Source organism: Triticum aestivum, chromosome 5D (genome assembly GCF_018294505.1).
Source record: "Triticum aestivum cultivar Chinese Spring chromosome 5D, IWGSC CS RefSeq v2.1, whole genome shotgun sequence".
NCBI classification, from domain to species: domain Eukaryota; kingdom Viridiplantae; phylum Streptophyta; class Magnoliopsida; order Poales; family Poaceae; genus Triticum; species Triticum aestivum.
Window position 1 is genome coordinate 552772433 of NC_057808.1, and position 72089 is coordinate 552844521.

Genomic DNA, 72089 nt, shown 5'->3' on the forward strand with positions numbered 1-72089 from the left:
ATTCGGATTAAAAAAGGTCAGGCCCTAGTTGCGAGTTGTGTTTAGATTTGTACTGGGACAAAAAAGTTGGGCCCCAGTTGCGAGTCGAGGGTGGACTTGCAACTAGGACAAGAAAAAGGTTGAGCCCCAGTTGCGAGTCGACGGTGGACTTGCAACTGAGACACAAAAAGGTCGGGCCCGAGTTGTGAATCGACGGTGGACTTGCAACTGGTTGTTAAAAAATCGGGCCGCAGCTACGAGTCGAGGGTGGACTTGCAACTCAGACAAAAAAGGTTGGACCCTAGTTGCGAGTTGAGGGTGGACTTGCAACTCGAAGAAAAAACAGTTTGCCCCAGTCGCAAGTCAAGGGTGCATTTGCAACTTGGACAAAACAAGTTAGGCCAGAGTTGCGAGTCGAGAGTCGACTTGCAACTTGGACAAAAGAAAAGCCTCGCTCTATTTTTGAGTCGAGAGTGGACCTGGAACTAGGACAAAAAAGGTTGGGCCCCGAATCGAGGGTGGACTTCCAACTGGGACAAAAAAAGGTTGGACCTCAGTTGCGAGTTGAGGGTGGACTTGTAATGAGGAAAAAATGTGGGGCCCCAGTTGCAAGTCAGCAGTGAAATTGCAACCGGAAAAAAATGTAGGGCCCCAGTTGCGACTCGAGGGTAGACTTGCAACTTGGACAAAAAAAGGCGGGCCCCTAGTTGCGAGTTGAGGGTGGACTTGCAACTGGGACAAAAAATTCAGATCCTAGTTACGAGTCGAGGGGGTTGCAACTGGGACGAAAAAAAGGTTGGGCCCTAGTTGCGAGTCGATGATGGACTTGCAACTAGGAAAAAAGGTCGAGCCCAAGTTGCGAGTCGGCGGTGGACTCGCAACTGGGACAAAAAAGTGTCAGGTCCCAGTTGCAAGTCGACAATGGACTTGCAACTAGGAAAAAAGGTCGAGCCCTAGTTGCGAGTCGACGATGGACTTGCAACTGGGACAAAAAAATGTCAGGTCCCAGTTGCGAGTCAAGGATGTACTTGCAGCTGCGACAAAAAATGATCGGACCCTAGTTGCGAGTCGAGGATGAACTTGCAACTGGGATAAAAAGATCGAGTTCCAGTTGTGAGTCGAGGGTGGACTTGCAACTTGCACAAAAAATAGTCAAGCCCCAATTGGCGAGTCGAGGGGACAAAAGCGAGGGCAAACATGCCTTGGCCAACAACCGGATACCCAAAAAACAAACAGCGACAAGCAAGGCAGAAGATAGAGCGCTTGCAATTGGAAAAACTATGAGTCTAGTTACGAGTTGAGGGTGGACTTGCACCTGGGACAACTACAAAACTACGAGCCCAGTTGCGAGTTAAGGTTTGACTTGCAACTAGGATGAAACAAACTACAGGCCAGTTGTCAAGGATGGACCTATAACTGGGATGAAAAATAAATCACAGACAAAATTATAGGGCTCAAAGGTCGGTCAGTGAGAAGATGGGGATAAGCTTCATCGTCGAACCCCCAAATGATGACATATATGGGCCCACGTGGAAAGAAACATGGGAACATGATGACACAAAATAAACAAGACTAGAGGACGTGCGACAAAAAATGACGAGCTCACATGGACCCGCATGTTTTGGTTTGTACGAACATTAAGGCAAATAAATGGGGCAGTTATAGACATATATGAGCTAAAAATTCACCTATATTGGATTTATCAAATCTGAAACAAACAATCTAGCTACATGGTCAAACAAAAAAATAGAAAAGATGGAATAAAAAGCCACATGGCCCTAGAAAAAACTAAGCCCACAGAGAAAAACCAATACAAAAAACATAATAACAGCCCACTAAAAAGAATATTATATCAGGCCTCACTACTTCATGAGGGACAAATAGAAAACACGACACAACGATAACACGAGCACGACTCAGAAACACGTGTATCTAACAATATATGAGTTAGATGAAACATTGTTAACTCTCATTTAGATGAGAATTAGCAAACCAATCCAAAGCGAGACCCCGGACCGCGCGGTGAAAACGGCCCAACAAAAGACGCATGCACAAACATGTCGACAAGTAGACACCAATCACACGACGCGACACATAGCGCGCGTGACAAAAATAACCCGTGATCAGGATTTGCATGACATTCAAAGCGAACATATGACAGAGTGAAAACAAGTTCATGAATTTTAAACAAATAAAGAATGAATGAAAGAAAGAAAGGAAAAGGGAAAAAAGAGAAGGAGAAAATAAAAATAAAAACAAAAAACCATAAATTTAAAACCAGTTCATAATTGAAAGCAAATAATGAAATTGAAAAATAAAACAGAAACAAACAAAAACAAATACTAAGAGTCAAATGAAAGTGTACAAAAATGAGAAGAACTAGAATTGAGTCGTTGCACATACTTTTGAAAAGAAAATAGAAAAATGCACCTTACAGCGAAAAAAGGTAAGGCACACTAGATTTGAGGCGCTGGAGAGAAATGTGACTGGACTATAAACAAAAACGGCCTGCCAGCCCAATATCACAAAAAAAAAACACGACAACGGGCCGACCTCGTACGAGCAACAACCTGGACATGAGCTACGCGTGAGACAAGGCTCAACGAGCGAGCGCATCAGCCAGACCATCTCGTTTTGCACAAATATTAAAGACAAATGATCCAATCACTCTGGACTTAGATGTGAGATAGCTATTTCACGTCTAGATGTGAAATAGCAAATCTGATATATTAATATCGCGAAGATACCAATTACACCCGGCCTCTGTACCAACAAGATGTCCAAAGACATCAGGGATATACATAGCCAAAAAAGAAAATAAAGAGAACTGAAGAAAAAAGACCCTGCCATGGTGATCAATCACTAGCAACAACAACACTCTAACCACCACCGAAAACAACACTCGGATTACAAAAGAGGTTCTCCAAAAGCAACGCCTTCAAGAAAGAAACAATGCACAAGCGTTGTCGTTACCTGATCAAAGATCTTGAGTTTTCACCCTGGAGAAAGTCCGAATTCACACAAAAACAATGCCTTCAACAAGGTCATTGCCAGGACAACCAGTAAAGACTAGACCTTGGGTTTTCACCCTGGGAATCGAAACTCGGTACTCGAGGAGCACCACCAAATTTGCAATCCTCCAGTGTTGCCGCCCCCGCTTGCCGAGGCCGCTGTTGCAAGTCATCAAACACCTAGCACACAATCTTCAACGCATCCAATAAACCGTTCCGCCAACGCTTCAACACCTCCAATCGCAGCCGCCATGACTTTCTTCGCCTCTATCATTGCCTTGGGAATCTTGACATGTCCCATGACTAAATAATAAAGCGAAGTTTCGCGCCGCACCCCTTGAAGCCATGATGGCTGATAATGCGAGTGCGCGCGACTAGAATCTTCTGATCTAGACATCCAGGGACGCCAATCTATATAGGTCTTCAATGAGGAAGACCGGAGAAATCAAGTCGCTTCGGCGTGCAGCCATCCCGTGGCGGCATCACACCCGAGACCAGTTTGTACGTCGATCGGGCGGCACCGAACCACGGGAGAGGGTCACCAACAGCACACCCAGTGCCCGATGTTAGCACAGGGGCGTGGTGCGCCGGCAGGCTAGCCGGCCGCTGATCTTCTCCATGCAGGCACTGAGTGCATGTACGTGGCCCTGATGGTGAAGCGACATACATCCAGCCCAGTAGTATACATGCGCTGCATGCTTGGCATGCATGAGGCGTGGACGAACGCATCTTGCCGCGCATCTTGTACGACGCAGCCACGATCCGCAAAGATGCAGATCCAAAGGCCGGCGGCCTGCCAGATCGTGAGGCTACTGGCGGCCAGATCGCGATGCTGCCGACGTAGAACGGCCGCAGCCAGATCGGTAGGCCGGGATGCAGGACGGCAGATGATCAGATCGGAAGAAATCTTGGAAGGGTTGAGTTGAAGATCGAAAGGCCAGAGAAAGAAAAATACGAGTGGAAAAGCCCCGCCGCCGCCGTCCGCCGTGGGACGGCCTCCTCCGGCGGCGGCGTGGTGAACGGGGAGGCGGGGAAGGGCCTTCGAAGGTCCCGGCGGCGGCGCCTCCGGAGTCGCCCTAAGCGACCCGGGAGGCAATTCCGTATTTTTTTTTTCTTTTTAGTGGATGAGGAACAGTTTCCAATCGCTACAGGATTTCGTTTGCAATTGCATGCAACGTGGAAACTCCACAAGCCTTCTAGCAATTGCAGTAAAACTTTCATTTTTCTTTAGATTTTTTTTGTTTTCCATTTCTCTCACTTTTCTCTTTTTATCACAGTTTGTTTTGCCGGCGTCTATGATTGGTACTGCTGCACTATGGAAAATATACATTTTGTCTACTGCTTTTTCATAAGTTGAGTGTTATTTCTGCAAAGAGCAACTCGGCATATTCTCAAAAAAAGAAAAACTCGGCCTACAAGTCAAGCTCGGCGAAGTACATGCCACGTGGCCAATCCCACCGCACTTAACAGTTTTGTTACGACAGACTCTATTGGACGAGTGCCCTTTAACAGTATACTCGGCTTACATATGCCTTTTCTTTCTGAAACAAATACCAAACATGTAAGCCGAGTGTCCAATATAACACACTTGGCTTAGTTTTGCATATTTTCTGCGCCCCACTTGCATCTTTGTCTCCAAGTTAAAGTGCGGCGTGACACAGCCCGTGCCTAACCCTGTCCCTCCTCTGCCTCAACCCGGTCGTTGTCGCCACCCGCCTCTACCCCACAGCTGCAATCGCGGACATTGGCTCCATCGGGCCGCCCCCACCCACCTCCACCCTGCAGCCGCTCCGGCTCCACCGTGATGGCCAACCCGTTCCCCACGGGGCCAGGTTGAATGACGCTGATCTTGGGGTGCGCATGTGACGACCACTGGGTTCTACAGGATGATGGAGATATGCACGCGGTTCACCGACGTCAATAAGCTCGGCAATGAGTGGTGAGTTGTGACATCCGCAGTGACAACGACGGAGCGGCAGCGCATGGTCCCCAATGATGGTGTCGGCGCGCTTCCGATCGACATCTTCCTATGGGAGATGTGTTGGGAACGTAGTAATTTCAAAAAAATTCATACGCACACGCAAAATCATGGTGATGCATAGCAACGAGAGGGGAGAGTGTCATCTATGTACCCTCGTAGACCGTAAGCGGAAGCGTTATGACAACGCGGTCGATGTAGTCGTACGTCTTCACGATCGACCGATCCTCAGTACCGAACGTACGGTACCTCCGCGTTCAGCACACGTTCAGCTCAGTGATGTCCCGCGAACTCACGATCCAGTAGAGCTTCGGGGAAGAGCTTCGTCAGCACGACGGCGTGGTGACGGTGTTGATGAAGCTACTGACACAGGGTTTTGCCTAAGCACTGCTACGATATGACCGAGGTGGATTATGGTGGAGGGAGGCACCGCACACGGCTAAAAGATCAATGATCAATTGTTGTGTCTCCAAGGGGTGCCCCCTCCCAGTATATAAAGGAGTGGAGGAGGGGAGGGGCCGGCCTCCTATGGCGCGCCCCATGAGGAGTCCTACTCCCCCCTTCCAAGTAGGAGTAGGAGAGGGGAAGGAAGGGAGAGAAGGAGAGAAGGAAAAAGGAGGCGCCGCCCCCCCCCCCCCCCCTCCTTGTCCAATTCGGACTAGAGGGGAGGGGGTGCGCGGCTGCCCTGGCCGCCCCTCCTCTTCTCCCACTAGGGCCCATTAGGCCCAATATCCTCCCCGGGGGGTTCCGGTAACCCCCCGGTACTCCGGTATATGTCCGAAACCTCCCGAAACACTTCCGGTGTCCGAACATAGTCGTCCAATATATCGATCTTTACGTCTCGACCATTTCGAGACTCCTCGTCATGTCCGTGATCACATCCGGGACTTCGAACTACCTTCGGTACATCAAAACACAAAAACTCATAATACCAATCGTCACGGAACTTTAAGCTTGCGGATCCTATGGGTTCGAGAACTATGTAGACATGACCGAGACACGTCTCCGGTCAATAACCAATAGCGGAACCTGGATGCTCATATTGGTTCCCACATATTCTACGAAGATCTTTATCGGTCAAACCGCATAACAACATACGTTGTTCCCTTTGTCATCGGTACGTTACTTGCCCGAGATTCGATCGTCGGTATCTCAATACCTAGTTCAATCTCTTTACCGGCAAGTCTCTTTACTCGTTCCGTAATACATCATCCCGCAACTAACTCATTATTTGCATTGCTTGCAAGGCTTATTATGATGTGCATTACCGAGAGGGCCCAGAGATACCTCTCCGACAATCGGAGTGACAAATCCTCATCTCGATCTATGCCAACTCAACAAGTACCATCGGAGACACCTGTAGAGCACCTTTATAATCACCCAGTTACGTTGTGACGTTTGGTAGCACACAAAGTGTTCCTCCAGTATTCAGGAGTTGCATAATCTCATAGTCAAAGGAACATGTATAAGTCATGAAGAAAGCAATAGCAACATACTAAACAATCAAGTGCTAAGCTAACGAAATGGGTCAAGTCAATCACATCATTCTCTAATGATGTGATCCCGTTAATCAAATGACAACTCATGTATATGGCTAGGAAACTTAACCATCTTTGATTCAACGAGCTAGTCAAGTAGAGGCATACTAGTGACACTCTGTTTGTCTATGTATTCGCACATGTACTAAGTTTCCGGTTAATACAATTCTAGCATGAATAATAAAGATTTATCATGAAATAAGGAAATAAATAATAACTTTATTATTGCCTCTAGGGCATATTTCCTTCAATATGGAGGAGAGCGAGTCGGCCGATTGGGCTGAAGATGTATCTGAAGCAAAAATTTGTATCGGCTGAAGATGCATGAGGGGTTAGATCTTGTAGAGTACATGAACACCTTTAATCAAGTCATGACAGATCTAGCATGCTTGGGTGTGGCAATTCTTGACGAGGATAGGGTGATTCTGCTTCTTTGTTCACTGCCATATTCCCATGACCATTTGATCACTACTTTGACGCACAACAAAGAGACCGTCAAGAATGAGGATGTTACTGCGGCATTGCTATCTTATAATATGAGAAAGAAGTCAAGGGTGAGGAGTGGCAGAAGGGATATGAGGTAGGGAAGAACAAGAAAAAGAAAGTATTGTGTCACAAGCGTAAACAATGGGGACATCTGAGAAAGGACTATCCAGATCTCAATGGTGGGGCAAGTGCTAATGTGGCAACTCATGGTGATGGCTCAGACAACAGTAGTGATGCCCTCGTAGTATCAAACAAGCGGTCAACCAAAGGTGAAGTGTGGATGTTAGATTCGGCTAGCTTTTCATGCGACACCCAATTAGGAGTGGTTCTCTTCGTACAAGTCTGGTGAGTTTGTTTTAGGCTATGTGGGCGATGACACAGATTATTGTGTTGCTGGAGTAGGTGACATCAAAATCAAGATGTTTGAAGGAGTTGAGCGGGTGCTTCGGGGAGTCGGGCATGTGCCGGGGCTACGGAGGAATATAATTTCCCTTGGAGTTCTTCATGATGATTGTATGGTGTTCCGTTGTGGTCGGGATAAGAAGACCATGAAAATCATGGAAGATGAGGTAACCATGATGATTGGAGGGAGGACGGCTTTGCATATTTACAAGTTGTAAGGGAGCACTACTGCAGGTGGAGTCACGGAGAATGGAATTGCGGGAATAGTAGCAAGGTCCCACACAGGTGGTCGGTCTAGGGCAGATTCGTCGAGTAGGTCTTGGTAAGCTACAAAGAAGACAACACAAGTCTGGAGTACATGAAAGTTTGACGCATGCACAAATTCAAGGTGCTGGAGAATATTCACCAAGGTGGAGTTTGTTGAGTTTGTGTCGAATATTGTGTAAGAGTCAGGCTACGTTTGGACTTGGGATTGTGGTGCGGGTAGCATATGTGTAGTGTCGGAGTCGAACACTTTATATCCTTAGCCTCTTATATATGAGGAGGCACCCCAACGTTGTAACACGTGACAGCTAGATAGAGACATGCAAGCAAGGAGGACCCGGCAACATGTGCCGACGCCTAGGTGGCCGATGTTGCAGTATCTTAGGGAACATCGCCCGTAGTCATTTCCTCGGGGAGCAGGCGTGTTTGCCGAACCTCGTTAATAAATCTTGGTGTAGTCATCGTGTTGTGATTTCTTATTCCTCGGTGGTTCGCCTGCATACCTCGGATTTAATTCTAACATTTTTCACATCTGCCCAATGTTCCGTTGTGGGTACTTCCATGAAGCGACTCACTATGCTAACAGAATAGGCCAAGTCCGGACATGTATTTACAAGATACTATAAGCTTCCGACCACGCTCTGTACTCCATTGTATCTACAACAGGTGCTTTACTCTTCTTATTCGGTTCAAGACGAGGTTTCCATTGGAACATCAATTGGATTGCAATCTTTCATGCCACAACTTTCAAGTATCTTCCATGCGTATGGCTCCTGGCATAGTGTGATCCCCTTCGTCTTTTGCTGCACCTTGATCCTGAGGTAGTAACTCAATAGACCTAGATCATCCATCTTGAAAAACTTCTTCATTTGTAACTTGAAGTTTGCAATCACCTCTTCATCTCTTCTCTAATAATCAATAGGTTGTCGACGTAGATGCAAACTAGTAGACGATCTCTTCCTTCACATTGCTTGTATATTGCATGATCTAGTGGGGCTTTCTCAAATAAATAAATAATCAAAGTTCGATCAATCTTGATATTCCATGCCTGAGGGCCTTGCCGTAACACATCCAAGACTTTGTGTATCTTCCGTACCTTCTCCCTCTTTGATGTATCCTGGTGGCTGGTTCACATACACATCTCCTTCTAACTCACTTTTCAGAAACACAGATTTTACATCCATGTGATGTATCTTCCATGATTCTTGATCCACGAGAGCTATGGGTAATCTCACCGATTCCATCCTTGCAACGGGAACGAACACTTCTTCCGAGTCAACACCTTCCTCTTGCACGTGTCCTTTGGCCACTAGCCTCGCCATGTGCGTCACACGTCCTTCACCATCTTTCTTGATCTTAAATTCCCACTTGATCTCTATGGCTTTTTGTTTGTTGGGAAGATCCACGAGCTCCCATACATTGTTGTATTGGATCGATCCCACTTCTCCTTCCATTGCCTGCCGCCAATAATCCTTTGTATTTGCATCCTTAAAGTCCGCCCGTTCCTCGGTGTTTACTAGACACTGTCGCCCACTTCCTTTCACCTTTACCGGATCAATCATCCGAAGAGCTTGTTTTGAATATGAGTGTAACGTCGGTTGTAGATGTGTGGGAATAGGTCATCGTGTCCTTTCTTCCTCCATGGGCAACTGTGTTACCTTGCCGTTCCCACCTCCTCGCGTTGCAGTGGGGCGTCCCTCATGCATTCAGTGAGACAGGAAGGAACCCCTCACTGAAGGGAGCCGCCGGTTGGGCTGGACAAGGCGTGCGGGAAACACCAGCCTTGTTTTCTTTTTTTCGCAATTTTTAGATTTTGCTTTCTTTTTTACTTTTGTTTATACTTCCAAATATTCTAAACAAATATATTACCAAAATCACTCTTCATAAAAACATTTGAAAAATGTTAACCAAGCATTTGAAAAATGTTAAATGTGTATAGAGAAAATGTTTATCACATATAAGAAAAATGTATACAAAAAGTAGAATGTGTATGAAACAATTTAATCATGTATTTAAAAATAGTTAATCAAGCATTTGAAAAAATGTTGAACAAGTGTTTGGAAAATGTTAAGCAAGCATTTGGAAAATGTAAAATGTGTATAGAAAAAATGTTGACTATGTATTAAAAAATGATGGAAACAAATTTGATTATGTATATAAAAATGTTAATCAAGCATTTGAATAAATGTTGAACAAGTATTTGAAAAATGTTAAATATGTATAGAAGAATGTTGACCATGTATTAAAAAATGATGAAATTTTTTTATCTTCTATGTAAAAATGCTGATCAAGCATTTGTAAAAATGTTGAACAAGTATATAAAAATGTTAATCAAGTATTGAAAAATGTTAATTATGTATTGGAAAATGTTGACCATGTATTATAAAATGATGATTTTTTTAATTCATGCATATAAAAATTTTAACCAAGCATTGAAAAAAATGTTGAAAACGTATTTGAAATATCTTGATCAAGCATCTGAAAAATGTTAAACTTGTATAGAATAAATGTTGAGAATGTATTAAAAAATGATGACTTTTAATAATGTATATGAAAAATGTTAATCAAGCATTTGAAAAATTGTTGAATAAGTATTTGAAAAATGTTAATCAACCATTTAGAAAATGTTCAATGTTTATAGATTTTTTTGACCATGTGTTCAAAAAAATTAATATTGCATTTAGAAAACATTAGTCAAGCATTTAGAAAACATTAGTCAAGCATTTGAAAAAATGTTACAATGTGCATTGAAAAAATGTTAATCTTGTATTTGAAATAGATTGATCTAGAATTTAAAACGTGTTAAAAATGTGTATAGAAGAAATGTTGATCATGTATTAGGAAATGTTAAACTTTTAGTTAGAAAATGTTCAACATGTATTAGAAAACAAAATACATTGAAAACAAAATAAATAAATAAAACCCAAAAAGAAACAAAATAAACCAAAAAGAAAAAAATCGAAAAATAAAACCGAAGAAACAATAAAAAAGAATGAAAAAACAAAAATACTGGAGAAGAAAAACAAAAGAAACAAAAAAATGCATTGAAAACTGAAGAAACCAATGGAAAAAACAAAAAATGGAGAATAAAAAAGAAAAGATACAAAAACATGAAAAAACAAAGAAATGGAGAAAAGAAAAGAAAAAAACCAGAAAACAAGTGTAAGACCAGTTCTTTTCTTTCTAGTAGGTTGCGCCCAAGTAGTTTAACATGAACTAGATGTTCGTCCTAGTGGCTATCAGTGCGAGGAAGCAACCTGGAAGTCTCCGGTTGATCACCACGCGCTCCCCATTTTACTCAGATTTTCAAAAAAAAAATCCCTAGTGGGCTGGCCCGATCACAGCAAACGCTTCAGCGAGAGATCGACATAGCTATCGTGGTTGTAGTGGCCGTGCGAGTCAAAACTGCACACGCGGCCCGTCGTGGACTGCTCGGAAATCCTCCAACCAAAAGTTAGGATCCACAGACTCTTCCATCGAAATCACTAATTGAGGAGCACTCCTTGCAAAGAGCACTCCCACTTTTTTAGGTTGTAACAAGCGGCATGATGCATGTATGCCACTTGTCGCAACCTGTGAGTTTTCTCTTTTTTTAGATCCGTTTATTCAAAATGTTTTATCTATTCAACCGTGCGTCCAAATCTTGAACCGTTTGCACCGTTGGATTCTTCGCGTCGAGATCTTCAAAACTAGATCCCATGTTGATAGGTTTTAACGAACTTTTTTTACAAAAAAAAAGACGAAAAACCGAACCGGGAGCACGATTTTTTCCTTTCTGAAAGAGGCACGGCCGTGCCTCTGGCTAAATCACAACCGTGCCTCTGGCGGAAGCAAAACCGTGCCTCTCGCGGAAGGAAAAAAAACAAAAAACGCGTTTTTTCCGTTTCCGAGAGGCATGACCATGCCTCTCGCGAAAGCACAACCGTGCCTCTCGCGAAAGGAAAAAAATAGAAAATGTGTTTTTTCCGTTTCCGAGAGGCATGACCGTGCCTCTCGCGAAAGCACAACCGTGCCTCTCACGAAAGCACAACCGTGCCTCTCGCGAAAGCAAAACCATGCCTCTTGCGGAAAGAAAAGAAAAACAAAAAACGTGTTTTTCCCGTTTTCCGAGAGGCTCGGTCATGCCTCTCGTGAAAGTAGAATTGTGCCTCTCGTGAAAGAAAAAAACATAAAATGTATTTTTTTTTCATTTTCGAGAGGTATGGTCGTGCCTCTCGTGAAAGCAAAATCATGCCTCTAGCGAAAGAAAAAACATAAAACACGTTTTTTTTTTCGTTTCCGCCTAGTTCCATTACTGCGCTGCATCCCAAGCTCCCCGCTGGACCAGGCTTTGATCCTATAGACGCTGGGCCATCTGGCCTTTCTTGCGTGCTCCCAAGGCCCATGTGTGGGCTACGTCCCTTGCCTAGGCAGCCAGGCACACCATGTGCACATGCACCCCTAAAAAAACGTGCACATGCAACGTGCCTTTTGGGATCGAATCGTGGTGAGGCTATGTGGTCTTCACTCGTGCATGCTGTCGTGTTGCTCAACGCTATGTACGTGCCTTGCTCAGCTGGTAAAAGTGGCACGTCATGCTTTATGTAGTGGTCTTCCGGCGCCACCAAATCGCCTAGTTCTAGCGCGACCACATCATCATGCATTGTGTTGTGGACTTCTGACGTCACGTTTTTATTTGGACTCAAAACTTTCGTGTCACTTTTGCGGCTGCATACGGGCCTCTCCTCCAGTCAATCAGCATAAAGATTGCTTCTCCATGGTCGAGCCCATGTCATCCTCGCTGCATTTGCTCCAGCAAAGGTAGCATTTATGTCCATAACATTGTCGTAAGCCACGGAATCACCCCGCGTCTGTACCATCGACATGAGTTTCCGAAGGCTAACTTTTCCTTGCACGAGCGAGACAATTTCTTTAGACGACACATGAAGAATTGGATCCTTCTCGTCCATGAGTTTTCTCATCAACATCATGTCTCCATCATCGTCATCATTGGCCATGAGCGCTCTTTGCTTTGGTGCTTCCTCGCAGTCCGCCTTGAAGTGACCGAGGATTCCACAGTTATGACACCTCGCTTTTCGGATGTCAATCTTTCTTCTCGGTGGTGGTGCAGCCTCGTTGTCTTACTCGGCAAAATTCTTTCATCGGTTACGCGTTCGTGCGAGTGCGTGCTTCCGGCCGGTTGGCCGTTGTGTGGGTACGCGTGCTGTTTTGTGTTGCTTTCGGCTACTACGACACCTGATCGATCAAGAGCAAGACTAGCTAGAGGAAGCTAGCTTTGCACTACAGGTGGACGATCAGATCATGTCGGCTCGCTTCTTTTTTCTTCGTCGTTCCTTGCCGCGTATCGCCGTCGCCCGAAAGTATTGGGCGACGGATTGATGAGAAGGAGCCCTTTGATTCCCACGGCCATGTCCTGATGTCCAAGTGTCATTTGAGGTGTGGGGGAGCTAAAACCTCAAGAGCAACTCAAAAAGGGTCACAATTTGCAAGAAGACACTAACAATGATTTGTTTTTCGATGGCTTTGATGCATCTTCTTTTATGCATAGCGTCTGCCACAGTTCTCGTGGCTCTAACAATAGTAGAGAATAGAGATCGAGAGGAATACGTCGAGAGCCACATCCTCAACCGTTGCACCATCCATCCATTTGTCGGTCTGGAAAAAAACATTTTCTACCATGTCAGCTGACGACCTGCCTAGCTTGCGGACCAGATCAAACCGCCATGACCTCGTCAGATCCACAAACTCCATCTCGGTGTTGCTCCTCCCGCGCAGTGACCTAAAACGTCTTTAAAAAAGAGGTGAAAGGAGAACCAGCAATATGCCACGGCCCCTGCATATTCTCAGGTTATAGCACGACTGCACGACATATTCACGTACGCTGTGTAATCTACAGAAGAGAGAGCAACAAAGCTTATATAGTGACTTCTCGAGAAATCTAACAACGTCGTCTGGGTGGTGTAGTTGGTTATCACGTTAGTCTCACACACTAAAGGTCCCCAGTTCGAACCTGGGCTCAGACACTTCAGCTTTTTTTATTCCTCTTCCCATTTGACAAATTGCACTTAATCTATTCTAGCAAACTTTGCTTCACATTTTGAACGAAACTGTGGTAATGCTAGATGATACTGTGCGTTTGTTCAGGAAAGAATTGGAGATGGGCATTGGACAAAAATTGTTGGAAAATAGCACAACTCATGCTAAATAACTTCCACCATATTTGCTTCGCGTTTCTAACATGCAAATCTAGGCTCAGGCATTTATTTGCTTTTCACTATTTTCTGTAAAGTTTGTATCATTTTCCTTTCACTATGTGTAGTCTCCAGTGGTCATATCTATTTTAACTTCCATCCGATTTTGCTTCACATTTTCAACGATAACATAGTCTGCTATATGTCTCTGATCCAGGACGTTAGTCAAAATTTGCTTTTAAGTGCATAAAATTCCTGATGTTTAAGAAGAAGAAAAAGGTCGCCTTGTAGACAAGACCGTTCCTATGTTTAGAATTGGAGACAAAACCTCCACAAAAGTAAAAAAAATGCACACAATAAAATAACACGCATAGCTGTAGGGAAAAGAGCCACGAGACTGTTGCTATGTACCTTTGCTAGAAAGCCATACAACCTTGTGCTTCATGGAAATGGTGCAAAATAACGAGCACCGGTCATTATTTTGTCGCAGTGAACCTCCAGGTATAGCTCATTGCTTGGGATATGAGTTTCTGACTATGTAGAAGAAAGATAGAAGAGAATTAGGCTGGACTAGATATACATATTATACTCCCTGCATTGCCTTTCATTAAACAATTAATCATACAACATTGTGATGGGGTCATGGCAATACTGAGGTCCCCGAATCATGATGTAATGGGAGCTAATTTGAAGCGACTAATATTTGCGAAGGAATTTTAGTAGTGTGGCAATGTTTGATCTGATGTTCAACAATTTACTGCTTATTTCTTCACCGTGGTGCTTCAGTTTCTTGGTAGTTGACGGTATCATTTTTTTTTTTTGCAGCGTATGGCTGTTGTTGCCCATGGTGAACTCATTAGTCTAGGCAGTCCATGCCTCCGGTGAGGAGATCTAGGAGATGGCAGCGCGAACTACACAAGGTAGGCGACCTTGACTAGCGTTGCGTTCTTGTGTGTTCATTTGGAATATAATATGTTATGTTTCCTTCATGTCTCGCACTAATTAGCCACCACCAAAAAAAAGATCATACCGATGATGGCATGATCTTCGAGTATTCTTAACTAACCCCACTAGTAGAAAAGGGGGCTTTTGTCCCGGTTGGTAAGGGCCTTTAGTCCCGGTTTAATGCCTCCCCTCTTTAGTCCCGGTTCTTACACGAACCGGGACTAAAGGCCGTCCACGTGGACGCAGCCTGGAAAATTTTATGATATTTTTTTTGAAAAAAAAATTTGCGAATTTTTTTATTTTTAAATTTCTGAATTATTTTAACCTCTAATCTCTAATCACCACCCCTCATCACTGCTCAATTTATCCTCTAATCTCTAATCACCCCTCATCATTCCAAATCATCTAACTTCCCGGACGGTCACCCATCCTCTCACTACTCCAGCCTGAGCACGCTTAACTTCCGGGTTCTATTCTCCCTCGTTTCCAAGTCTACACTTGTTGTTTTCCTGACAATAGTAAGATGTCAATTCTATTAACCCTCAGGAATTTAGCTTGAGCATGAAGTGACACATTTCACTGTTTGAGTTTGAAACTATTGTTTTAAAAAACAATGATTATTTAGTAACACTAATATTTCTGGAATAATTAGTTTGACCATTGTTTGACCACTGTTTGACCACAGTTTGACCAGATTTGACCAAAATTCAAAAAAACTAAAATAATTATTTAGTAACACTAATATTCTAGAATAATTAGTTTGACCATTGTTTGACCACAATTTGAAATTTTTTGAATTTTTTTGCCTCTCCAGATCTTAAAAGCCCCGTATCTTTTTTCTGTTAGGTTTTTGAGGTTTTTGAGGATTTTTGCCTCTCCAGATCTTAAAAGCCCCTGTTAAATTCGGATGTAACTTTTCGAGTAGATGATTTTTCATATAAAAAACTTTTTCATCCGAGTTCGTATGCAAAAGTTATGCCCATTTTAAGAAATTCCAGAGAGATTTTGCAAATAAAGTCGAAATTCATATTTGTTAATTTTCCCAACAACTAGACCACATATCACATGGGAAACTTATTTTATTTTATTTTTTTGACATTTCCATCATTTTCTTTTGTTTTTTCTAAAACTGAAAAGGCGGTCCAGGGGGGGGTGTGTTAGAGTTTGATGGGCCCTTTAGTACCGGTTCGTGCCATGAACCGGTACTATTGCCTCAAAGCCCATTAGTACCGGTTGGTGGCACCAACCGGGACTAAAGGACTAACCTTTAGTCCCGGTTGGTGCCACCAACCGATACTAATGGGCATCGCACCCTTTAGTCCCGGTTCGTGGCACCAACCGGGACTAAAGGGCCCAGGTGAACTGGGACTAATGCCTTAGCCGCACGAACCGGGACCAATGCTCACATTAGTCCCGGTTCGTGACTGAACCGGGACTAATGTGAATATTGCCCTGTGACGAAAGCCCTGTTTTGTACTAGTGCCCTAACCACACCTTTTGTTTATGCCATCGTACATGATGTTGATCTTCCAATAGTCTTAACTAAGCCTAAGCAGGGTGCAGTAGACTCAAGGCAGGGCAATTAGTTGATTGATCTACATATTTTTTCCATTGAGAAACACCCAGCGAGGATGCTGGTGCAGCATTGTCAAGGATTTTTCCAGCCACAGAATGTCGGTTCTTGGTTCATCCAACTTCATGAAACCGATATGGTTCACCAATGATGGGATCCTCGATAGTGATCAGCAATGGAATCCTGGTAATCATCGACACTCTCTCCCACATACCACTCCCTTCTATCCGGAGCATCATTTTACATTACTCCTCATCCTGTTTGTTTGGATAAAGTGAGGATTTCATGTTTTCTTTTACCTGTTTGATATGTCCTTTCACTAATTTTGCTTAATGTGCTATTAGATTTCTACAACTGGAACAAAGTGTATGTGTGCTACTGCGACATGGCTTTGATTTCTGGGGATGAGGAAGGTCAAGTGCAGGTGATTATTTTGAATCCAGGTACATTGCCCTTATTTTTGTTGCTTGAAATATGTTTTGTTGGTGATGATGTAGGATGGAAGTTCACATTACTTCATAGGGTTGTGCATCTTGAAGGGGTTATTGATGAGCTCTTTGAAAAGGGACGTGCCAATGCTACACAGGTCGTACCTAAGTTATTGAGTTTAGATTGTATTTCTACACAATTCAGGCCTGCTTTACGGGCTGTTCTAACTTGTGGTCTAGCCATGATACTACACTGCAATGATTTTAGTGCAAGATTTTCTCAAGATGTTTCAACTAAATGCCTTGCTGATGCAGGATTTTTTTTCTTGACGTGTAAGAATCTTGAAAGTAGATGTAATCCACTAGCATGGTACGAGAACTAATGTAGTATCACTTTTTGTTTGGCAAAAAGGACATATCTCGAGAAAGGTCCTTTTGGTTTGTCTATGATGGTGTTGTTTAGCTCTAGGTTAGTCGTTGGACTTGCTTTGAACTTTAAAAGCCATTCCTTGTGTTATAATCAAGTCTTCTGATCACCTTTTTATCCTTTGTGCTTATGTAAGACTGAGCCGGCATATCATCTTGAAATTTACGAAGTCACCGTAGACACCTCGTCATCAACGGGAACGTCTCCTCCCACTGAATGCGCATCGCCAGAAATCCTGAAATAAATCCAGAAATAAATGCGAACACTAGGACTTCAACCCTGGTGGGTTGGGGATACCACAGTCCCTCTAACCATCCTATGTACCTTTGCTAGAAAGCCATAAAACCTTGGGCTTGCTATATCCATCATGGTAATGTTTGATTTCAGCACAATGTTGGTTAATATGCTCTACAAAATAATGCACAATCACGGACCAGTAACAATTGTACATGGAAGAACCAAAATATACTGATAGAGTCATACAATAAACCTTGCGCTTTTTAGTGATCCTAGTACCAGGTGCATGACGGTTGTACGAGTTCTTCACTCGAACTGGCATACCACCTTCCCTAACTGGTCGCATAGATTGGGGATGCAAAACCTAATAGTAGGTGGAAGTATTTGTGTGAGCGCGATATAATACTTGAACAATACTTGCTAAATCAACAAGATTCACTCCCTCTCGCCCCTCTCGTGTTCTCGCCCCCCCCCCACGTAGGCGACCGAGGGGCCCCAACTCTACCCTCTGGTCCCTCCTCCTTCTCCTCCGTCGCCACAGCACGCGCCGGTGCCCGGTGGCGGCGGTGATAATCCTCCCTCTCACAGGTCGCCGAGTGGCACGGGGCGCCCGGACTCGTGAGGGCACGACGCCGATCTGGACCACGGTGGCGTGGCGGCCAGCCGGCGTCCCAGCGGGGCTGGTGCTGCAACTCCCGATCTGGGGCGGAAGGCCCTGGATCCGGGGCAGCGGCACCCATGGTATGGCCTTCCTGTTCGGTGGTGCGATGGGGCGGGCGGGCGGCCGGGGGTCCGATCCATTGGCCGGCGATCCACCGGCAGGTTGGTGCCACGGCTTGCTGCCCCGGCGGCCAACGGCGCATATCTGCTTCTTCCACCAGTCCCTGCTACGTGCACTGTGTCTCACTGGACATGTCCATGCTGCTAGCCGGTCACCGGGTTGGGGCGGAGCGGGAGGTGGGGGTCTGGATTGGGATAATTCCCTGGTCGGCTACTGCCGGGCGCGACAGTGATGATGCCTAAGGGCGTCGATTTTCTTCTTGGAGACGTCATTCGAGTCCGCCCTACCTCTTCCCATCTCACTGCTGCTCGGGTGAAAACCCTAACTATGGTAGGCGGCGACATCGCTCATGGCGTCGTGCCCTTCTTGAAGGCGTATCCATCATCATTCGTGGGCAGTTGCAGATGGCGCGCCCCTCTTCCTCCAGGGGCATCTGTTCCGGGGAAAACCCGAGATCTGGATCTCCTGGGTCGAATGATGATGGAGACTATGGTCCCATTCTCCCTCCTAAGGGCATTGATTTGGAGCAAAGGTTCACTGGAGGGGCAAACAGGTGGAGCGGTGTTACATCAACCGCATTGAAGACAACGAGCCTCGGTGGCGTGGAGCAGTGGAGTATCAGCATTGGACGCGGTTTGATGGACACGCGCAAGCTAGTGGCGCTGTCTGGCTTCGTGGTGATGTCCGACGGCAGATGGGACGGATAAGATCTATGCAATGATCCCTCTTGAAGATGGGATGGCGGAAGATGGTGGCGGCGAATCCTATAGAGTGCGTGCGCATGCGGTGCGCATTGTGGGATGCCTAGACCAGTTAGTACTCTCAGCTTACCAGGCGGGTGGCTTCTTGAGGCCACTGGATTAGATGGTGTCATTTGATGCGGTCATGACACATCTTTATACTTGTAGGTCTAGCGACTTTGTTCGTCTCGAAGGCGGCTTTGGTGTTGATCTTTGTATTCATTTTGCCAGACTCTGGTGAATAAATTAATAAAGATGGTTGCATGCATCATTTTCATGCAGAGGCCGAAGGTAATCCTCTTTTTCAAAGAAAAAAAAAGTATCACAAGTAACTCCAATAACCCATATAACGAAAAGAAGTTATCAGTGTTGTAAAGGTCCCTTCCTACACAGCGAAACCCCTGAACTACAAAACAAACTAATTTTGAAAAGCCAAGAATGGGAGAATAAACATATAATAGCATTTTCTAGGTTAAAGGTGCAACATGCAAACTTCTACTATTCAGTCAACAAGTAAATAAACTGCGAGGAATACATGTACACCAAAATAAGCAAGTCCAACTGCCTCATCAAAAGTCAAGTAAGGTACTGGCACCACATTTGCATAAGTATTTGGATCACATATCAACACACCATCTACATCCTTCCAAACCTGTTGTAAATCTAAAAATTGAGTTACAAACCGCAAAATTGCAAAATTGCATAGATGCACTATAAGTCAACCACCCATTATTCATGCTACAACCGTCATTCACGGCATCGTACACGGGCCCTAGCCTCGCGGCTTGCACAGGACCACACACATGCACTGGGCAAGCTATGTGCATATGCAACTCTGGGGGGCAGTGCCCCCCCCCCCCCAGCTTTGGACCAAACTGTGAAGATTTTTTTGGGTGATATTTTTTGCATTTGCACCCTTAAACACTCATGTGTTTAGCCTTGGCCCAGCAGTTTCTACCTGCCTAATGCCTTCTTCAGCTCGTCGTCCTTAAATGGTTTCTTCCTGTTGTGGTTCCACGGTGTCGCCGCCGCCTCGACCACACCAAACTTACTGAGCTTTAGTTGTGGTAGGTTTGTGGCGCCACCAACCAAGGTATTGTAATTGTTGTTGAATCCTAGTTGTGTGGTGTCTGAGAGGACTTCGGCTCTTCCATCTGTCAGCTTGAACAACTTCCCTTCGAAGTTGATGAAGGCGAAGACATACGGTGTCGTTGCAGACGGAAATCTTGGGGGCAGCCCCGCCCTTGCCTGCCAACTCCTCTTCAGCCCACCATGGTGGAGGCTGGTTGTCCTTGGTCAGCTTGACTAGTAGCACGGGCGTTGTTTGACCTTCTCCGGATATGGGCCAAATAGCTTGGCATGCATAGTCGACATGAACGTCGTGTATGAGTCGGACAGAACATTGAACTTCATCACTTCTTAAGGGCTACAATCAAAAGAAAAATAAATAAAAGCGAGTTATATAATTATAATATTAAAGCGATACTAACAAAAGAATGTGATCGGGTAGAAAATGGTAAGATGTCTTATGGGAGAAAGGAAGGAGGACCACGAACTTGAGTAGAAAATGCAAAATAAGATACAGTTTTGCTAAAGCACATCTAGATGTGCTCCAAGTATTGCACATCTAAATTCGATATTAGCAGGAGTTTTAGAATAGCTCTCGGTTGAACCTATTGAGCATCATCTAAGAGATAAGAGGAGGTAAGAGCATAATTCAATCCTAGCTGTTGATTGGTCGGGGCAATTCTGATCATACAAATATGGTAAGTACAACAAAAATATAAGCCGTCGAGCACTGTAGTCTGTAGCTCTTTCTGACATTGCTCCGTTACACAAAGGGAGAGCATATATAGGACTAGAAGAGGCAAGGAAATTCACATGTGGGTTGTGTCATTTTCATCATCACCAAACGTTGTTTGTCAAACTTGTGTTAGCAGAGTATGAGATGAGTATATTAAACTTCTGTCACATGTGGGTTGTGTCATTTTCATCTAAACTAATTATATTCTGCATTTAAGCTTGTTGCTTTGTTAGAGCGGCACAAAGTATGAGATGAGTATGGTAGAGTTATTCACCCTAGCAGTAAGCAGAGCGTGTTCATGTTGATAGTTTGAAGCAGGGGACTCCTGCATGTAAATAAAGCAAAATTCTCAAAACCTTGGCTTGCAGCTATGCATTTACTTGTGATGAACAGAGAGCAAGGGCCATTCAGTGAATGCGGTTGCAGGGAAACACCATGATAACAGGTCCATCATTGGCGACCTCGGCAAACGGGCCTATCAGCATGAGGCAGCCAAGAACCTGGTAAGGACGACAAGGCGGAGAATCTTTAGTGTCTCCTGCCAGTGACACTTAGGGCGGCTTGTCCAACTATGACTCTATTTATATAGTTATATTTTGAATCACCAAACAAAAGAGTCTGGGTGGTGTAGTTGGTTATCACGTTAGTCTCACACACTAAAGGTCCCCAGTTCGAACCTGGGCTCAGACAACTATTTTTTCTTCCCTTTTTTTGTCCCGATTTGCTGTTGCACTTAGAAATACATTCTTACGGTAGAACTATCTATTTTTACCTTCTACCATAGTTTGCTTGACATTTGGAACACGCGTTTGTTCTGGAACATTTGATAAAACTGGTGATGGAGAACTGGAGATGCGCGTTGTTGGACCAAAAGAGTTGTAAAATACCACAACTCATGCTAAAATAACTTTCCACCATATTTGCTTCACATTTCTAACATTCAAACCTAGGCTCAGGCATTTATTTGCTTTTCACTATTTTCAGTGAAGTTTGTATCGTTTTGTTTTGTAATTTATTTCCTTTTCATTATTTTCAGTAAAGTTCGTATCGTTTCGTTTTGTACATGTATGTATAGTCTCCTGTAGTACCCGAAAAAACAAAAAAATAAAGGCCTCCAGTACTCATATGCTGTATGTTTTTAACATCCATCAGATTTTGCTTCACATTTTCAACAAACTAATAATCTGCTATCTGGAACAAAAAAGTGCAGAAAGTCCCAAAATTCATTTTTATGCCACTTTGCATCACACCTGATGCAGTCTTCAGCTTCTCCTTTTTCTTTCCTTTCTGTGTCTCTAAGAATCAGTGAGCTTGCAGTCCTGCAAGCTTTTCACCTTTATTTACAGGTAATACCTCAACGAATGCACCTTCTATAGTCCAGACATATACTCCCTGGGTAGAATCATATATAAAATGCATTATGATGCAGATTCAGTGGCAAGCAATCTGCCCCGCAACACCAATGTGACGACTTGTCAGATTTACAAGTCCATCCACAAAAACAGTGCCCACGCTCACAATGCCGTAGATATCAAAAACAAAACAAGAATTATTCGCTGATATAAATAGAAGGATACAATACACATACTATATGGTAGAAGACACCCAAGGAGTGCACTACAGACCTCCAATGGTTAAGTTCAGCAAGTAGCACGCCTGACACAATCACATACATTGATTGGGCTAGCTACCATATGCTAGCACTCCAAGAATCATGCTAACTATAACACTGCTCATTCTTACAACACCGATGATAACTATAATACCACTCTTACAACACCAATGAATCAGCTCAGGTGGCCTAAATAATCTGGGACGAATCGCCATCTAAACCAAAGAACGGCACGACCGTAGCTGGAAACAGAAAAAGGCGACGTCGACTAGTTTCCATTGATAGCACCATTAGAGCTTACTAGGACTGGGACCCTGTTCTGTGCAAGATCCGCTTCCTCGACTTCTGACAAGAAACCGTTCTCGAAGAATGCTGAGTGGAGGGCTTGCACGCACTGCTTCGCCTCGCTGTCATTGACCACCAAGGAGATGTTCACCTGCTTATATGCATAGTTAGAAACCGCTGCCCTTTGCCATGTGTAGAAAACAAAGTTCGTTCCATTTTGGCAAAGGGGGTATTATTACCTTGGACGCCCCTTGCGAAATCATCTGAACATTAACACCATTTCTGCGTAGAACGTTGAACGCCTGGCATGTAGCGGTGAATGTAAATGATATGATGCAAAATGATCAACTGAAGCACTTCAAAATTCTGGTTGGCATTCTAATGCATTACCACATCATGCAGTATGTTAGGATAAAGTTTCATCAGCTGCTGAGAGTACCATGTGTAGTCATACCTTCTCAAGAATCAGAGACGATCTCTGCACGTTCCCTATCAGGGAAATGATTGATCTGTGCTGTAGGAGATGAACAACCGCAATCTTTTCAAGTTCTTCAACTACATTATCAAGCTCCTGCCACATCATCACAACAAAACAATGAAACAGGAGCATTGATAAAAAAACACAGCAGTGGGGCAGTGCCAAGCAGTATTGTTGGCTGAGAACTGAACATAAAAGTGGAATAAGGTCCCAGGTTTTTACCTGCTGGATCAATTCACGACTCCAAAGTTTTGATGGATCCAGTGTCAATGATATGCTGACTTCACTAGTAGCCACAGAATCAACAGAGATACCCAAATCTTCAAATATAGAGAAGACCTGCGCAGAAATGATATAGTAAGAAAACACATGTAACTGTAGGAAAAAGGAGCCACAAGCCTGTTGCTATATTTACCTTTGCAGAGAAGACCTGCATAGAAAGTCAAAAACGGCGTACAATAAAAGAAAGCGTATAGCTATAGGGAAAGAGAGCCACAAGACTATTGTTGTTTACCTTTGCTAGAAAGCCATACTGTCCGAGCATCCTTGTGCTCACTATATCCAGCATGGTAATATTTGATTTCAGGACAATGCTGGTTAATATGCTCTGCAAAATAATGTCCAATCAGGGATCAGTAGCAATTTCACATAGAAGAATCAGAATATACTGACACAGTCACGTAACAAACCTTGCGCATATCTCTTGTTTTAGTGATCACAGTGCCAGGTGCATGACGGTTATATGAGTTCTTCACTCGAACTGGGATACCACCTTCCCTAGCTGGTCGCATGGATTGGGGATGCAAAACCTAATAGTTGGTGGAAGTATTTGTGCAAGTGTTATACAATGGTAGAACAATACTTGCTAAATCACCTAGTAACACAAGAAACACATATAACAAAGAGTATCAATGCTGTAAAGGTCCCTGCTTACACAGCCAACCCCATGAACCACAAAACTAACTAATTTTGAAATGCCAAGAATTGAGAATAAACATATAGTAGCATTTTCTAAGGTAATAAGATGCAACAGCGAAGCTTCCACTATTCAGTCAACAAGTAAATAAACAAGGAATACCTGTGCACCAAAATAAGCAAGTTCAGCCGCCTCATCAAAAGTCAAGTAAGGTACTGGTACCGCGTTTGCATAAATATTTGGATCACACGTCAACACACCGTCTACATCCTTCCAAACCTGTTCCAGATTTAAAAATTTAAGTTACAACCCACAGCACAGCAAATATAGCATATGCACTACAACTCCACCCATTATCTGTAGCTTTTAAGTTTATTTGGTTAAACATCTGGACAACTTAGCAGCGGAAGCATAGTTAACCAAATCCAAATACAAAGCTTTTGGATGCAGCTTTTGAATTACCTTTCACCAGGTAATTCAAATATACCACTGATAGAAAACAAACCTGGATTTCTCTTAACCCCAAGGCTTTGCCAATGGTTGTAGCGGTCAAGTCACTGCCGCCCCTTCCTAACGTTGTGACCGCACATGATTTCCATCCCTGTTATTTGTATGGGCATGATTATAACCACAAACAAAGCAAAATGCTCTTGTGCATGAATTACATAATGTTACAAACCTTCCCAAGGAAACCAGTCACTACAGGAATAGCAGGGTCATCAATCCAATCTCCATGTAGCCTCTTTGCAACAGCAGGATAAGTTGCTTCGAGAATATCGGCATTTGTGAAATCGTCAGTGGTTATAAAGCCAAGATCAAAAGCATCATACTGCAAACAAGAAAAATAATAGTTAAGATATTGTTCGAATGAAATATCGTTGTTATTTGTGGAACATGTCTAATTACAGGTAGTTGTGAAATTCATTACAAATTCCAACCCAATGTCACATAGTTGTGGGCTAAAGCAACTTCCGTCAGCAATATAGGCATCCACATGCACTAGGGCATAGCCAGAAGGTTTAACTGCAGTAGTGTATAGAAGAACAGATTTAACTCTCGGTCATACCCTGCTAATATGAGATGCAAACTTCCCACCTTTCTCAGCTCCCTCACACTTGGATATACCCCCAGGGAGCTGACTACTTTCCATAGTTTGGATAGCCAAGTGGCGGACACCGGACAGGCATACTACAGGTTTTTTCGCAACCAAGCTGTGGGCTATCATCATATCTACTAACAGCATACTGCATGTGCTTGACACAGCACAGCTAGTTCACACGTTGCATGGCTGGGACCTTTTGGTGGTTCATGGAAGCAATGTTGCCGTATCGCGGTACAATTAATCAACTTGACGCAATTAGTTTCACCAGTCAACTAGAAGCAGAAGCAAAAGAATGTATATATACAAGGAAAGACTCACGAGACTGTCAACGATATTCCTATAACCTATTCATTTTTCCATGTTAGCGAGATACTAATAACCCCTTCTGGAAATATTCTGTCTAATTGCATTACTTTCAACAGGTCCAAACATTTATGCCGCAAAACAAAGTTGTAACCAAACTACTAAATTGTTGCTTGCTAGATTACCTGTCGTGCCTTCTTCCCAAGTTTATTCAAATATGCAGCAAATATTCTTGTAGACATGCATTCACCAAAGGATACAAGGTAATCTCGTGTCCTAAGAGTCAGCTCTTTCATCATAGCAACACCCTTAAGCAGTTGCTCCAATTCGTCCAAAAAACCTGTTCGATTGAACAGTTAAAATGTGTTGTTTGTATAGTACTACAGAAGACACTTTCGTGAAAGACAAAATGAATGTAAAGTGTTGAATTAGCCCAAAAGATGCAAGGCAACAAACAATGGATAATTGCTAAAGAATCAATTACCACAGCTTGTGCTGGTGTTATGAGTAAGGATCAAGCATACCACACTTCAGATTGTCTGAATTTTACGTGTTGGGGAACACATCAAGTATGGGACTCAGGAACATTTCACTTGTTCTATATCTTCCACATTAGTCATGAAGGGGTATGTGCGTGAATTGAAATCTGCATGCCACACTTGCTGTGTTTACATTAATTTAATGTATTATGTAGATTGTAGAAGATAAAAATTATATATTAACAAGAGCTTGTTCGACAGGGAAATTTGCGATGCATTGTGAGACTGATTGAACATCATTGTTTCAGACTAATTTGTTCAGCTGTACACTGAGGTCAATGTATTAAATAGTGTCATCCAATTGAGGGGGAAAAGTTAAACCAACTATGGTCTAACCACTAATCTATAGAATACAAAAGCTGTCCCTATTGAATATAGAACAAAAAGGGTGAAAAGGATGTGAATGGATGACAATGACCTCCAGGCTTCTCACCATCATATATAATTTAAAGGGAAAATGGGTGTATGCATGTTCATTTACACCCCACCATCGAAAATGGTGGCACACCACAAAAGAAAAAATAGAACAGTTTTGTGCAGCTAAAGGAAAAAAGGTTGTCCCCATTAGGATAAGAGAGCTGCTTAAGCAGGTCGGACCCTTACTTACTGTACATAAAAAAACTTGGTGTTGATTGATTCTCACTTCATAAGCAAAAAATGCGGACACAGCTGCGGTACTAATAGATCCTTCTAGGCCTTTTAATAAGGTATGGTCTGTATATTTTGGGCCACCAGGACCTCAAAAATGGGAAACATTCTGCTGACACTCAAAATATATATTCACTGGCTTAATAATTTAAATTGTCAGCATTAACTTGATATTATGAAAATGGGTGAGGTGGGCATTGGGTAATTCTATGAACCAAAACCTTGTTGTTCATCGAAGATCATGATCCCAGAGTGACAGGAATATTTACAGAGCTTTCAGCACAGGGAGATGGTCAGATAAACAGAAAGATGTACGTACTACAAAATCAGTTGCAAGCCAAAACAGAAGTCTTGCTTAATCTGAAAACACACAGAACAGACATATTCAGCAGAAAGATTCAGCTACTTTATGGAATTACTGATGCACCGCAAGTGGCGAAAGGCGAGTTTACTTGCTTATCATTCGGTGGGTGGATCTCTAACTAGGAAAGAAGAAAAAGGCATGACTTGGAGAATTCCATATTAGTTTTTACAGAACAAGTATTGACTTTGAGCCAACATCTGAAAGGGGAAAGCAACAGCGACATACCTGAAACAATGGAGCTATCTAGTCCAAGCTCATCGATGGTCCTGAGCAGAGCAAACCAAGGAACACTCAAACCAGACTTGCAAGCAACAGGGGACGGCAAGATGACAAAATCAATACGCACCTGAGATGGAGCTCCTTGATGACGGCGAGCTCGTTGATTTCCGACGCCTTGGGGGCGCCGCAGCTCACCGCCTTCTCTCCGGCCTGCACAATCCCGCAGCCAAGCACATTCAGCACGGCCAAAGAAGTCGAATTTCGGCGAGCGGAAAATGGAGAATAGCGGTGGTACCAGGAGAAGGTTGTTGGTGGTCTTGCCCATGGCGGAGAGGACGACGACGGGCCTCTCCTCGGGGAAGCTGAGGATGAGGTCGGCCATCTCCCGCATCCGCGCGGCAGACGACACCGATGAGCCGCCGAACTTCATCACGACGGTGAACCCGGCCGCATCCGCCGCCTCGCCCTTCTTGAGCGTGGCCGCCGTCGCGGCCGCCCCGCCCCCGCTCTGGCAGCGGAGCACCAGCCCCCTCCGGGCACAGCATTGCCCTCCCGGCCTGGCGGCCGCGCACAAGGATGCCCTCTCCCTCCCGAGCCTGGAGGCGGAGACGGCCGTCGGAGAATCCCACGCGACCGCCGCGAGACGCAGCGCGGCCACCATCTCTCACCTGCGCGGGATCCGGATCCCTCCTCTCCTCTTGTCCTCCCTTCTCTTCCTGGCCACGCCGGAGAAGAAGAGTGGCGGCGAGCAGAGGAGTGGCGGCGATGGGGGTGGAAGCGCGGTGGGGATGGATGGATCGATGGAGGGGAGAGAGGGTTTATAACAACGGGAGCGGAAACGGACGGCGGGGATGACCCGCGACCGGTGGGCGGGGGGCAAATGGAAAAAGCTTGACGGCTCCTCGTCCATGCGGCCGGACGCAGAAACTCGTGGACGCCGCGGTTCGGGCGGGCCGGGCCCGCGTGGAAGCGACGGAGGCGTCCACGGCTTACGACCTCAAGTCAATGGCTCCTACTACACGATAAACGATATGATACGGTACATTTTTTTTTTCGTCCATATGATACTAGTACATTGATTGGTTCATTGGTTGCTTGATTATAAAGAGATTTTGTGTGACCTATGTCTACGGGAGTTGTAGCCGGGTATCCAGATTCATTTTTTTCGGTTTATTTTCGCCTCACCTTCTTTCACTGGCTTATTTTCAACTCACCTCGCACAACCTCTCCTACTGAATTTTTCTCTATATCATTACAAAATCAAATCCCATTAAAGGGTGAGACCTTGTTTTGTGCTTACTTTTGTCAGGTGTTGATTCAATTCAATCACGTAAATAATAGTTAATTAAGAATTTAAAAATCATACCATGTATGTGAGATAACCTTATACTAAAATGCAGTTATAATATTTTTCTCGACAACCTTCCAATGTGTTGCCATTTATTATTATCATTATCTCTACTATTAATGAGAATCGCAACTTTCTTAATACAACAAAAATAACATATTTTTTTATTATCTTATCAAATCACATATATTTTCTTATCTTACCAAATCACATATATCTAAACTGTTAAAGGGAATTGGTGAGCCAGTACAAATGGTTTATTTTTGCATCCATGGTATTTTCGCCTTCACCTTATAGCACCACCTCCATGCTGGTTTTTTCTGCCTTGCACACTCCCAACAATTTTTCGCAACTGAAACCCCACTTTTTGTTTTTTCATACTAATGTTTCGACCTTCCCTCTTAATACTGTGGATCAGAACTTTCCTTACCTTGATATATGGGTTTCATTGATGGCCTTGTCTTTCCATGCGGGTGCACGTGATCTCATTTATGTATCAATTACGTTTATGATCTTTTCTTAATAAATGGTATATTATTTATATATTATATTTTGGACTAACCTATTAATTTAGTGCCTAGTGACAGTTCCTGTTTTTTTTGCTTGTTTTTGTTTTTGCAGAAAATCAATACCTAGGAAGGTCCAAACACGATACAAATTTTTTGATGATTTTTTATGGACTAGAAGGAACCCAGGAAGCTTTGGGAGACGCTGGGAAGAGGCACGAAGCTCACAAGGACAGGTGGCGCGCCCTGGGGAGGCGCGCCACCTAGGCTTGTGGGGCCCACGTGCAGCGTTTTGACCCAATTCCACGGCCATAAATTCCTGTAAATACCGAAACCATCCGTCGTTCTTCAAAGAGACTTTTATCACCGTCTCAAGCCTCTGTTCCGAAGATATCCCATCTATAACCCTATTATGTAGTTCCGCCGGAGGGGTAAGCCATTGGAGGAGGCCTCTTCATTAACCTTGCTGCCTCAATGATGATGTGTGAGTAATTCTTTTAGGACCTATGGGTCCATAGTGCTAGTTGGATGATTTTTCTCTCTCTTTTGGATATTCAATGTCATACTCGTCTTCGAGATCAATCTGATGTAATTCTTATGGTGTCTTTGTTGGGATCCGATGAGTTGTTGATTTATGATCAGATTGTTCATTGGATTTTATTGAATCTCTTGAAGTTTCTTTATTGTATAATTGAGAAGCTATGTATGCTTTCAGATCTATTTGTCTTCTCTGGCCAAGAAAGATGGGTAGTTCCTCATAAGGAGTGGTGCATATTAGTGGGTTCAATCTCACGGTGCTCTAATCCACTGACAGAAAGGACGAAGACATGTATTGTATTTGTTGGGGAATGCAGTATTTCAAAAAAATTCCTACGATCACGCAAGATCTATCTAGGAGATGCATAACAACAAGAGGGGAGAGTGTGTCTACATACCCTCGTAGGCCGAAAGCGGAAGCGTTTAGTAACGCGGTTGATGTAGTCGAACGTCTTCACGATCCAACAGATCCAAGTACCGAACGTACGGCACCTCCGTGTTCAGCACACGTTCAGCACGATGACGTCCCTCGAGCTCTTGATCCAGTTGAGGACGAGGGAGAGTTCCGTCAGCACGACGGCGTGGCGATGGTGATGATGAAGTTACCCGCGCAGGGCTTCGCCTAAGCACTACGACAATATGACCGAGGTGTGTAACTGTGGAGGGGGGCACCGCACACGGCTAAGAGAAGACTTGGTGTGCCTTTGGGGTGCCCCCTCCCACGTATATAAAGGAGGGGGGAGGACGAGGCTGGCTAAAGGGGGGCGTGCCAAAGGGGGGAGTCCTACTTCGACTCCCGGTCCAAGTAGGATTCGCCCCCCTCCCTTTCCTATTCCAACAAGGGGAAGAAGGGAAGGAGAGGGACAGGGAAAGGAAGGGGGGTCGCGCCCCCTCCCCCTAGTCCAATTCGGACTGCCCTTGGGGGGGCGCCACCTTGTGGCCTTCCCTCTCCTACTCCCTTATGGCCCATTAGGGCCCATAACTTCCCGGGGGGTTCCGGTAACCCCTCGGTTCCCCGATAAATATCCGAAACGTCCTAAAACCTTTCCGGTGTCCGAATACCTTCGTCCAATATATCAATCTTTACCTCTCGACCATTTCGAGACTCCTCGTCATGTCCGTGATCTCATGCGGGACTCCGAACAAACTTCGGTCATCAAATCACATAACTCATAATACAAATCATCATCGAACGTTAAGCATGCGGACCCTACGGGTTCGAGAACTATGTAGACATGACCGAGACACATCTCCGGTCAATAACTAATAGCGGAACCTGGATGCTCATATTGGTTCCTACATATTCTACGAAGATCTTTATCAGTCAAACCGGATAACAATATACGTTGTCCCCTTTGTCATCGGTATGTTACTTGCCCGAGATTCGATCGTCGGTATTATCATACCTAGTTCAATCTCATTACCGGCAAGTCTCTTTACTCGTTCCGTAATGCATCATCCCGTAACTAACTCATTAGTAACATTGCTTGCAAGGCTCATAGTGATGTGCATTACCGAGAGGGCCCAGAGATACCTCTCCGATACACGGAGTGACAAATCCTAATCTCAATCTATGCCAACTCAACAAACACCATCGGAGACACCTGTAGAGCATCTTTATAATCACCCAGTTACGTTGTGACGTTTGATAGCACATAAGGTGTTCCTTCGATATTCGGGAGTTGCATAATCTCATAGTCAGAGGAACATGTATAAGTCATGATGAAAGCAATAGCAATAAACTAAATGATCATTATGGTAAGCTAACGGATGGGTCTTGTCCATCACATCATTCTCAAATGATGTGATCCCGTTCATCAAATGACAACACATGTCTATGGTTAGGAAACTTAACCATCTTTGATTAACGAGCTAGTCTAGTAGAGGCATACTAGGGACACTCTGTTTGTCTATGTATTCACACATGTACTAAGTTCCCGGTTAATACAATTCTAGCATGAATAATAAACATTTATCCTGATATAAGGAAATATAAATAACAACTTTATTATTGCCTCTAGGGCATATTTCCTTCAGTCTCCCACTTGCACTAGAGTCAATAATCTAGATTACATAATAATGATACTAACACCCATGGAGTCTTGGTGATGATCATGTTTTGCTCGTGAGAGAGGCTTAGTCAACGGGTCTGCAACATTCAGATCCGTATGTATCTTGCAAATCTCTATGTCTCCCTCCTTGACTTGATCGCGGATGGAATTGAAGCGTCTCTTGATGTGTTTGGTTCTCTTGTGAAATCTGGATTCCTTCGCCAAGGCAATTGCTCCAGTATTGTCACAAAAGATTTTCATTGGACCCGATGCACTAGGTATTACACCTAGATCGGATATGAACTCCTTCATCCAGACTCCTTCATTTGCTGCTTCCGAAGCAGCTATGTACTCCGCTTCACACGTAGATCCCACCACGACGCTCTGCTTGGAACTGCACCAACTGACAGCTCCACCATTCAATATAAATACGTATCCGGATTGTGACTTAGAGTCATCCGGATCAGTGTCAAAGCTTGCATCGACGTAACCATTTACGACGAGATCTTTGTCACCTCCATAAACGAGAAACATATCCTTAGTCCTTTTCAGGTATTGCAGGATGTTCTTGACTGATGTCCAGTGATCCACTCCTGGATTACTTTGGTACCTCCCTGCTAAACTTATAGCAAGGTACACATCAGGTCTGGTACACAACATTGCATACATGATAGAACCTATGGCTGAGGCATAGGGAATGCCTTTCATTTTCTCTCTATCTTCTGCAGTGGTCGGGCATTGAGTCTGACTCAACTTCACACCTTGTAACACAGGCAAGAACCCTTTCTTTGACTGATCTATTTTGAACTTCTTCAAAACTTTATCAAGGTATGTGCTTTGTGAAAGTCCAATTAAGCGTCTTGATCTATCTCTATAGATCTTGATACCCAATATATAAGCAACTTCACTGAGGTCTTTCATTGAAAAATTCTTATCCAAGTATCCTTTTATGCTATCCAGAAATTATGTATTATTTCTAATCAACAATATGTCATCCACATATAATATTAGAAATGCTACAGAGCTCCCACTCACTTTCTTGTAAATACAGGCTTCTCCAAAAGTCTGTATAAAACCATATGCTTTGATCACACTATCAAAGCGTATATTCCAACTCCGAGAGGCTTGCACCAGTCCACAAATGGATTGCTGGAGCTTGCACACTTTGTTAGCACATTTTGGATCGACAAAACCTTCTGGTTGCATCATATACAACTCTTCTTTAAGATATCCATTAAGGAATGCAGTTTTGACATCATTTGCCAAATTTCATAATCATAAAATGCGGCAATTGCTAACATGATTCGGACAGACTTAAGCATCGCTACGGGTGAGAAGGTCTCATCGTAGTCAACTCCTTAAACTTGTCGAAAACCTTTCGCAACAAGTCAAGCTTTGTAGACAGTAACACCATCAGCGTCAGTCTTCTTCTTGAAGATCCATTTATTCTCTATGGCTTGCCGATCATCGGGCATGTCAACCAAAGTCCACACTTTGTTCTCATACATGGATCCCATCTTAGATTTCATGGCCTCAAGCCATTTTGCGGAATCTGGGCTCATCATCGCTTCCTCATAGTTCGTAGGTTCATCATGGTCAAGTAACATGACCTTCAGGACAGGATTACCGTACCACTCTAGTGCGGATCGTACTCTAGTTGACCTACGAGGTTTGGTAGTAACTTGATCAGAAGTTTCATGATCATCATCATTAGTTTCCTCATTGATTGGTGTAGGAATCACTGGAACTGATTTATGTGATGGACTACTTTCCAATAAGGGAGAAGGTACAATCACCTCATCAAGTTCTACTTTCCTCCCACTCACTTCTTTCGAGAGAAACTCCTTCTTTAGAAAGGATCCATTCTTAGCAACGAATATCTTGCCTTCGGATCTGTGATAGAAGGTGTACCCAACAGTCTCCTTTGGGTATCCTATGAAGACACATTTCTCCGATTTGGGTTCGAGCTTATCAGGTTGAAGCTTTTTCACATAAGCATCGCAGCCCCAAACTTTAAGAAACGACAACTTAGGTTTCTTGCTGATACGTCTCCAACGTATCTATATTTTATGAAGTATTCATGCTATTATATTATCAACCTTGGATGTTTTATATGCATTTATATGCTATTTTATATGATTTTTGGGACTAACATATTAACCTAGTGCCAGTTTCTGTTTTTTCCTTGTTTTTGAGTTTTACAGAAAAGGTATATCAAACGAAGTCCAATTGACGTGCCAATTTTTGACGATTTTTTATGGACCAAAAGAAGACCCCGGAGTAAAAGAGTTGGGCCAGGAGAGTCCCGGGGCGTCCACGAGGGTGGGGGGCGCGCCCACCCCCCCTAGGCGCGTGGGTCTGCCTCGTGGACGCCTCGTGCACCTCCTTGACGTGAGACCGACGCCAAAAATTCCTATAAATACAGAAACCTCAGAAAATTAACTTAGATCGGGAGTTCCGCCGCCAGAAGCCTCTATAGCCACGAGAAATCAATCTAGGCCCTTTCCGGCACCCATTCGAAGGGGGCCATCATCACCGGTGGCCATGGAGGAGTATCCCGGAGAGGCCATCATCGCCATGAAGGCCAAGGACCAGAGGGAGAACCTTTCCCCATCTAGGGGGGAGGCCATGGAGGAGGAAGCACAAGGGGGAGAACCTCTCCTCCTCTCTCTTGGTGGCACCGGAGTGCCATCGGGAGGGGAATCATCGCCGCGGTGATCGTCTTCATCAACATCACCATCCTCATCTCTTTTACGCGGTCCACTCTCCCGCACCCCGCTGTAATCCCTACTTGAACATGGTGCTTTATGCCACATATTATGATCCAATGATGTGTTGCCATCCTATGATGTTTTGAGTAGATATCCTTTGTCTTTGGGTTGATTGATGATCTAGATTGGTACGAGATGTATGTTTTATTTTGGTGCTGTCCTATGGTGCCCTCCGTGTCGTGCAAGCATGAGGGATTCCCGCTGTAGGGTGTTTCAATACGTTCATGATTCGCTTATAGTGGGTTGGTGAGTGACTGAAACACAAACCCGAGTAAGGGGGTTGTTGCGTATGGGAATAAAGAGGACTTGATGCTTTAATGCTATGGTTGGGTTTTACCTTAATGATCTTTAGTAGTTGCGGATGCTTGCTAGAGTTCCAATCATAAGTGCATATGATCCAAGTAGAGAAAGTATGTTAGCTTATGCCTCTCCCTCATATGAAATTGCAATGACGACTAGCGGTCTTGTTAACAATTGCCTAGTACAATTCCGCACACCAACCCACCATTATTCCACAGTCACGATTTATATTATTTAATATATTCTAACTTTATGATAACAACACCTACTTTTATGTTTTAGCTCTCCGATACCATACGAAGTTATCCTCTTCATACCCACAACGTAGTTTTATTTCTCGTTGCTAGTTGGAAGCAAACGTTCGGTGTACGTAGAGTCGTATCAGTGGCAGATAGGGCTTGAGAGAATATTGATCTTACCTTTAGCTCCTTGTGGGTTCGACACTCCATACTTATCACTTCCACCTTTGGAACTTGCTACGATGATTCCCTGCACTTGGGGATTATCACTTGCCAAACCACAGTTCATATTGTGTCGTCTCAACGGATCTAGATGGTGCCCTATTTAACGTGAATGCAGTCGTCTCTAAAGCATAACCCTAAAATGATAGCGGTAAATTAGTAAGAGACGTCATAGATCGCTCCATATCTAATAAAGTACGATTACGACGTTTGGATACACCATTACGCTGTGGTGTTCCAGGTGGCGTGAGTTGCAAAACTATTCCACATTGTTTCAAATGAAGACCAAACTCATAACTCAAATATTAACCTCCACGATCAGATCATAGAAACTTTATTTTCTTATTACGATGATTTTTCACTTTAATATGAAATTCTTTGAACTTTCCAAATGTTTCAGACTTATGTTTCATCAAGTAGATATACCCATATCTTCTCAAATCATCTGTGAAGGTAAGAAAATAACGATACCCGCTGCAAGCCTCAACACTCATCGGACCGCATACATCAGTATGTATTATTTCCAATAAGTCAGTTGCTCGCTCCATTGTTCCGGAGAACGGAGTCTTAGTCATCTTGCCCATGAGGCATGGTTCGCAAGCATCAAGTGATTCATAATCAAGTGAATCCAAAAGCCCATCATCATTGAGTTTCTTCATGCGCTTTACACCAATATGACCTAAACGACAGTGCCACAAATAAGTTGCACTATCATTATTAACCTTGCATCTTTTGGCTTCAATATTATGAATATGTGTATCACTACAATCGAGATTCAACAAAAATAGACCACTCATGAAGGGTGCATGACCATAAAAGATATTACTCATATAAATAGAACAACCATTATTCTCTGATTTAAATGAATAACTGTCTCGCATCAAACAAGATCCAGATATAATGTTCATGCTCAACACTAGCACCAAATAACAATTATTTAGGTCTAAAACTAATCCCGACGGCAGATGTAGAGGTAGCGTGCCGACGGCGATCACATCGACTTTGGAACCATTTCCCACGCGCATCGTCACCTCATCCTTAGCAAGGTTGTCAGAATCGCGATTCTGTTGTACGATTCTATGAATTTACGATCCAGACTAACCCCTCTGATTCTACGATTTTGGTTCATAGAATGTTCGTTTTTACGATCCTGATAGTGAAGATTCTACGATTTGCGATCCTGCCATTGGAGCTCCAATCCGATTCAGAATCGTGATTCTGACAACCTTGGTCCTTAGCTAATCTTTGTTTAATCCATAGCCCCTATTTCGAGTTGCAAATATGAGCAACAGAACCAGTATCAAATACCCAGGCGCTACTACGAGCATTAGTAAGGTACACATCAATAACATGTATATCAAATATACCTTTCACTTTGCCATCCTTCTTATCCGCCAAATACTTGGGGCGGTTCCGCTTCCAGTGACCAATCCCTTTGCAGTAGAAGCACTCAGTCTCAGGCTTAGGTCCAGACTTGGGCTTCTTCACTTGAGCAGTAACTTGCTTGCCGTTCTTCTTGAAGTTCCCCTTCTTCCCTTTGCCCTTTTTCTTGAAACTAGTGGTCTTGTTAACCATCAACATTTGATGCTCCTTCTTGATTTCTACCTCCGCAGCCTTTAGCATCGCGAAGAGCTCGGGAATTGTCTTATCCATCCCTTGCATATTATAGTTAATCACGAAGCTTTTGTAGCTTGGTGGCAGTGATTGAAGAACTCTGTCAATGACACTATCATCAGGAAGATTAACTCCCAGTTGAGTCAAGTGGTTGTGGTACCCAAAAATTCTGAGTATATGTTCACTGACAGAACTATTCTCCTCCATTTTGCAGCTATAGAACTTATTGAAGACTTCATATCTCTCAATTCGGGCATTTGCTTGAAATATTAACTTCAACTCCTAGAACATCTCATATGCTCCCGTTCAAAACGTCTTTGAAGTCCCGATTCTAAGCTGTAAAGCATGGCACACTGAACTATCGAGTAGTCATCAGCTTTGTTCTGCCAGACATTCACAACGTCTGGAGTTGCTCCTGCAGCGGGTCTTGCACCTAGCGGTGCTTCCAGGACGTAATTCTTCTATGCAGCAATGAGGATAATCCTCAAGTTACGGACCCAGTCTGTGTAGTTGCTACCATCATCTTTCAACTTAGTTTTCTCTTTGAACGCATAAAATTCAAAGGAACGGTAGCACGAGCCATTGATCTACAACAACATTGACATGCAAATACTATCAGGTACTAAGTTCATGATAAATTAAAGTTCAATTAATCATATTACTTAAGAACTCCCACTTAGATAGACATCCCTCTAGTCATCTAAATGATCATGTGATCCATATCAACTAAACCATGTCCGATCATCACGTGAGATGAAGTAGTTTTCAATGGTGAACATCACTATGTTGATCATTGATACGTCTCCGTCGTATCTATAATTTTTGATTGTTCCATGCCAATATTCTACAACTTTCATATATTTTTGGCAACTTTTTATACTATTTTTGGGGACTAACATATTGATCTAGTGCCCAGTGCCAGTTCCTGTTTGTTGCATGTTTTTGTTTCGCAGAATATCCATATCAAACGAAGTCCAAACGGGATAAAAATGGACGGAGATTATTTTTGGAATATTCGGAGAATATGGGAAGAAAAATCCACGCGAGACGGTGCCCGAGGGAGGCACGAGGCAGGGGGCGCGCCCCTGACCCTCGTGGGCTCCCCGTAAGGCGGTTGATGCCCTTCTTCGGCCGCAAGAAAGCTAATTTTTGGAGAAAAAAACACGCAAAGGTTTCAGTCCAATCGGAGTTACGGATCTCCATATATATATACGAAACGGTGAAAGGGCAGTAGAAGAGAACGCAAAAACAGAGAGAAACGGAGAGACAGATCCAATCTCGGAGGGGCTTTCTCCCCTCCCTCGCCATGGAGGCCAAGGACCAGGGGAAAACCTTCTCCCATCTAGGGAGGAGGTCAAGGAAGAAGAAGAAGAAGGGGGGCCCTCTCCCCCTCTCTTCCGGTGGCGCCGGAACGTCGCCGGAGCCATCATCATCACCGCAATCTTCACCAACAACTTCACCGCCATCATCACAAACTCTTCCCCCCCTCTATGCAGCGGTGTAACCTCTCTCTTACCCGCTGTAATCTCTACTTAAACATGGTGCTCAACGCTGTATATTATTTCCCAATGATGTATGGCTATCCTATGATGTTTGAGTAGATCCGTTTTGTCCTATGGGCTATGTGATGATCAAGATTGGTTGGAGTTGCATGTTTTATTATTGGTGTTGTCCTATGGTGCTCTCCGTGTCGCGCAAGCGTGAGGGATTCCCGCTGTAGGGTTTGCAATATGTTCATGATTTGCTTATGGTGGGTGGCGTGAGTGACAGAAGCACAGACTCGAGTAAGTAGGTTGTTTGCGTATGGGATAAAGGGACTTGATGCTTTAATGATATGATTGGGTTTTACCTTAATGATCTTTAGTAGTTGCGGATGCTTGCTAGAGTTCCAATCATAAGTGCATATGATCCAAGTAGAGAAAGTATGTTAGCTTATGCCTCTCCCTCAAATAAAATTGCAATAATGATTACCGGTCTAGTTATCGATTGCCTAGGGAAAAATAACTTTCTCGTGACAACAAGCTCTTTACTAAAACTAATTTAGTTGTGTCAATATCTAAACAGCCCCTAGCTTTTATTTACGTGCTCTTTATATTCTTGCAAACCTTTCCAAAAACACCTACAAAGTACTTCTAGTTTCATACTTGTGTCCGGTAAAGCGAACGTCAAGCATGCGTAGAGTTGTATCGGTGGTCGATAGAACTTGAGGGAATATTTGTTCTACCTTTAGCTCCTCGTTGGGTTCGAAACTCTTACTTATCGAAAGAGGCTACAATTGATCCCCTATACTTGTGGGTTATTGATGTCTACTACGCAACCTTCTTATTGTAGATGTTGTTGGGCCTCCAAGTGCAGAGGTTTGTAGGACAGTAGAAAATTTCCCTCAAGTGGATGACCTAAGGTTTATCAATCCGTGGGAGGTGTAGGATGAAGATGGTCTCTCTCAAACAACCCTGCAACCAAATAACAAAGAGTCTCTTGTGTCCCCAACACACCCAATACAATGGTAAATTGTATAGGTGTACTAGTTCGGCGAAGAAATGGTGATACAAGTGCAATATGGATGGTAGATATAGGTTTTTGTAATCTGAAAATATAAAAACAGCGAGGTAGCAAGCGATAAAAGTGAGCGTAAACGGTATTGCAATGCATTGAAACAAGGCCTAGGGTTCATACTTTCACTAGTGCATGTTCTCTCAACAATAATAACATAATTGGAGCATATAACTATCCCTCAACATGCAACAAAGAGTCACTCCAAAGTCACTAATAGCGGAGAACAAATGAAGAGATTATTGTAGGGTACGAAACCACCTCAAAGTTATTCTTCCTGATCAATCTATTCAAGAGTCCGTAGTAAAATAACACGAAGCTATTCTTTCCGTTCGATCTATCATAGAGTTCGTACTAGAATAACACCTTAAGACACAAATCAACCAAAACCCTAATGTCACCTAGATACTCCAATGTCACCTCAAGTATCCGTGGGTATGATTATACGATATGCATCACACAATCTCAGATTCATCTATTCAACCAACACAAAGAACTTCAAAGAGTGCCCCAAAGTTTCTACCGGAGAGTCAAGACGAAAACGTGTGCCAACCCCTATGCATAGGTTCATGGGCGGAACCCGCAAGTTGATCACCAAAACATACATCAAGTGAATCACGTGAATACCCCATTGTCACCACAGATAAGCACGGCAAGACATACATCAAGTGTTCTCAAATCCTTAAAGACTCAATCCTATAAGATAACTTCAAAGGGGAAAACTCAATCCATTACAAGAGAGTAGAGGGGGAGAAACATCATAAGATCCAACTACAATAGCAAAGCTCGCGATACATCAAGATCGTACCACCTGAAGAACACGAGAGAGAGAGAGATCAAACACATAGCTACTGTTACATACTGATGACCCACAAGTATAGGGGATCTATCGTAGTCCTTTCGATAAGTAAGAGTGTCGAACCCAACGAGGAGCAGAAGGAAATGATAAGCGGTTTTCAGCAAGGTATTCTCTGCAAGCACTGAAATAATAGGTAACAGATAGTTTTGTGATCGGATAATTTGTAACGAGCAACAAGTAACAAAAGTAAATAAAGTGCAGCAAGGTGGCCCAATCCTTTTTGTAGCAAAGGACAAGCCTGGACAAACTCTTATATAGAGAAAAGCGCTCCCGAGGACACATGGGAATTATCGTCAAGCTAGTTTTCATCACGTTCATATGATTCGCGTTCGGTACTTTGATAATTTGATATGTGGGTGGACCGGTGCTTGGGTGCTGTTCTTACTTGAACAAGCATCCCACTTATGATTAACCTCTATTGCAAGCATCCGCAACTACAACAAAAGTATTAAGGTAAACCTAACCATAGCATGAAACATATGGATCCAAATCAGCCCCTTATGAAGCAACGCATAAACTAGGGTTTAAGCTTCCGTCACTCTAGCACCCCATCATCTACTTATTACTTCCCAATGCCTTCCTCTAGGCCCAAATGATGGTGAAGTGTTATGTAGTCGACGCTCACATAACACCACTAGAGGATAGACAACATACATCTCATCAAAATATCGAACGAATACCAAATTCACATGACTACTAATAGCAAGACTTCTCCCATGTCCTCAGGAACAAACGTAACTACTCACAAAGCATATTCATGTTCATAATCAGAGGAGTATTAATATGCATAAAGGATCTGAACATATGATCTTCCACCAAATAAACCAACTAGCATCAACTACAAGGAGTAATCAACACTACTAGCAACCAACAGGTACCAATCGCGGACTATGAGACAAGAATTGGATACAAGAGATGAACTAGGGTTTGAGAGGAGATGGTGCTGGTGAAGATGTTGATGGAGATTGCCCTCTCCCGATGAGAGGAGCGTTGGTGATGACGATGGCGATGATTTCCCCCTCCCGGAGGGAAGTGTCCCCGGCAGAACAGCTCTGCCGGAGCCCTAGATTGGTTCCGCCAAGGTTCCGCCTCGTGGCGGCGGAGTCTCGTCCCGAAAGCTTGCTTATGATTTTTCTTCGGATGAAAGACTTCATATAGCAGAAGATGGGCACCAGAGGGCCAACAGGGGGCCCACGAGGCATGGGGGTGCGCCCAGGGGGGTAGGGCGCGCCCCCCACCCTCGTGGCCAGGTGGAGGCCCCCCTACGTATTTCTTCCGCTCAATATTTTTTATTATTTCCAAAAATAGCTTTCGTGGAATTTCAGGACTTTTGGAGTTGTGCAAAATAGGTCTCTAATATTTGCTCCTTTTCCAGCCCAGAATTCTAGCTGCCGGCATTCTCCCTCCTTATGTAAACCTTGTAAAATAAGACAGAATAGGCATAAGTATTGTGACATAATGTGTAATAACAGCCCATAATGCAATAAATATCGATATAAAAGCATGATGCAAAATGGACGCATCAACTCCCCCAAGCTTAGACCTCGCTTGTCCTCAAGCGGAAGCCGATAACGATAAATATGTCCTCATGTTTAGAGGTAGAGGTGTCGATAAAAATGAAATACGGACATTAGGGCATCATGATTATTCTCATAACAGCAACATATATGGATATTGTCATATGATTTCTTATGCTCAAGTAATAATCTATTCACAATGCAAAGTATGAATCAGAAACTTTATTGAGAACTAACAAACTATAATCTCAGTCATTGAGGCAATTGCAATTTATCATAACATCAGAAAGAGTCTATGCCAGAGCTTTCTAGCAAGTCCACATACTCAACTATCATTTAGTCTTTCATAATTGCTAACACTCACGCAATACTTGTTGTTACGGAGTTTTAATCGGACACAGAGAAAGATAGGGGCTTATAGTTTCGCCTCCCAACCTTTTACCTGAAGGGTAATGTCAACAATAATAGTTCATGCTAACCCACATCCAATTAGATATATGTATCAGGATCTTTCCAACATCCTGTGCTTGCCAAAGGATAAAATATAAAAAGGAAAGGTGAAGATCACCATGACTCTTGCATAAGGTAGAAGATAATAATAAAAGATAGGCCCTTCGCAGAGGGAAGCAGAGGTTGCCATGCGCTTTCAGGGTTGGATGCACAAAATCTTAATGCGAAAGAACGTCACTTTATATTGCCACTTGTGATATGAACCTTTATTATGCAGTCTGTCGCTTTTATTTCTTCCACATCACAAGATCGTATAAAGCTTATTTCCTCCACACCAATCAATCATACATATTTAGAGAGAAATTTTTATTGCTTGCACCGATGACAACTTACTTGAAGGATCTTACTCAATCCATAGGTAGATATGGTGGACTCTAATGGCAAAACTGGTTTAAGGGTTTTTGGAAGCACAAGTAGTATCTCTACTTGGTGCACAGAATTTGGCTAGCATGAGGGGGAAAGGCAAGCTCAACATGTTGGATGATCCATGACAATATACTTTATCTTAGATATAAGAAAACATAACCCATTACGTTGTCTTCCTTGTCCAACATCAACTCTTTAGCATGTCATATTTTAATGAGTGCTCCCAATCATAAAAGATGTCCAAGATAGTATATTTATATGTGAAACCCCTCTTTCTTTATTACTTCCTATTAATTGCAACGATGACCAAAGCTATGTTTGTCAACTCTCAACAATTTTTAATCATCATACTCTTTCTATGTGAAGTCATTACTCTCAATAAGATCAATATGATATTTTTATTCCTTTTTATTCTTTTCTCTTTTCTTTTATTCACTCAAGATCATGACAAAATAATCAAGCCCTTGACTCAACACTAATCTTTATTATATATAGCTCACAGACTCGATTACATAGAGAGATCATAAAGCAAAACTCAAAACTAGATCATACCAAAACTTTTATTCTACTAGATCAAGATACTACTAAATAGGATCGAACTAAGAAAAACGGTAAAGAAAGGAGATGTGGTTGTGATACGATACCGGGGCACCTCCCCCAAGCTTGGCGGTTGCCAAGGGGAGTGCCCATACCCATGTGATTATGTCTCCTTTGCTGGTGAAGAAGGTGGTGGTGATGATGGCGTAGTCTTCTTCCTTAATTTGCGCTTGAGGACAGAATTTTGATCCCTCAAGTCATCAGTCTCCCGCTCCAGGCTTAATATCTTTTTGCATAATTCCTGCTTGTTTTCCTGCAAGAGACAAAAAGGGATAAACTCGATCTTACATTTCTTTGCTCTATCAGGGAGGCTTGACTTTTTGAACTCCACATGCATGTCCCCAGGTTGAGGTAATGGGACTTCATCTTCATCTGAGCTCGTCTCCTCCTTTCTCTTGGGCTCATAGTCCTCTTCTTCTTCCGTAGTCCAACCACAACGCTCCACATCTCCATAGACCTTGGGATTTGCAAGGTAATCAGCCACATAGCTTTCTCCTTCAGAATCCTGGGACAACATGTTGCTCTGATCTGCAGTAGGACAGCTTGAAACGGAAACAGAGGATATTTGTGTGATACAGGAGTCAAAACTTTCGGGAGATTATATAATGAATTTTTACTGACCGAAATACGTATCGTGCAAGAAAACGGAGTCCGGAGAGCACACGAGGGGCCCACGAGGTAGGAGGGCGCGCCCAGTAGGGTAGGGCGTGCCCTCCACCCTCGTGGAGGCCTCGTGTCCTTCCCGGACTGCTTCATATTTTTCTATTTTTCTAAATATTCCAAAACGGAGAAATATTGCCATAAAAACTGCTTTGGAGTCGGTTTACTTACCGTACCACACACCTATTCCTTTTCGGAGTCTGAAACGTTCCGGAAAGTGTCCCTTATGTATTCCTCCGGGGTTACGGTTTCAATAACATTGGTTTCAACATTTATAGGATTACCTGAGATATAGTGTTTAATTCTTTGACCGTTCACCACCTTCGGATTCGTGCCTTCGAAGTTGTTGATTTTTATGGCATCGGAACGATAGACCTCCTCGATAACGTAAGGGCCTTCCCATTTAGAGAGAAGTTTTCCTGCAAAAAATCTTAAACGAGAGTTTTATAGCAATACATAATCACCTACATTAAACTCATGCTTTTCTATTCTTTTGTCATGCCATCTTTTAACTTTTTCTTTAAACAATTTGGCATTCTCATAAGCTTGGGTTCTCCATTCATCAAGTGAGCTAATGTCAAACAACCTCTTCTCACCGGCAAGTTTGAAATCATAATTGAGCTCTTTAATAGCCCAATAAGCATTATGTTCTAGTTCGAGAGGTAAGTGACATGCTTTTCCATAAACCATTTTATATGGAGACATACCCATAGGATTCTTATTTGCAGTTCTATAGGCCCATAATGCATCATCAAGTTTCTTGGACCAATTCTTTCTAGATCTATTGACAGTCTTTTGCAAAATTAATTTGAGCTCTCTATTGCTCAATTCTACTTGACCACTAGACTGCGGGTGATAAGGAGATGCAATTCTATGATTAACATCATATTTGGCGAGCATTTTACGAAAAGCACCATGAATAAAATGTGAACCACCATCAGTCATTAAATATCTAGGGACTCCAAACCTCGGGAAAATATCTTCTTTAAGCATTTTAATAGAAGTGTTATGTTCAGCACTACTAGTTGGAATAGCTTCTACCCACTTAGTAACATAATCAACAGCAACTAAAATATGTGTGTATCCATTAGAGGCAGGAAAAGGTCCCATATAATCAAAGCCCCAAACATCAAATGGTTCAATAACAAGTGAATAATTCATAGGCATTTCTTGACGTCTACTAATATTACCAATTCTTTGACATTCATCACAAGATAGGACAAACTTACGGGCATCCTTGAAGAGAGTAGGCCAATAAAAACCAGATTGCAATACCTTATGTGCAGTTCTATCTCCAGCGTGGTGTCCTCCATAAGCCTCGGAGTGACACTTGCGTAGGATCTGTTCCTGTTCATGCTCAGGTACACAACGTGTAATAACACCATCTACTCCTTCTTTATAAAGATGTGGGTCATCCCAAAAGTAATGTCTCAAGTCATAGAAAAACTTTTTCTTTTGTTGGTATGTGAAACTAGGTGGTATAAATTTAGCAACAATGTAATTAGCACAATCAGCATACCATGGAGCAGTACGAGAAGCATTTATGACATTTAATTGTTCATCCAGAAAGCTATCATCAATAGGTAGTGGGTCATCAAGAACATTTTCTAACCTAGACAAGTTGTCTGCAACGGGGTTCTCAGCTCCCTTTCTATCAATAATATGCAAATCAAATTCTTGTAGCAAGAGAACCCATCTGATAAGTCTAGGTTTAGCATCTTTATTTTCCATAAGATATTTAATAGCAACATGATCAGTGTGAATAGTTACTTTAGAATCAACAATATAAGGTCTGAACTTATCACAAGCAAATACAACTGCTAAGAATTCTTTTTCGGTAGTAGCATAATTTCTTTGAGCATTGTCTAGAGTTTTGATAGCATATTGGATAACATTTAATTTCTTATCAACTCTTTGCCCTAGAATAGCACCTACAACATAATCACTAGCATCACACATAATTTCAAAGGGTAAATTCCAATCAGGTGGCTGAATAATAGGTGCAGAAATCAATGCTTTCTTAAGTATTTCAAATGCTTCTACACAATCATCATCAAAGACAAATGATATATCTTTTTGTAATAAATTAGTCAGAGGCCGAGAAATTTTTGAGAAGTCCTTAATGAACCTCCTATAAAAACCGGCGTGACCAAGGAAACTTCTTATACCTTTGATGTCCTTGGGACACGACATCTTTTCAATAGCATCAACCTTGGCTTTATCAACTTCAATAACTCTTTCGGAAACTTTATGCCCCAAGACAATACCTTCATTAACCATAAAGTGGCACTTTTCCCAATTCAAGACAAGGTTAGTTTCTTCACATCTCTGCAAAACTCAATCAAGTTCGCTCAAGCAATCATCAAAAGAGGATCCATAGACGGAGAAATCGTCCATGAAAACCTCACAAATCTTTTCACAAAAGTCAGAGAATATAGCCATCATGCATCTTTGGAAGGTAACAGGTGCATTACATAAACCAAAAGGCAGACGTCTATAAGCAAAAGTACCGAAAGGGCAAGTAAAAGTGGTATTTGATTAATCATTGGCTGACACAGGTATTTGAGAGAAACCAGAATAACCATCTAGAAAGCAAAAATGTGTATGTTTGGATAATCTTTCTAGCATTTGATCGATAAAAGGTAAGGGGTAATGATATTTTTAGTAGCCTTATTTAATTTGCAGAAATCAATTACCATCCTATAACCTGTAATAATTCTTTGCGGGATCAACTCATCTTTATCATTAGGAACGACGGTAATACCTCCCTTCTTAGGGACACAATGGAGAGGACTTACCACTGACTATCAGCAACGGGATAAATTATACCTGCCTCAAGGAGCTTTAGTATTTCTTTTCTTACCACTTCCTTCATCTTAGGATTCAGCCGTCGTTGATGATCACGAACTGGTTTGGCATCTTCCTCCAAATTTATTTATGTTGACATAGAGTGGGACTGATGCCCTTAAGATCATCAAGAGTATATCCAATAGCAGCACGGTGCTTCCTTAGAGTTTTCAATAATCTCTCTTCTTCATGCTCTGAAAGGTTAGCACTAATAATAACATGATATATCTTTTTCTCATCAAGATAAGCATATTTAAGAGTATCAGGTAACGGTTTGAGCTCAAACACGGGATCACCCTTGGGTGGAGGAGGATCCCCTAGGATTTCAACAGGCAAATTGTGTTTCAGGATGGGTTCCTGTTTAAAGAATACTTCATCTACTTCCCTTCTTTCATTCATAAACATATCATTTTCATGGTCTCGCAAATATTGTTCTAAAGGGTCACTAGGAGGTACGGCAATAGAAGCAAGACCAATTATTTCATCCTTACTAGGCAATTCCTCTTCACGGTGTTGTCTTCGAAATTTAGAGAAATTAAACTCATGAGACATATCACCCAAACCAATAGTAACAACATCCTTTTCACAGTCTATCCTAGCATTAACGGTGTTCAAGAAGGGTCTACCAAATATAATGGGACAAAAACTATCCTGTGGGGAACCAAGAACAAGAAAATCAGCAGGATATTTAGTTTTCCCACACAAGACTTCAACATCTCTAACAATTCCCATTGGTGAAATAGTATCTCTATTGGCAAGTTTAATTGTGACATCAATATCTTCTATCTCAGCAGGTGCAATATCATGCATAATTTCTTTGTATAAGTCAAAAGGTATTGCACTAGGACTAGCACCCATATCACATAAGCCATGATAACAATGATCTCCTATTTTAACAGAAATAACAGGCATGCCTACCACATGTCTATGTTTATCTTTAGCACAAGGTTTGGCAATTCTAGCAGTTTCATCACAGAAATAAATAACATGCCCATCAATATTATCAGACAAGAGATCTTTAACAATAGCAATATTAGGTTCAACTTTAATTTGCTCAGGAGGTGTATAAGTTCTAATATTGCTTTTACGGACCACAGTTGAAAATTTAGCATGATCCTTTATCCTAACAGGGAAAGGTGGTTTCTCAACATAAGAAGTAGGAACAATAGGATCATTATAAGTGATAGTCTTTTCTTAAACTTTAATAGGTGCAGCTACTTTTACTTCTATGGGAGGATGATATTTAAACCACTTCTCCTTAGGGAGATCAACATAAGCAGCAAAAGATTCACAGAAAGAAGCTACTATCTCAGATTCAAGTCCATATTTAGTGCTAAATTTTTGGAAAACATCGGTATCCATAAAAGATTTAACACAATCAAACTTAGGTGTCATACCTGACTCCTTACCTTCGTCGAGGTCCCAATCTTCAGAGTTGTGTTTAATTCTATCCAATAAATCCCATTTGAATTCAATAGTCTTTATCATAAAAGAGCCAGCACAAGAAGTATCGAGCATGGTGCGATTGTTATCAGAAAGCCGAGCATAAAAACTTTGAATAATTATTTCTCTTGGGAGCTCATGATTGGGGCATGAATATAACATTGATTTAAGCCTCCCCCAAGCTTGAGCGATGCTTTCCCCTTCGCGAGGCCAAAAATTATATATATAATTGCGATCACGATGTACAAGATGCATAGGATAAAATTTCTGATGAAATTCCAATTTCAATCGTTTGTAGTTCCATGATCCCGTATCATCACATAGCCTATACCATGTCAATGCATCTCCCTTCAAAGATAAAGGGAAGACCTTCTTCTTAATAAAACCACCGTGTATACCTGCAAGCTTAAATAATCCACAAACTTCATCCACATATATTAGGTGCTCATGAGGATGCTTTGTTCCATCTCCTGCAAAAGGATTAGCTAGCAGTTTTTCTAACATACCCGAAGGAATTTCAAAGTGGACATTTTCATCTTTAGTAGGTTCAGTAGGTTGAGGAGCAACTCTTTGCTCCACTGGTCGGGGTGAAGATACCCCGAACAAGCCCCTCAGAGGATTACTTTCCGTAGTAACAAGTGACCGTAAATTTCAGCACACTATATAAATTTTTCCTTACCAAATTCCACCTACCAAAGGCGCTTCACTCCCGGCAACGGCGCCAGAAAAGTCTTGATGACCCACAAGTACAGGGGATCTATCGTAGTCCTTTCGATAAGTAAGAGTGTCGAACCCAACGAGGAGTAGAAGGAAATGATAAGCGGTTTTCAGCAAGGTATTCTCTGCAAGCACTGAAATAATAGGTAACAGATAGTTTTGTGATAGGATAATTTGTAACGAGCAACAAGTAAAAAAAGTAAATAAAGTGCAGCAAGGTGGCCCAATCCTTTTTGTAGCAAAGGACAAGCCTGGACAAACTCTTATATAGAGAAAAGCGCTCCCGAGGACACATGGGAATTATCGTCAAGCTAGTTTTCATCACGTTCATATGATTTGCGTTCGGTACTTTGATAATTTGATATGTGGGTGGACCGGTGCTTGGGTGCTGTTCTTACTTGAACAAGCATCCCACTTATGATTAACCTCTATTGCAAGCATCCGCAACTACAACAAAAGTATTAAGGTAAACCTAACCATAGCATGAAACATATGGATCCAAATCAGCCCCTTACGAAGCAACGCATAAACTAGGGTTTAAGCTTCTGTCACTCTAGCAACCCATCATCTACTTATTACTTCCCAATGCCTTCCTCTAGGCCCAAATGATGGTGAAGTGTTATGTAGTCGACGCTCACATAACACCACTAGAGGATAGACAACATACATCTCATCAAAATATCGAACGAATACCAAATTCACATGACTACTAATAGCAAGACTTCTCCCATGTCCTCAGGAACAAACGTAACTACTCACAAAGCATATTCATGTTCATAATCAGAGGAGTATTAATATGCATAAAGGATCTGAACATATGATCTTCCACCAAATAAACCAACTAGCATCAACTACAAGGAGTAATCAACACTACTAGCAACCTACATATACCAATCCCGGACTATGAGACAAGAATTGGATACAAGAGATGAACTAGGGTTTGAGAGGAGATGGTGCTGGTGAAGATGTTGATGGAGATTGCCCTCTCCCGATGAGAGGAGCGTTGGTGATGACGATGGCGATGATTTCCCCCTCCCGGAGGGAAGTGTCCCCGGCAGAACAGCTCTGCCGGAGCCCTAGATTGGTTCCGCCAAGGTTCCGCCTCGTGGCAGCGGAGTCTCGTCCCGAAAGCTTGCTTATGATTTTTCTTTGGACGAAAGACTTCATATAGCAGAAGATGGGCACCGGAGGGCCAACAGGGGGCCCACGAGGCATGGGGGTGCGCCCAGGGGGGTAGGGCGCCCCCCACCCTCGTGGCCAGGTGGAGCCCCCCCTGACGTATTTCTTCCGCTCAATATTTTTTATTATTTCCAAAAATAGCTTTCGTGGAGTTTCAGGACTTTTGGAGTTGTGCATAATAGGTCTCTAATATTTGCTCCTTTTCCAGCCCAGAATTCCAGCTGCCGGCATTCTCCCTCCTTATGTAAACCTTGTAAATAAGAGAGAATAGGGATAAGTATTGTGACATAATGTGTAATAACAGCCCATAATGCAATAAATATCGATATAAAAGCATGATGCAAAATGGACGTATCACATACCCTCAGCCCCGAGGATGAACTACTCCCTCCTCGTCATGGAGAGTGCCAGGATGATGAAGATGGCCACCGGTGAGGGATCCCCCTCCGGCAGGGTCCCGGAACAAGGTCCCGATTGGTTTTTAGTGGCTACAGAGGCTTGCGGCGGCGGAACTCCCGATCTATTCTATTCTTTGGAGGTTTCAGTATTTATAGGATTTTTTGGCGTAGGTCTCACGTCAGGGGGTCTCCGGGTTGTCCACGAGGCAGGGGCCCATGCCCAGGGGGGTGGGCCCGCCCCCACCCTCGTGGGCAGCCCGGGACTCTCCTGGCCCAACTCTTTTACTCCGGGGGCTTCTTTTGGTCCAGAAAAAATCATCAAAAATTGGCACGTCAATTGGACTCCGTTTGGTATTCCTTTTCTGTAAAACTCATAAACAAGGAAAAAACAGAAACTGGCACTGGGCTCTAGGTTAATAGGTTAGTCCCAAAAATCATATAAAATATCATATAAATGCATATAAAACATCCTATGGATAATATAATAGCATGAATACTTCATAAATTATAGATACGTTGTAGACGTATCAGCATCCCCAAGCTTAATTCCTGCTCGTCCTCGAGTAGGTAAATGATAAAAGAAATAATTTATGAAGTGTGAATTCTAGCAGGTGCACAAGTTTGATCAATGATAATTTCAATCACCTTTTCTAGCATCATCATATGTCATAACAGTAGCTCAACTCATAGAACTTTTCATGATCAAGTAACAAACTAGTCACATGTTAAAGTATAGATCATAAACTTTCTTGAAAACTAACAAACTATGTTGTTAGTCATCAAACAATTACAATTCATCTTATTTTCAGGAAGAGTCTATGTCAGAGCTTTGATTCAGCAAACTTCACATACTCAACTATCATTTAGTCTTCCATGATTGCTACCACTCAAAGCATATTTTTAGAACAAATAGTATTCATCGAACACATAGAAAGATAGGGGCTTAATGTTTCGCCTCCTAACCTTTTACCTCAAGGGTAATGTCAACAATAATAATTCATGCTCAAATATATTTGAATGGCGATATATGCTTAGATCTTTCCATCACATGATGCTTGCCAACTAAAGAGTAGGTTGGAATGAGAAGGAATACTATTGACTCTTGCATAAAAGTAAAAGATAGGCCCTTCGCAGAGGAAAGCAGGGATTTGCAGAGGTGCCAGAGCTCGAAGCAAAAATAGAGATGAAAATAATTTTGAGAGGTATGCTTTCATTGTCAACATAACGACCAAGAGTTCCCAATATCTTCCATACTACATACATTATAGGCGGTTCCCACGCAGAAAGGTAAAGTTTTTACCCCCCCCCTCCACCAACATTCACACTCCACGGCTTGTCCGAAACAACGGGTGCCGTCCAACTATCAACATTCCTGGGGGAGTTTTGTTTAAATTATTTGCGAATTTGTTTTTGATCTTTTGATCATAGGACTGGGCATCCCAGTTACCAGCCATTTTCTCGTGAATGATGAGTGGAGTCCACTCATCGTGAGAATAACCCACCTAGCATGGAAGTACTGACAGCCTGTAGTCGCTACATGAGCGATTCGGGCATACAAAACAGATTATTATTTGAAGGTTTAGAGTTTGGCACATGCAAATTTACTTGGAACGGCAGGTAAATACCGCATATAGGTAGATATGGTGGACACTCATGGAATAAACTTGGTTCAAGGAATTTGGATGCACAAGCAGTATTCCCGCTTAGTACAGATATTTTGGCTAGCAAAGGATTCTAAATAGCAAGCACCACATGTTAGAGGATCCATAACAATATAACTTCTATACAAATATACCCAAGCATAACTCATTATGTTGTCTTCCTTGTCCAACTTCAACTAATTTGCTCAGGTTTGAAAATAATTCATGGGGCTCACAATCATAGAAGATTTCCAAGATAGTATATTTATATGTGAAATCTCTCTTCCTTCAATATTCTTTCATGAATTGTTCAAGTGACCAATACAATGTTTGCTAACCTTCAAAAAATTTACCACCTCTACTTATTATATGTGAAGGCATTACTCCCCATGGATAAGCATATGAAACATATATAATTTCAGATTTATGACAGTCAAATCATTCAACCATTTACTCATAGGATATAAGTGAAGCACATGAGTAAATGACAAACTACTCCAAAAGGATATAAGTGAAGATCAATGAGTAGTTAAATAATTATGTAGCTATGTGAAGACTCTCTCTCATTTAAGAATTTCAGATCTTGGTATTTTATTCAAACAGAAAGCAAAGCTAAATAAAACGACATTTCAAGGATAGCACTCATCATGTGAAGAAGCAAAAACTTAGGCTCAACCGATACTAACCGATAATTGTTGAAGAAGAAAGGTGGGATGCCTACCGGGGCATCCCCAAGCTTAGATGCTTGAGACTTCTTGAAATATTATCTTGGGGTGCCTTGGGCATCCCCAAGCTTGAACTTTTGCGTCTCCTTAATTCCTTTTATATCACGGTTTCCTAAATCTTGAAATCTTCATCCACACCAAACTCAACAAGAACTCGTGAGATAAGTTAGTATAAACCAATGCAAAAACCTTATCATTCTCTACTGTAGCAAATCACAAAAAATATTATTCAACATTGCATACTAAATATCTCTGCATATTTAGTCCTATCCTCAAATAGAATCATTAAAGGAGCAAACATATGCAAACAATGCAGACATAACAGCAATCTGCCTAAACAGGACAGTCTGTAAAGAATGCAGCAAGATCCATACTTCCCTAGCTCAAAAAATTATGAAAGAAAATTCCCACTGTAGTAAATTTATCAGAGCTTATTATGCAAAAGGTTTCAACATTTTATCACATTCTGGCTTTTCTAGGGAATTTTTGCAACAGCGATAAACTTTCTGTTTTGAAACAGCAACATGTATACTTGCAAAATAAGCATGGTAAAGGCTATCCTTGACATTTTTATTGAAAATAGAGATGAAAAACATTATTATAAATAAAAGCAAGCAAATACTAACAAAATAAAATGATGCTCCAAGCAAAACACATATCATGTGGTGAATAAAAATATAGCTCCAAGTAAAGTTACCGATGAACGGAGACGAAAGAGGGGATGCCATCCGGGGCATCCCCAAGCTTAGGCTCTTGGTTGTCCTTGAATATTACCTTGGGGTGCCTTGGGCATCCCCAAGCTTAGACTCTTGCCACTCCTTATTCCATAGTCCATCGAATTTTTACCCAAAACTTGAAAACTTCACAACACAAAACTTAACAGAAGATCTCGTGCGCTCCGTTAGCGAAAGAAAACAAAACACCACTTCAAGGTACTGTAATGAACTCATTCTTTATTTGTATTGGTGTTAAATCTACTTTATTCCAACTTCTCTATGGTTTATAAACTATTTTACTAGCCATAGATTCATCAAAATAAGCAAACAACACACGAAAAACAGAATCTATCAAAAACAGAACAGTCTGTAGTAATCTGTAACTAACACAAACTTATGGAACTCAAAAAATTCTACCAAAATATGATGACCTAGATAATTTGATTATTGATCTGCTTCAATTGGAATCAGTATTTTATCACGTTATGCTTATTTTAAACAATTGTTTTCGTGAACAGAAAGTTTCTGGAATTTTCAGCAAGATCAAATAACTATCATCCAAGAAGATCCTATAGGTCTTACTTGGCACAAACACTAACTAAAACATAAAACCACATCTAACCAGAGGCTAGATGAATTATTTATTCCTAAACAGAACCAAAAGCAAAAAACTAAAATAAAATTGGGTTGCCTGCCAATAAGCGCTAACGTTTAACGCCCCTAGCTAGGCATGATGATTTCAATGATGCTCGCATAAAAGGTAAGAATTGAAACATAAAGAGAGAATCATGAAGAATATGACTAGCACATTTAAGTCTAACCCACTTCCTATGCATAGGGATTTTGTGAGCAAACAACTTATGGGAACAATAATCAACTAGCATAGGAAGGCAAAACAAGCATAACTTTAAAACTTTAAGCACATAGAGAGGAAACTTGATATTATTGCAATTCCTACAAGCATATGTTCCTCCCTCATAATAATTTTCAGTAGCATCATGAATGAATTCAACAATATAACCATCACATAAAGTATTATTTTCATGATGCACAAGCATAGAATTTTTATTACTCTCCACATAAGCAAATTTCTTCTCATGAATAGTGGTGGGAGCAAACTCAACAAAATAACTATCATGTGATTGAGAATTAAGATCAAGATGACAAGTTTCATGGTTATAATATTCTTTATAGCATACATGTCATCACAATAATCATCATAGATAGGATGCATGCTTTCATCATAGTATATTTGCTCATCAAAACTTGGGGGACAAAAAATATCATCTTCATCAAACATAGCTTCCCCAAGCTTGTGGCTTTGCATATCATTAGCATCATGGATGTTCAAAGAATTCATACTAACAACATTGCAATCATGCTCATCATTAAAAGATTTAGTGCCAAACATTCTAATGCATTCTTCCTCTAGCAATTGAGCACAATTATCGGAATCCTTATTTTCACGGAAGACATTAAAAAGATGAAGCATATGAGGCACTCTCAATTCCATTTTTTGTAGATTTATTTTATAAACTAAACTAGTGATAAAACAAGAAATTAAAATATTCGATTGCAAGATCTAAAGATATACCTTCAAGCACTCACCTCCCCGGCAACGGCACCAGAAAAGAGCTTGATGTCTACTACGCAACCTTCTTCTTGTAGACATTGTTGGGCCTCCAAGTGCAGAGGTTTGTAGGACAGTAGAAAATTTCCCTCAAGTGGATGGCCTAAGGTTTATCAATCTGTGGGAGGTGTAGGATGAAGATGGTCTCTCTCAAACAACCCTGCAACCAAATAACAAAGAGTCCCTTGTGTCCCCAACACACCCAATACAATGGTAAATTGTATAGGTGCACTAGTTCGGCGAAGAGATGGTGATACAAGTGCAATATGGATGGTAGATATATGTTTTTGTAATCTGAAAATATAAAAACAGCAAGGTAGCAAGCGATAAAAGTGAGCGCAAACGGTATTGCAATGCGTCGAAACAAGGCCTAGGGTTCATACTTTCACTAGTGCAAGTTCTCTCAACAATAATAACATAATTAGATCATATAACTATAGTTAGTCCCAAAAATCATATAAAATAGCATATAAATGCATATAAAACATACTAGATGGATAATATAATAGCATGAATACTTCATAAATTATAGATATGTTGGAGACGTATCAGTTATCAAGACCTTTTTCTAGCGCCGTTGCCGGGGAGCAATAGCGTGGGGTGAATATTCTCGTGTGTGCTAGTTTGCTTTATCACTAAGTAGATTTTATTTGCTGTTCTAAGTTGTTATCTATCTTTAGTTGTGGATATGGAACACGAAATACCAAAAAAAATAGGTTTACTTGCTACTCATGGAGATGGGGAACCTCCTAAAACCCTCGATGCTCGTTATGTGATAGATATTATGTACTACTTTGATAATCCTGAGAAAACCCCATTCAATTTGGTAGTGGGAGACACGTTGGATCAACATGAATACTTTAGGGATTATCGCTTGACTCAAAAAGGGAAACTATTATGGGATCAAATTTATATGTTGAAGTGGTATGCTAGGCAACTATGCTTGAGAAATGATTATACTTGTTGCTCTAGGATGAAGTCTCCACACCTTCCCTTTTCATGCAAATTTAATGATAATGAAACCTTGGCTTCTTATGCTAGAGGTATATATGATTACAATGATGTGGAACAAATAGAAGAATTTGTTGCTTTCATGGGTGCTTATGAAATTGAATCTGTATTCAAAGCGTGTGAAAATCTTTATGATGCTGTTTACAGATCTGGAAATCTTGCCATACTTAAATATTGTTATGAGAATTATGAATACAATGCCGATATTGATGCATTTATTGAGAAAGTCTCCGCTGTCCAAGAAGAGACTACCATTTTGCAGGAGCCTATGGAAGAAGAAATTGATGAAACTGTGAGCTCATTGGATGAAAAAGATGAGGAGGAGAGCGAAGAACAAAAGGAGGAAGAGCGGATTAGCTACCCGTGCCCACCTTCTAATGAGAGTAACTCTTCAACTCATACATTTTTTAATTTCCCTTCGTGCTTACCGAAGGATGATTGCTATGATGATTGTTATGATCCTGTTGATTCTCTTGAAATATCCCTTTTTGATGATGCTTGCTATGCTTGTGGCCAAGATGCCAATATGAATTATGCTTATGGAGATGAACTTGCTATAGTTCCTTATGTTAAACATGAAATTGTTGCTATTTCACCCACGCATGATAGTCCTACTATCTTTTTGAATTCTCCCGATTAAACTACATCGGAGAAGTTTGCCCTTATTAAGGATTATATTGATGGGTTGCCTTTTACCCTTGCACATGATGATTTTGATAGATATAATATGCATGTGCTTACTGCTCCTACTTGCAATTATTATGAGAGAGGAACTATATCTCCACCTCTCTATGTTTCCCACACGATAAAATTGCAAGAAACTGTTTATACTATGCATTGGCCTTTACTTTGTGTGCATGAATTGTTCTTTTATGACATGCTGATGCATAGGAAGAGAGTTAGACTTCGTCATTACATGATATATGTTACTTTGTGCTCACTACTAAATGCCAAATCATTGCTAATTAAAATTGGCTTTGATATACCTTGTTATCCGGGTGGATTCACTACTTGAGCACTATATGCCTAGCTTAATGGCTTTAAAGAAAGCGTTCCCAGGGAGACAACCCGGAAGTTTTAGAGAGTCATTTATTTCTGCTGAGTGCTTTTATAAATTTTAAAAACAAATAAATAAATAGGGGAACCCAAAACTTTTTCAAAAAGGAAAGTGAAAGTGAGAAAGACAAGCATTGTTGAAGTGGGAGAGCTCCTTGAACTTTGTTCATGCTCACGGAAACTTTGTGAATCTTAATTACAAAAAAATTCGATAAAAATAATTACCCCCTTGTACAATTCCATTGTATTATAAAAATAATGTGCCAAGATTTGCCTTTAGGATGTTTACAATGCTTGTTGGTTTGTACGGTGCAGGACAGAAACTTTGGCTGTAGTGCGCGATTTTTCATTTTTTACTCGAACGTCAAACGGTTCTGAAACTTTTTGCACTGTCTTTCTATACAAAGTTTTTATTTTTCCTAATTTTGGTAGAATTATTGGAGTACCATAGGTATGATGAATGTTCAGATTATTACAGACTGTTCTGTTTTAGACAGATTCTGTTTTTGATGCATAGTTTGCTTGTTTTGATGAAACTATCAATTTCTATCAGTGGATTAAGCCATGGAAAAGTTATATACAGTAGCTACATTGCAAAAACAAAATATGAATTGGTTTGCAACAGTACTTAGAGTCGTGATTTGCTTTATTATACTAACGGATCTTACCGAGTTTTCTGTTGAAGTTTTGTGTGATGAAGTGTTCGATGATCGAGAAGGTCTCGATATGAGGAAAAGGAGGAGAGGCAAGAGATCAAGCTTGGGGATTTCCAAGGCACCCCAAGTAAATATTCAAGGAGACTCAAGCGTCTAAACTTGGGGATGCCCCGGAAGGCATCCCATCTTTCTTCAACAAGTATCGGTATGTTTTCGAATTCGTTTCGTTCATGCATATGTGCAAATCTTGGAGCGTCTTTTGCATTTAGTTTTCACTTTTCTTTTATGCACCATGCTGGTATGAGATAGTCCTTGGTTGATTTATAGAATGCTCTTTGCACTTCGCTTATATCTTTTGAGTATGGCTTTATAGAATGCTTCATGTGCTTCACTTATATCATTTGAAGTTTGGATTGTCTGTTTCTCTTCACTTAGACAACCGCCATTTGTAGAATGCTCTTTTTCTTCACTTATATTTGTTAGAGCGTGGGCATATCTTTTGTAGAAAGAATTAAACTCTCTTGCTTCACTTATATCTATTTAGAGAGTTGACAGGAATTGGTCATTCACATGGTTAGTCATAAAATCCTACATAAAACTTGTAGATCGCTGATTATGATATGTTTGATTCCTTGCAATAGTTTTGCGATATAAAGATGGTGATATTAGAGTCATGCTAGTGGGTAGTTGTGGATTGTAGAAATACTTGTGTTGAGGTTTGTGATTCCCGTAGCATGCACGTATGGTGAACCGTTATGTAACGAAGTCGGAGCATGATTTATTTATTGATTGTCTTCCTTATGAGTGGCGGTCGGGGACGAGCGATGGTCTTTTCCTACCAATCTATCCCCTAGGGGCATGCGTAGTATTACTTTGCTTCGAGGGCTAATAAACTTTTTCAATAAGTATATGAGTTCTTTATGACTAATGTGAGTCCATGGATTATACGCACTCTCACCCTTCCATCATTGCTAGCCTCTTCGGTACCGTGCATTGCCCTTTCTCACCTCGAGAGTTGGTGCAAACTTCGCCGGTGCATCCAAACCCTGTGATACGATACGCTCTATCACACATAAGCCTCATTATATCTTCCTCAGAACAGCCACCATACCTACCTATTATGGCATTTCCATAGCCATTCCGAGATATATTGCCATGCAACTTCCATCATCATCATATACATGACTTGAGCATTTATTGTCATATTGCTTTGCATGATCGTAAGATAGCTAGCATGATGTTTTCATGGCTTGTCCGTTTTTTGATGTCATTGCTACGCTAGATCATTGCACATCCCGGTACACCGCCGGAGGCATTCATATAGAGTCATACCTTTGTTCTAGATATCGAGTTGTAATATTGAGTTGTAAGTAAATAAAAGTGTGATGATGATCATTATTAGAGCATTGCCCCAGTGAGGAAAGGATGATGGAGACTATGATTCCCCCACAAGTCGGGATGAGACTCCGGACGAAAAAAAAGAGAAAGGCCAAAAAAAGAGAAGGCCCAAAAAAAGAGAAAAAAAAAACAAAAAATGAGAGAAAAAGAGAGAAGGGGCAATGTTACTATCCTTTTACCACACTTGTGCTTCAAAGTAGCACCATGTTCTTCATATAGAGAGTCTCTTGAGTTATCACTTTTATATACTAGTGGGAATTTTCATTATAGAACTTGGCTTGTGTATTCCGATGATGGGCTTCCTCAAATGCCCGAGGTCTTCATGAGCAAGCAAGTTGGATGCACACCCACTTAGTTTCAGTTTGAGCTTTCATACACTTATAGCTCCAGTGCATCTGTTGCATGGCAATCCCAACTCCTTGCATTGACATCAATTGATGGGCATCTCCATAGCCCGTTGATTAGCCAGGTTGATGGGAGACTTTCTCTTTTTTTTTGTCTTCTCCACATAACCCCCATCATCATATTCTATTCCACCTATAGTGCTATATCCATGGGTTGCGCTCATGTATTGCGTGAGGGTTGAAAAAGCTGAAGCGCATTAAAAAGTATGAACCAATTGCTCGGCTTGTCATCGGGGTTGTGCATGATGTGAATATTTTGTGTGGTGAAGATGGAGCATAGCCAGACTATATGATTTTGTAGGGATAACTTTCTTTGGCCATGTTATTTTGAAAAGACATGATTGCTTTATTAGTAGGCTTGAAGTATTATTGTTTTTATGTCAAATGATAGACTATTGCTTTGAATCACTCATGTCTTAATATTCATGCCATGATTAGATACATGATCAAGATTATGCTAGGTAGCATTCCACATAAAAAATTATCTTTTTTTATCATTTACCTACTCGAGGACGAGCAGGAATTAAGCTTGGGGATGCTGATACGTCTCTGTCGTATCTATAATTTTTGATTGTTCCATGCAAATATTCTACAACTTTCATATATTTTTGGCAAGTTTTTATACTATTTTTGGGGACTAACATATTGATCCAGTGCCCAGTGCCAGTTCCTGTTTGTTGCATGTTTTGTTTCGCAGAATATCCATATCAAACGGAGTCCAAACGGGATAAAACGGACATAGATTATTTTTGGAATATTCGGAGAATATGGGAAGAAAATTTCACGCGAGACGGTGCCCGAGGGAGGCACGAGGCAGGGGGGCGCGCCCCACCCCCTGGGCGCGCCCCTGACCCTCGTGGGCTCCCCGTAAGGCAGTTGATGCCCTTCTTCGGCCGCAACAAAGCTAACTTTTGGAAAAAAATCACGGCGAATGTTTCAGTACAATCGGAGTTACGGATCTCCATATATATATGAAACGATGAAAGGGCAGCAGAAGAGAACGCAGAAACAGAGAGACAGATCCAATCTCGTAGGGGACAGAGAGACAGATCCAATCTCGGAGGGGCTTTCGCCCCTCCCACGCCATGGAGGCCAAGGACCAGAGGGGAAACCCTTCTCCCATCTAGGGAGGAGGTTGATACGTCTCCAACGTATCTATAATTTTTGATTGCTCCATGCTATATTATCTACTGTTTTGGACATTATTGGGCTTTATTATTCACTTTTATATTATTTTTGGGACTAACCTATTAACCGGAGGCCCATGCCAGAATTGCTGTTTTTTTTTGCCTATTTCGGAGTTTCGCAGAAAAGGAATATCAAACGGAGTCCAAACGGAATGAAACCTTCGGGAACGTGATTTTTAGAACGAACAAGATCCAGGAGACTTGGACCCTACGTCAAGAAACAAAAGAGGAGGTCATGAGGTAGGGGGGCGCGCCTACCCCCCAGGGCGCGCCCTCCACCCTCGTGGGCCCCATGTTGCTCCACCGACGTACTCCTTCCTCCTATATATACCTACGTACCCCCAAACGATCAGATACGGAGCCAAAAACCTAATTCCACCACCGCAACCTACTGTACCCACGAGATCCCATCTTGGGGCCTGTTCCGAAGCTCCGCCGGAGGGGGCATCGATCACGGAGGGCTTCTACATCATCACCATAGCCCCTCCGACGAAGTGTGAGTAGTTTACCTCAGACCTTCGGGTCCATAGTTATTAGTTAGATGGCTTCTTCTCTCTTTTTGGATCTCAATACAATGTTCTCCCCCCCTCTCTCGTTGAGATCTACTCGATGTAATCTTCATTTTGCGGTGTGTTTGTTGAGACCGATGAATTGTGGGTTTATGATCAAGTTTATCTATGAACAATATTTGAATCTTCTGAATTCTTTTATGTATGATTGGTTATCTTTGCAAGTCTCTTCGAATTATCAGTTTGGTTTGGCCTACTAGATTGATCTTTCTTGCAATGGGAGAAGTACTTAGCTTTGGGTTCAATCTTCCGGTGTCCTTTCCCAGTGACAGTAGGGGCAGCAAGGCACGTATTGTATTGTTGCCATCGAGGATAACAAGATGGGGTTTTTATCATATTGCATGTGTTTATCCCTCTACATCATGTCATCTTGCTTAAGACATTACTCTGTTTTTATGAACTTAATACTCTAGATGCATGCTGGATAGCGGTCGATGAGTGGAGTAATAGTAGTAGATGCAGGCAGGAGTCGGTCTACTTGTCTCGGACGTGATGCCTATATACATGATCATACCTAGATATTCTCATAACTATGCTCAATTCTGTCAATTGCTCAACAGTAATTTGTTCACCCACCGTAAAATACTTATGCTCTCGAGAGAAGCCACTAGTGAAACCTATGGCCCCCGGGTCTATCTTCATCATATTAATCCTCCAATACTTAGTTATTTCCTTTGCTTTTTACTTTGCTTCTATTTTACTTTGCATCTTTATCACAAAAATACCAAAAATATTATCGTATCATTTCTATCAGATCTCACTCTCGTAAGTGGCCGTGTAAGGATTGACAACCCCTTATCGCGTTGGTTGCGAGGATCTATTTGTTTTGTGTAGGTGCGAGGGACTCGCGCGTAGCCTCCTACTGGATTGATACCTTGGTTCTCAAAAACTGAGGGAAATACTTACGCTACTTTGCTGCATCACCCTTTCCTCTTCAAGGGAAAACCAACGCAGTGCTCAAGAGGTAGCAGAGGTCAAGGAAGAAGAAGAAGAAGAAGAAGGGGGCCCTCTCCCCCTCTCTTCCGGTGGCACCGGAACATCGCCGGAGCCATCATCATCACCGCAATCTTCACAAACAACTTCGCCGCCATCATCACCAACTCTTCCCCCCTCTATGCAGTGGTGTAACCTCTCTCTTACCCGCTGTAATCTCTACTTAAACATGGTGCTCAACGCTATATATTATTTCCCAATGATGTATGGCTATCCTATGATGTTTGAGTAGATCCGTTTTGTCCTATGGGCTATTTGATGATCAAGATTGGTTTGAGTTGCATGTTTATTATTGGTGCTGTCCTATGGTGCTCTCCATGTCGCGCAAGCGTGAGGGATTCCTGCTGTAGGGTTTGCAATATGTTCATCATTTGCTTATGGTGGGTGGCGTGAGTGCCAGAAGCACAGACCCGAGTAAGTAGGTTGTTTGCTTATGGGATAAAGGGGACTTGATGCTTTAATGCTATGGTTGGGTTTTACCTTAATGATCTTTAGTAGTTGCGGATGCTTGCTAGAATTCCAATCATAAGTGCATATGATCCAAGTAGAGAAAGTATGTTAGCTTATGCCTCTCCCTCAAATAAAATTGCAATAATGATTACCAGTCTAGTTATCGATTGCCTAGGGACAAATAACTTTCTCGTGACAACAAGCTCTTTACTAAAACTAATTTAGTTGTGTCATTATCTAAACAGCCCCTAGCTTTTATTTACGTGCTCTTTATATTCTTGCAAACCTTTCCAAAAACACCTACAAAGTACTTCTAGTTTCATACTTGTTTCCGGTAAAGCGAACGTCAAGCGTGCGTAGAGTTGTATCGGTGGTTGATAGAACTTGAGGGAATATTTGTTTTACCTTTAGCTCCTCGTTGGGTTTGACACTCTTACTTATCGAAAGAGGCTACAGTTGATCCCCTATACTTGTGGGTTATCAATCATATCTACTATATGATTCACGTTCGACCTTTCGGTCTCAGTGTTCTGAGGCCATATCTGCATATGCTAGGCTCGTCAAGTTTAACCTGAGTATTCTGCACGTGCAAAACTGGCTTGCACCCATTGTATGTGAACATAGAGCTTATCACACCCGATCATCACGTGGTGTCTCGACACGACGAACTATAGCAACGGTGCATACTCAGGGAGAACACTTGTACCTTGAAATTTAGTGACAGATCATCTTATAATGCTACCACCAAACTAAGCAAAATAAGATGCATAAAGGATAAACATCACATGCAATCAAAATATGTGACATGATATGGCCATCATCATCTTGTGCCTTTGATCTCCATCTCCAAAGCACCGTCATGATCTCCATCGTCACCGGCTTGACACCTTGATCTCCATCATAGCATCGTTGCCATCTCGCCAACTATTGCTTCTACGACTATCACTACCGCTTAGTGATAAAGTAAAGCAATTACATGGCGATTGCATTTCATACAACAAATCGACAACCATAAGGCTCCTGCCAGTTGCCGATAACTTTTACAAAACATGATCATCTCATACAACAATTTATATCTCATCATATCTTGACCATATCACATCACAACAAGCCCTGCAAAAACAAGTTAGACGTCTTCTACTTTGTTGTTGCAAGTTTTACGTGGCTGCTACGGGCTTCTAGTAAGAACCGTTCTTACCTACGCATCAAAACCACAATGATTTTTTGTCAAGTGTGCTATTTTAACCTGCAACAAGGACCGGCCGTAGTCAAACTCAATTCAACTAAAGTTGGAGAAACAGACACCCGCCAACCACCTGTGTGCGAAGCACGTCCGTAGAACCAGTCTCATGAACGCGGTCATGTAATGTTGGTCCGGGCCGCTTCATCCAACAATACCGCCGAATCAAAGTAAGACATTGGTGGTAAGAAGTATGACTATTATCGCCCACAACTCTTTGTGTTCTACTCGTGCATATAACATCTACGCATAGACCTCGCTCGGATGCCACTGTTGGGGAACGCAGTATTTCAAAAAAGTTCCTACGATCACGCAAGATCTATCTAGGAGATGCATAGCAACAAGAGGGGAGAGTGTGTCTACGTACCCTCGTAGACCGAAAGCGGAAGCGTTCAGTAACGCGGTTGATGTAGTTGAACGTCTTCACAATCCAACCGATCCAAGTACCGAACGTACGGCACCTCCGTGTTCAGCACACGTTCAGCACGATGACGTCCATTGATCTCTTGATCCAGTTGAGGATGAGGGCGAGTTCCGTCAGCACGACGGCGTGGCGACAGTGATGATGAAGTTGCCGGCGCAGGGCTTCGCCTAAGCAGTACGACGATATGACCGAGGTGTGTAACTGTGGAGGGGGGCACCGCACACGGCTAAGAGAAGACTTGGTGTGCCTTTGGGGTGCCCCCTCCCACGTATATAAAGGAGGGGGGAGGAGGAGGCCGGCTCAAGGGGGACGCGCGAAAGGGGGGAGTCCTACTTGGACTCCCGGTCCAAGTAGGATTCGCCCCCCCCCTTTCCTATTCCAACAAGGGGAAGGAGGGAAGGAGAGGGAGAGGGAAAGGAAGGGGGCCGCGCCCCCTCCCCCTAGTCCAATACGGACTGCCCTTGGGGGGGCACCTTCTGGCCTTCCCTCTCCTACTCCCTTATGTCCCATTAGGGCCCATAACTTCCTAGGGGGGAGGGTTCTGGTAACCCCTCGATTCCCTGATAAATATCTGAAACGTCCTGAAACCTTTCCGGTGTCGGAATACCTTCATCCAATATATCAATCTTTACCTCTCAACCATTTTGAGACTCCTCCTCATTTCCGTGATCTCATCCGGGACTCCGAACAAACTTCGGTCATCAAATCACATAACTCATAATACAGATCTTCATCGAACATTAAGCGTGCGGACCCTACGGGTTCGAGAACTATGTAGACATGACCGAGACACATCTCTGGTCAATAACCAATAGCGGAACCTGGATGCTCATATTGGCTCCTACATATTCTACGAAGATCTTTATCGGTCAAACCGCATAACAACATACGTTGTTCCCTTTGTCATCGGTTTGTTACTTGCCCGAGATTCGATCGTCTGTATTATCATACCTAGTTCAATCTCGTTACCGGCAAGTCTCTTTACTCATTCCGTAATGCATCATCCCGTAACTAACTCATTATTCTCATTTCTTGAAAGGCTCATAGTGATGTGCATTACCGAGAGGGCCCAGAGATACCTCTCCGATACACGGAGTGACAAATCCTAATCTCGATCTATGCCAACTCAACGAACACCATCGGAGACACCTGTAGAGCATCTTTATAATCACCCAGTTACGTTGTGACGTTTGATAGCACACAAGGTGTTCCTCCGGTATTCGGGAGTTGCATAATCTCATAGTCAGAGGAACATGTATAAGTCATGATGAAAGCAATAGCAATAAAAGTAAACGATCATTATGCTAAGCTAATGGATGGGTCTTGTCCATCACATCATTCTCTAATGATGTGATCTCGTTCATAAAATGACAACACATGTCTATGGCTAGGAAACTTAACCATGTTTGATTAACGAGCTAGTCTAGTAGAGGCATACTAGGGACACTCTGTTTGTCTATGTATTCACACATGCACTAAGTTTCCGGTTAATATAATTCTAGCATGAATAATAAACATTTACCATGATATAAGGAAATATAAATAACAACTTTATTATTTCCTCTAGGGCATATTTCCTTCAGTATTGTTGTCACTAAGCATAAAACGACGGGATTTAATCTTATTCTTAGATGTTTTTCTATCTATATTATGTCATCTTGCTTATTGTGTTGTTCTGTTTTTCATTAAACTTAATACCATAGATGCATGCTGGATAGCGGTTTCGAGGTGGAGTAATAGTAGTAGATGCAGCTGGACAACAGTTTACTTATCATAGATGTAATGCCTATACATGATTATGCCAGGAATAACCAAGTTATAAATTGTTGCTTTTCTATCAATTTCCCAACAGCAATTGTCTACCATGCCATTACCTACTTTCGAGAGAGATGTCATGAGTGAAACTATGGCCCCCGGGTCTATTCTCCATAAAATTTGCTTCTACAAAAATTGCTCTTTTATTTTCTTTTGCCATTTGTCGTTTGCTTTACCACTATGTATCCTCTATTTGCTTTTAACTGCAATTAGCAAGACAAGGGGATTGACGACTCCCTTGCCAAGTTGGGTGCAAGCTTTTATTTTGTCTGTGTGCAGGTGCTGCTTATCTTGTTAGATCGTTAAATCATGTTGGTTTTATTAAACTTAATTGAGGGAAATATTTGTTGCTGTTGTGCTACATCACCCTTCCTCTTCGTGGAAATCTCATAACTCTTACGGGAGTGGCAGGGGATTCATGATGGGTGCATGCATCCACGCGCCCCATGCGCACGTACGTTGTGCACGACCCCATGGAGGATGTCGTGGCCAAGCCCAACGTTGATGCGATGCTCGAGAATGCCAGGGCATGGAGCACGGCATCAAGGAAGGCCGTGGCGGCAAGCAGGTCATCAGACCGCCACGTATATGCGTTCGTGGTCGTGGTCATATTATATTTCCTGTCAGTCGTACAGGGAGCCAGACAGGCTACATTCTGAAATCAAGTGTATCCATTCAAATGTCAAAAAATTTGTTAAGAAAATGTGTTCTACAATAGTCGGTGGGCCTTGCACAAATGAATCTACTGCAAGAGTGTCTTTACCACCAAGGATCAATCGAACAATACAAGAGGCACATCAAATGTGTAATATATCTATTTTATCAAAAGGAATATTTACATAGTCATCGTTCCTAACAACCATTCATGCGGAAATAATTTGGAAATCGAGCGCTTAGTCAATTTGAAAATCAAACCATTAATGTAATTAATTAGCTAGATAGTTAATTACATGAGAAATTAATTAGGTCCATTTAAATACGAATTTTTTCGCACTAAGTCAATTTGAAAACCAAGTCATTAATACAATTGATTAGTTAGGCAAACAATTAATTTGCCTATAGATAATTAGATGTAGGGATTTTTTCCAATTAGGCATATAATTAATTGATTCGGTTGGTAGTTAATTGGGCATGCAGAAAATTAGGTAGATAACTATTTATTTGTGTAATGAACTAACTGAGCAGGCAATTAATCACATCAAATCATTTTGAAAGCACTCGCGGGCAAGGATGTTCAAATAGGCTCTCCCGACATGGACGGCTAAGCATTCACCAAGTTGGATGATGACCATGCTATGCAGGATGTCCACATGCTGACGGTTACCGAAACATTCGCGGGCAACGATAACATGACACTACATTGGCCAGGTGATTCATGTTGTAGTAGAAAAGAAAGAGCGTTCCAAGAATAAGGAAAAAAGATCTAAAGCGGCCAAGTGGTCCATGGTGTTGGAGAAAGAAAGAGTGTTCTAGAAAATAAAATGAAAAAAAGGAAGAGTATTCTAGGAAATAAGTAGGAGCGAGAAGTAAGGTTGGAGAGGAAGGAAGGAAGAAGATGAGGTGTCATTGACGAACACAATGATGTTGACGTGTTGCTGGTTGGCGCCAACAAAACGGTTTGACGAAGAGTCTACGAGTAGAAGATGTAAGGGAGGATGAGGAAGAGAAGAACGATAAGAATCCCTTCTAGCAATGGATGGTGTGTGGGCTAGAGGTGGAGCTTACTAGTGACTAGGAATATGTTCAGGTTGCCACTTGTCTCCTACGTCAGTGTGTATGTGCATTTTTACGTTTCGTCAGTTGCAAAATTCAAGGGAAATATGATGTCATTTCATCATGACATTGACATGTTGAACTGAAGGCGTTGCAAACTCTAAAATCTAAATAGATGCGAGATATGAGAAATAGGAGAAAAATATTGGCACCTATTGTGACACAATTATAAACCTTGAAAAGATGACATTTTATTTCGTGCATTTGCAAAGTTGAATGGACCTTTGAGAATGATCTCTATAGTTATTTGTTGTTTTATGGCAATATAATGTGTTAGTTTAACCCACTCTATTATACTGTAAATATGAAAAATTGTGTCCATGTTGCAGCACATGGCGAAGGTGAGGTGGGCGTCATCCAGTATTCAAGGGAGGGATCCAGCAAGAAATGTCCCGCTAGGGCGGAAAATCGAGCGGGGAGGGGAGGTCCGACGGGAAAAGGAAAGGGCGTGTTGTGGGGGTTGGGTTTTTGTGTTGGGTCTGCATTTTGGAGATAACATGACGGATAGCCCGACAACCATATTTCTCCCTCACATATGGTCTGGATTTGGGGGAGGCCCAGATTGTTTAGACGGTTGAATTTGGTCCTATTGAGGCGCCTGTTTGATGTGCAAACACGGACGGACTGAGGGGGAAATGATGTTTGACCTTGGAGACAAGCTTAATTGTTTATTTCATTCATTTATATATGCGTCATAGCCCATAGCAACGCACGGCCCTTCTATACTAGTGAAAAAGTAGAAAGGAAAATTAATTGGTCTAATTCTAGTGGCAATGGATCGTGTTGGGGCTCAACAACGGTTGATGTTTCCTTTTAACAAGAGGAAGTGGTTGGCTAGCATGTTATCAGGTTTTCTTGGGGCAGTGGCGTGGGTGGCTTCTCTAGCTTGGATAGGTGGGGTGATTCTTTGTGGATGACTAATACTTATAAATGTGTCAACATTTTTTAGAGATTGATCAAGTGCTAGTTAAAAGTTTGGACTTGCTTATACACCGGCAAGCCAAATTTAGACACATCAAACCAGCCGACCAAAAACCCTAGTGATTTATATATGTGGCAGAAATACTCCCTCGGTGAGAAAGGACAGCTTTCAGTTGTCCGGAATAATGGATTCCAACTCTATAGAAATTTGAATGAAGTCAATTCACTGAGAAATAGTATTACGTTGCTTTCGTTCTGACTTGGTAGTTTCATTTTTATGGTGGTGTGGACTAGATGAAGGTACTACATGAAGTTTTTTTTGAAACAATGTTCCTCCCAATCAATTTTCATTAAACAAAACACCTAATGCAACAAACTAGAAAAAAACACCAGCAATTAGGCAAGCTAGAAGCTAGACAAGCATCACTATCCAACAAATTGACATAGCACTCGACTCCACTCAAGATGGATTTGGTAACTTCTAGAAAGTGTCTTCTGCATATGCCCGCTGATTCTACACTCGATAATGCCAAACCTACGAAAAACTGGTCTTATGTAACCTACGTGAGGGATTATTTGTCCACATTTAATTGCCCCCCCCCTTGAATTTCATCATGTGGGCCTACCCCTTAAATTTAATCCCAACCTTTCAATTCTGATTAGCTTGTAATGATTACGTACGTAAAGTGTATGCAGGTGTAGCAAAAACTCTTCTATATTGCCCTATCATGTAAATCTTTTTGTAGGAGGCATGTTGGTTGTCTATATTCGTTTTCCACGCCATAAATAAATTAACCCGCTTGTGGGTAGTTCCGTGGTATGTTCAAATAATCAACATGTAGAGAAATGAAGTGGTGGTTCTCTTCTGTTTGGTGTTGATGTATGGCATCCATGGACAAAATTATCTCTTGTTTTCTATCAGAACCACTATGTGTAAACCATGCAACACACCGGTACAATCCATCCCTCATTGAAGTGACAGAGATAGTGATTTTTTTGGGTTTTGGATTCTAAGTTGTGGCAATGTTGTATTCATGACTTAATTACGACATATATCAGAGGCTACATGACACATTGATTGGTCCATTATTGGATGTTTGGTTAGCAGACTTTATGTCTTGTCTCAAAAATTTAGGAAGCAAAGTTAATTGTCATAGTCCCTCCTCTTCCTAGCAAGAGAAGAAGAAGCAGGAGGAGAGGAGTGGCGGTAATTGACGGGGGAGGAAGCATGGTGGGGATGGAGAGACGGAGGGAGGGTTTATATAGTGCGAGTTGAAACAAACAACATGGGGTGGGGGTGGTTTGCGCTGGGAACAAATGGCGGGGATGACTGCGATCGGTGGAAGGGGTTCAAATAAAGCTTGGTGCCGCGGCGGGGACGCGGAAACGTGGGGCCGTGAGCCAGTAGATACCCTTGCCTACATGGAAATGACTAAGACTGTTTTTTGTCCAGGGCTTACGACCTTTCGTCAATGGATATATGATACAATGATTGTTTCACTGCTTGTTTGATTATAACAGATTTTGTGTCATGAATATGGAAAAGTAGAAAGAAAAGTGAATTGGTCTAATTCTACTGGTAAGGAGTCGCGTCAGCACTCAATAACTATTGGGGTTTCTTTTAACAAGAGGACAATGGATGGCTAGTGATGTCGTTGTGTTTTCTTGGGTAGTGACGTGGTTTGCATGGCTTCTCTAGCTCGACTAATTATTGGCGATCACCTTTTTGGATGATAGAACATATTTACTTGGAAGACTCGCAAGATAATGTGAATTATCAATCATTCCTCGAAGGATCTGTATTTGTCTTCCAGAGGCTATAAATCTATCAGAAACATAGTAGTTGTGAGATAAAAGGGTTATTGCCTACTCCAATAGAATTGAGGATGATTGTCTATGAACAATGCAATAAGTGCAATGCACGTCTATTTTTAGAGGTTGCGAGAGGAAAATCTGGCATTTGATCAACTGAAAGTCGATCTTTGCGGACTGGCTTAAACATTTCAGGCTAATTTTGGCTAACCAGAGGGCCAGTCCTGTAGTGATTTTATCCACGTACCAAACAAAACAAGCGATTTGTGAGGGAAGACAGACATCCCAGTGGTACAGAATAATAGGATGTTAATCTATTGAAACTAGATAATACCCCGTGCGTTGTTGCGGAATTATTTGCAATATATTTCAATGAGATTGATTTTATGAACATGCATACTTTAATAATATAAGAACTAAAATTGAAAATCATATAATTATAAAATATTTATTGAATGTAACTTGCATAATATAATTAAAACATTTAAGCTTTTTACATGCATGGTTACATGTTGAGGTGGGCCATTTTCGATGCATGGTTGGATGTTGAGCTGCCATAGTTGCATATATATATATATATATATATTAGTGGGGATCAGTTAGATAGTTATACAAAATTCAAATGAAATTAGGCTATCAAGCGTGCAACCACCAGCACTGCACTGCATGAAGTTTTTTCCATCTTTTTGAAACATTGTTCCCCCGTCAATCTTTATTAAAGAAACCACCAAATGTGACGAAATGGCAAAGAAAATCACCAATAATTAGCCAGCTATAAGCTAGATAAGGAGCACTACCCAACAAATTGACATAACACTCACCCCCACCCAAAGCTAATGGTTTTGGAAACTTTTAGAAAGTTCCTTTCTGTATATGCTAACTGATTCTATACTTCCCTATCATGTAACTCCTTTTGCGGGAAGGACTTTTGGTTGTCTTTGCTCTTTTTCCGCACCATGAATAAGTAAATTAAATCACTTGTGGATATACTCACACTGTGATAGTTCCGTGACGCATTCAAACAATCAACGATTGTATCGAGAGAAATGAATTGGTGCTTTTCTTCTATTTTGTGTTGACGTATCAATATACGGTATCCATCCAAAAAATTAATGGTCACTTTTTTTACCAGAACCTGTTTGTGTAAAACCATGTAACACACTCGGGGTACAGTCCATCCCACAT

General features: G+C 42.0%; 1 protein-coding gene and 2 non-coding genes across 3 annotated transcripts; 2 read left to right on the forward strand and 1 right to left on the reverse strand.

The window, feature by feature from the left end:
• Positions 1 to 13607: 13607 nt before the first annotated feature.
• On the forward strand, positions 13608 to 13681 carry TRNAV-CAC (transfer RNA valine (anticodon CAC)). The gene has a single exon. It is a non-coding gene; the product is annotated as a tRNA-Val (tRNA).
• A 7719-nt stretch (positions 13682 to 21400) lies between these two features.
• TRNAV-CAC (transfer RNA valine (anticodon CAC)) lies at positions 21401 to 21474 on the forward strand. Its single transcript has one exon. It is a non-coding gene; the product is annotated as a tRNA-Val (tRNA).
• An 841-nt stretch (positions 21475 to 22315) lies between these two features.
• On the reverse strand, positions 22316 to 28291 carry LOC123123794 (aspartokinase 1, chloroplastic). The gene is made up of 13 exons (XM_044544414.1): positions 27546 to 28291; positions 27378 to 27460; positions 27257 to 27297; positions 25666 to 25820; positions 24755 to 24904; positions 24581 to 24676; positions 24238 to 24354; positions 23849 to 23968; positions 23674 to 23766; positions 23382 to 23498; positions 23136 to 23252; positions 22921 to 22983; positions 22316 to 22832 (listed from the first exon to the last, which is right to left on the reverse strand). The coding sequence occupies exons 1-13, from the start codon at positions 27909 to 27911 to the stop codon at positions 22665 to 22667; spliced, it is 1686 nt and encodes a 561-aa protein (XP_044400349.1). The 5' UTR covers positions 27912 to 28291; the 3' UTR covers positions 22316 to 22664.
• Positions 28292 to 72089: the final 43798 nt, after the last annotated feature.

Bases quoted from the DNA above. Each gene is read 5' to 3' on its own strand.
- LOC123123794 (XM_044544414.1), bottom strand. From the start codon at position 27,911: ATGGTGGCCGCGCTGCGTCTCGCGGCGGTCGCGTGGGATTCTCCGACG. The intron at 27,298-27,377 runs GTGCGTATTGAT...TGCTCTGCTCAG, and splicing joins ATCAAGGAGCTCCATCTCAG to GACCATCGATGAGCTTGGAC. The intron at 22,833-22,920 runs GTAATAATACCC...GCATATAAGCAG, and splicing joins TTTCGCAAGGGGCGTCCAAG to GTGAACATCTCCTTGGTGGT.